The sequence below is a fragment of the Thermobia domestica genome, chromosome 2 (assembly GCF_964235325.1).
Source record: "Thermobia domestica chromosome 2, izTheDome1.hap1.1, whole genome shotgun sequence".
Taxonomy (NCBI): Eukaryota; Metazoa; Arthropoda; class Insecta; order Zygentoma; family Lepismatidae; genus Thermobia; species Thermobia domestica.
The window spans coordinates 104,595,989-104,668,077 of record NC_137455.1 but is presented as its reverse complement, the minus strand read 5'-3'; the positions used below and the strand labels follow the sequence as shown (position 1 = coordinate 104,668,077).

At 37.1% G+C, this 72,089-nt stretch overlaps 3 protein-coding genes across 3 annotated transcripts; all 3 read right to left on the bottom strand.

The window, feature by feature from the left end:
- Nucleotides 1–30,668: 30,668 nt before the first annotated feature.
- Nucleotides 30,669–32,024, bottom strand: LOC145679123 (uncharacterized). The gene has a single exon (XM_081749716.1). It carries the CDS (start codon nt 32,022–32,024, stop codon nt 30,669–30,671), a length of 1,356 nt encoding a protein of 451 aa, XP_081605842.1.
- A 138-nt stretch (nt 32,025–32,162) lies between these two features.
- LOC145679122 (uncharacterized) lies at nt 32,163–33,212 on the bottom strand. Its single transcript, XM_081749715.1, has one exon. The coding sequence runs from the start codon at nt 33,210–33,212 to the stop codon at nt 32,163–32,165; it is 1,050 nt and encodes a 349-aa protein (XP_081605841.1).
- Nucleotides 33,213–33,274: 62 nt separating this feature from the next.
- LOC145679121 (uncharacterized) lies at nt 33,275–35,899 on the bottom strand. Its single transcript, XM_081749713.1, has one exon. The coding sequence runs from the start codon at nt 35,897–35,899 to the stop codon at nt 33,275–33,277; it is 2,625 nt and encodes an 874-aa protein (XP_081605839.1).
- Between the last annotated feature and the right edge of the window lie 36,190 nt (nt 35,900–72,089).

Here is a 72,089-nt window from a genome sequence, read left to right as displayed (position 1 = left end):
GAGAATCCCGAGAAAACCCACGCACACGGTGTTTGTCCACCACAAAGTCCACACGGCGCGAGCTGGGATCGAACCAGGGACCCCAAGCACCGCAGGTGAACGCTCTACCACTGAGTCACCTCGCCCCCCTGAATTAAGGAAAGAATCAGTACATTATATTGGAAATTATATTTCCACTAAGCAGGGTGCGAATTACGGCCAGGGATGGTGGAGAAAATCCCACTCTGGAGAGCTTTTATCCCTGGCTGGAAGGCAGAGAAAATACCATGGGGATGCTATTTTCCCCTCCGACCCTCAGTTATATTGCTTACATCATTCAATTTTTTAAATTCAATATGCTAAACGTAAATGCAGCCAATATGCTGAACTGTGGTTAAAAGAAGGAATTCATTGTGCTTTTCATAATCTGAGAGGGCGTAAGAGCAGTACCCCGAATGAAGGGAGAGAACAAAATTGTTTTACTGAGAAACTGTTTCCTTTTCATTAAGAATTGTATTTCATTATGCTTCATTGACCAAACTTTATACAAATACTTGTACACTGTAAAAGATGAGGTGTTGAAACAACACAAAATGACTACCACTTCATCTTGTTACTTGTGTGTTAATTCAGCACCAAGACATCGCCTTCCGAGCATATCAGAAATAACTAGTTACTACCTGGGAGAATTTGCATTGGTATTTACGGTTTAATATGAGCAAAGCTTTGCAAAATATTTTTGGCACTGATGCCAAAGTAACAAATAATGTTCTATGTTTTCTGTAATCGATCACAATAATATTGTTGTAAATCTGTGAATCGTCTGACAACAGTCACCTAGGCAACAGTTCTCCCATCTTATGTTCATATATGCTAAGACACAAGAATAGCAAATAAAGAAAACAGATGGACGCACAACTATCTGTGGCACTGTTGTCAGATGATTCACAGGTTTACAACAATATTATTGTGACCTATTACAGAAAAACTAGAATGTTATTAGTTACTTGCCATAAATGCAAAATAAGTTTCGCAAAGCTTTGCTCATACCAAGCAATAAAAAACAATGCAAATACTTACAGCCAGTAAGGCGGTATTTCTGATATGCTCTGAAGGCGATGTGTTTGGTGTTATACTTACCAGCTTGACGTATCATACGTCATAAGCTGTCTTTTGTGCGTAGCCTAGCTGGAAAGTGTAACGCGCCTCCGATGACATTGTGTAGCATACGTACAATCAAGACCAGCACCCATACGCTCTCACTGGGATTGAGAGTATTTTTCAGTACTGGAGGCTGAAACCTGCTATCATCTGCGTTCGTGGACCTCTATCCATGACAACGCGCTCATAGTTTGCATTTGTAATCGGGAATGGATCCACCTGGGTGCCCTTCACCTAAAATACCTTACATATTATTGGATTTCACTAATGCACTAACGGTCCGAGGGGCCATGCATCGCTTGCCTACTGTAATTAAGGGCCCAGACCCGCCACCTCTGAGCGATAAGGGGAGGGATCCCTGTCAACAGCGTCGAAGTAGACAACTTTCGGAAAGCAGCATCGGACCCATTGAAAAGCGCTCTCGCTCCAGATCACCGAACTTTGTTACTCCGTCTACCAGAATAGAAGAACCTATGCAATGTTCATCTAATTCAACTTCCGATAACAACCAAACCCCTAACAATCAATTTGCACAACGTGCACCTGTTTATTCATTTCTGTTCACCGATTACGATCCGAAGTACAATAATCCACGGCTCATTTTCAACCAAGTTGTTAAGTACCTACCCCGGGCTAGCATCAAACAGATACTCTTCACCAAGAATGGTGTCATTGTACGTTCAGAGGATCAAAACATAGTAACCACACTACGCAACAAACCTAGCTATGAAATCTTTGGAAAAAAAATGCGAAAATGAAGCAGCTTACTAGTAAAGTTAAGCAAACACCTCCGCCGTCCAAGAATCCAATGCTATCTGTTGTCATCCGTGGTGTTCTACCTGAGATCACTGATGCAGAAGTGCTCGAAGAGCATACAGCTGAAGACATCCCTCTCGATAAATGCATTCGCATCAGAAATCAGACGGGACCTACGTACATGGTTCGCGTGCTAAGTTCCAATAAATCATCTATTGATACCCTTCTCCAGAAGGAAGCGTACATCTTTAAGCAAAGGCACAGAGTCTAACCCTCACGTACCAATTCGCCCCTACCTATTCGATGTGAACGATGCCAGATTTATAACTCGCATGTAACGTCGAAATGTCCAAACATTCCTAATTGTGGATACTGTGCCGAACAGCACGAGACTCAAAACTGTCTGAATCATCAAAAGCCTGCTCACTACTCTATGTACACATCCTACATACAGCTCTAAATGTAAAGCTAAGCCAGCTCCACCCGCAGATCATCCTGAACTTAGAGTTCCCCTGCGTACAACTGATCCACCAGTTCACCCGAACCAATCAATCACAGCAGGTCTTACAGTTGAAAACTTCCTCCTATATTTCACGTTTGTTCTACAGAATATTTTTCCTTTTTAACGACAGTTCATCCTCGAACATGTTATCGCTGCCGCCACGATCATTTTCAATATCAATCTGTATGCCACATATTCCGGGAACTATGAGCACTTTCACATATCCAAGCTAAACTGTTGTCTAAGAATATAGCTTGCGCCATCATCATGGGTTTGGCTTTATTATTTATGAACATGCGATGATTGCCACAACAAAAAACTCTTTTCGAACACTTGGTACTAGAAGAATGTATTGATATTCTCGCTTTGAATGAAATGTATGCTATAGAGATTCCCACAGTATCAACTCCTGCGCTATAATTTACCAGCAGTTAATGCTCGAGCGCAAGGTGGAGTTGCAATTGGTATCAATAACAAATTATCTTATCAACAGCATCAGACTCAACTTCCTTACTGACTTCCTGCACATCTTATAGCCACTATCTACCTACCTAACATAGCACTTACGATAGCAACAATTAATGTACGTCCCGCATATGTAATACCATTCGAGTATTTCACACATTTGATTGAATCATACAGACATCTTCTGATACTGGCAGACATCAATATCCCTAGTCGCTCCGAGAGGGAAAAGACACAGTTTACAGACCATATAGCACTTCACTTACGTGGTCATATATATCCCCTCCCAAAACACACCAGACCAAGTAGACAAACTACATCGGATGTTGTCCTTTCTACCACTTCACTCATAGACAGGTGTCATATCGAAGTCTTAGATTGCATAGGTAGCGATCATTTACCGATGAAAATCACAGTCAACGATGCACGCAAAAATATTTCTCATACAGCAGAACGCACTATACACTTATACTACAAAAGAAATTGGCAGAAATATCGCGCAGATATTCACGCTGCTTTAGAAAATGTACGACCACCGGGTACCGAGGAAACTCTTAACGCGGCCATAACAGCACTCACCAAGGCCATCACCACCAGCGCACGTAACAACATTCCTACTTATCACGGTAAAGGTTATCAACCAATTTTGCCTCCGCAATATTTGCATTTAGTCAGAAAAGCTCATCATTAGTACAGACAATATGAGCGTACTCGTAATCCTGAATATCTAACACAGGCACGTAGATGGCAACGTACTGTGCACAAGTATGTTGTTGCCCAAAACGGTTGACGTGGCAAAACACATGCAATCAACTGAACGATGAAACTCATCCCACACGCTATTGGACAAAGTTCCATCAGTTGACAGGACAACAAAAAACAACCAGATATACACTGTTTCAAAACAACGATCCTTTACATTTAGATCGCGAAAAACCAACGCTTTGGCCTCTCACTTACAAGCTGTGTTCACTCCGCCTGTAGAACCACATCAAGATAGTCCTAGATTTTCTGAAAAAAAAAATCACTCAACTATTACAACCGTCACCTACACATACCTTAGATGAAACTCAACCGTTAACAATATCTATAATTTCTGACGAAATTCAGACGAGCATCAAAAGGAAACGCAATAGAACGCCTGGTTTTTCACCAAATATCTTACCTACTTATCAAAAAATGCTCAGTGCAGTTTTTTCTCCTTCTTGCGGTTATCTATATTTTTATTCTCCGTACAGGATATTATCCAGTTGAATGGAAAGTCTCTAAAGAATGTTCCTAAAACCGAACAAGCCTCCGAATTCTATAAGTTCGTATAGGCCGATACAACTAACTGCAACACTGGGGAAAGTATTGGAAAAGATTCTAGTGAAAAGTTTACATCCATATTTGCATGACCTTCAACTTCTTCCCACTTTCCAAACCGGATTTCGACCATCATATAGTATTAATTATCAGTTGCTTCGCCTAACGACTACACTTGTAAACCAGTATAACACATCACTACCATCTTGGCTAATTTTAATGGATTTGGAGAAAGCATTTGATCGAATTTGGCACTATGGTTTATTTTATAAATTGCTTAAATTTGGACTTCCTCTTACTTACGTTAGAGTAATTTTCTCATTCATACTCAATCGAATCGCATATGTCTGTATCAACGGTTCCATCTCCCATTCTATCTTTCCATATACCGGGGTACCTCAAGGGTCCAGCCTGTCACCTCTTCTCTACATATTATATGCATCAGACGTACCTGTACCTATTCCTCCTACCTATTTATTCCAATATGCTGATGACACCGCTTTCTTAACTCTCGGAACAACTATACAACAAATTAATAGAATATTAAAACTCACAGTTAATAACTTTCTTGCGTGGTGTACGAAATGGAAGCTCACAGTCAATGAAGAGAAAACTCAGACCTTAGTCATCATAATATCTAAATGTCGCAGTAAAGTTCACCGTTACCCTAATCTGCTTCATATCACTGTCGGAACACTCAGATTAGAACCATCTAAATCAGTTACATATCTAGGAATAACGTACGATAATAAATTACAATGGACTGCTCATTCCAGAAACTTATGCTTAAAGCAAAAAATCGGCTGCAATTACTTCGTAGGCTAGTAGGGCAGCATGGGAGGTTAAATTCAAAATTGCATATCAACACACAAAAAGCGTTCATGCGCAGCCTTCTTACATTTGGCCATATTGCTTGGTCTCCAGCTCAATCTAAGTTTTACAGTAGGCTCGAAATTATGGAGCGCCATGCAGTACGCTTAGCATACCGCATCAAACTACCATATCCCAACCAAGGGCTATACAATCGTATAGACTTTCCACCACTTGTAGAACATATCTCACTCGTACGTAAGCGATATATAGCCAAATGCCTAATATCTCATCAACATATTTTTCTGGACACAGTCTTCATAGATTCTGAGCAGGATTCCTCTTTCAAATATTGTCATACACCGTTGAGTATATTGATCACACTTCACGTAAACAATCTTCCTATGGATCACTTTCATCGCAGATTCCTTCAACGTTAAATCATTCATCAAGCCGTCCCTCATCTTTCTCCATAGCTGCACTGTTCTCCCTCACCAATAATCTGGGCTCCCCATGTCTACATCAGTCTTGAGACACCCCAAGACAGAAGAATAACATGCATTCGTTACTATTAACCATTTCAATGTGTTATGGTGTATAAGGCATTTTCATCTCATCAATCATGATAAAGTAATTCCAATTCCAATTATGTTCACCTTGTACTCTTATATATCCCTTATCACTATATACGTTATTTCTTGTTAAAATTTTCCTCATGATATATGTATCTTTTCCACAGTTCAATATCATACAACGTTTATTATTTATGTTCATTCACATAGATCTATTTCAGCACCTTTGAATGTACTCGTTCTATTTAGCACTAGTTATTTTCTTTATATCACATTGTCCAACTAATGTTGTTTATGTTTGCACTTGTTTTCAGCATATCGCTTTCCGGGAGAGAGGGCGTAACCCTCTAGTGGCAGTTCAATATAGAACTACTTGATGATTAATGCTAGTGGAATGAATTATGTCCTATAAATCAATAAATACCTCAACAAAAATGTATATCCTATAAGAAAACCCATTCCTTGTTTAAACCCAAATCCTCTTCTCAAAAAAAAAAAAAAAAATGTTGAATTGACACACAAGTAACACGCTAATGTGGTAGTCATTTTGTGTTATTTTAACATCTCATTTTTTGCTGTGTACGTAGTGTAAGTGCTGTAGGAAATAAAAAGGAAAGATTAAGATTCTTATACCAAGGAACTGTTCATTTTAATTAGATGTGAACCTGTACTGAGGATTGTGGAACAAGGGTGAGCAAAGAATTTATTTTCAGTACGTTAGCATGTATCTTATTATATGGCATATGGTAGTTTGAGTTAGGGATGGCCACATTTTTCAGAAAAAGGAAAACGGAAAATGTATTTAACAGAAACCGGAAAATTGAAAACAGAAGACGGAAATTTTTCCGGAAAAGCGGAAGACGGAATTTTTTTCGGAAAACAGAAAACTGAAAATTTTCCGGAAAAAGAAAACTGAAAATTTACGGGAAATCAAGGGCATAAAATTATCTTACGGGGTGAATCTATAGACCTGCAAGTAAAAATGAATTTTTTAATACATGTTTGTGCATCACATCTAAACGCCTGCACCAATCATGTTCTTCTTTGGTACATAATTAGACCTTTATCTCAAAGAGGTTTATTACATTTTACTTTGAACACACAAGTACCTACTTTGTCAGTGTTGGAAACCTAAATATATTTTTTAATGGTTTCTATACCATTGGAAGTATATACACCAACTTGGCATAATCATAACTCAACACTACATACATACTGGGAATGCACCCGTCTCCCAAACACCCAGGTTCGTCAGTATTGCCAAGCACTTTAAAAATATTTTTCCAGCATAATTATATAACCATTTGTTTAATTTCAACTAAACTTAGTATATACATGACTTACAATTAATATTTTCAGATTGGGTACGATTTTTTTTAGATCCCTCGTTACCAAAATTTCAAATTGGACGACACGTTACTTTTGGACTGATTTTAATTATCTGCAAGTTATAACTTCGTAACTGCTATGAGTGCACTATTTTCTTATTTTCATATATAAATTCAAAAATTACTAGTTTTATATAATACAATAAATGTTTTCTTCATTGAGTATTCTGTTCATAATGAACTTTAGTTTTACTAAAACGAACATATTCGGAACTAGTTTAATTCTAGTTTTATTACTATTCAGTCTCAAGATCTGACAACACTAAGCTCTTATTAAGTTTACAGTGTTGCACTATCACTGAACGTCTTGCTGTCGCAATTAATGCTTAGGACTAATAATTGTATGAACCTGTGTACACGTGAACATCACAGATTTAAAATAAGTGTTTAATGTATTATCCATATTAATATAATGAGTGAGTGTAATGACAATGAAAAATTTCGAAAGTTCATGGCTCCCAATTAAAGAATTTAGGAAATGAAATTAAGAATAGTGGAAGAACAGTGAGAAATCATATTGAAACGTTATAAAGTATATTTAAGAGCTCACAAATCTGACTGATGCAAACGTGTCTCCTTGGAAATCAGAAAGATCGACCATTTTATACTATCACTGTTTGTCCAGTTAATCACACACTGCATTTCTACTATTCCTTTCGTAATATAGAGTTTGGCATAACACCAACGCCAACAGTCCGAAACCTTGATTACCGGTAACCAAGACATCTCACGTATTTCCAACTCTACGTGCTTTCATTAAGTCGATATATATATATATATACATATATATCTATATCTATATATATCTATATCTATATATATATATATATATATATAGATAGATAGATAGATAGATAGGCCTAATTGTTAAAAGTATATAGCTGCTAAATAATTCATTTTTATTTTTATGCTATAAATAGGTCAAATCCGGTACTTTCAAAGCATAACCTGGGGAGCAAGAAATACTGGAGGGTAATCATTCCTAGGAGTGAAGATGGGAGGAGTGACATTTTAAAATTGACGGAAAAATCGATATTAGTGTTGAATTCATAATTTTCGGATCGCTAAGATGAATAGTGACAGTTTTCATGAAGTTCAAATTTATACCTGGAATGGAAATAGGAAGTGTGATCTTCTAAAAGTAGTCTAAAATGATCAATATTAATGTCGAATCCATAGTTTTCAGGGACGCTAACTCTCGGTACTCCCGGTACTGTCGGCACTCTCGGTACTGTTTAAGAAGAAGAAGAAAAAGTGTGAAGGTCCCTTTTGGGTTTAATCAATTTCAACTCATACAATAAAAAGAACCGGCTGTTCGTCATCCAAACTGTAGGTGAGAGTATGGACTTTTTCGTATCATGTGGTCATCATGAATTACAAACAACGTGTGTATAGGTTTTCTCGGGGTTCTCCCGTTACCTTCCCTTTTCTTCATTCCATCATCATTCGTCAGGCTGAATTAATGAGTCAAAGTTGCCGAAAGAACTTTAAGTTCGAAATGAAAACTATATTCAATATAAGTGAATAATATAAAGTGAACATAAAATAGAGACATAAATGGAAACAGCAGTCTGATCCAAAGTTGCCTGAAAGCAATTTCAAGCTTCTCTTTACTTCTACCATACCATTGTTACCATATTGTTCTTCCAGAGGAAGATAATGTAGCTATAACAGTCTATTTCCTTCGTCAGCTCACTGATAAATTAAGGAATAAAGCAAATGTTTGCGTTAGGTCCAGGAAAATATATTTCTTATATATATATATATATATATATATATATATATATATATATATAATAGCAAAATAGGATGATTTGAAAAGGACAAGGTATTTAGAAAAGAGGAAAGGACTGAACGACAAGGGTAAAAATGAAAACATATAATTTGAAAGCAGGGCGTCTGGTAACCTGGGTCAGCGCTTGCCTCACCCGCGACGACCAACCGCTTGACAAAGTGGACTGCAACCAACGACGGGTTAAGAAAAAAAAAATGCTACGCGAAACCAAGCAATTGAAGTGATGGTCTTCAACATCTACTACTATAGAAACGCAATATAAACTTAACAATGGATAGAACAGATCGAGCAACTCAGCATAGAAACAGTCCTTCCTGACACATCTGCTTGAACACTTGCTTAATCGCGTATTTTTTTTCTTCACGTGTGGGCATTTTGATCATTCGTATGAACCGGGAAATTCCCGATCATTCGTTTTTCGGGAAATAACTGATTATGCGTGTCTCTGAGGACAGACCCCTGGCAGGAGTTAAAAGAACTTTAGGTTTCATACAGTTCAGTGGTCGTTTGTTGAAATCTCGCAAGGTAATAGTCATACGTAAAAAATGGGGAAGTCGAACATTTGGAAACATTTCAAACGTGAGAGGAATGCAATAAGTTCAAAATGTGTAAACTAGTTTTCTGTAATTAACTCTGGAAACAATACAGCTGGTCTATGGTACACTCATGTCCAAAGTTACTGTCGCATGTCTATAAATATCTTGTTGTAGGAATATAATTTGATAACGAATTCGCCCGGTATTTCTTACAATATTAGTATGTGTATAATCGCCAAATACATGTATGTGGCAAATTTCATGTCAAAAGATCAGTAAATAAGAACAATAAAACGAAAATAAAACTTTCTTCTTTATTTAGCAACATTTTGTTTTACTCATTCTAATTTTCGTATTTGTAATTCTTTTCCCATGAAATTTACCACAAATATACATTTCCTGATTATACACATAGTATCAATATTAAAAGTACCCTGCAAAATCATTATCAAATTATATTCTTACAAGAAGATAATTATAGATATGCGACAATCATTTTGGACATGAGTGTACCACATGAGAGCAAGACGTCACACTTTCTCAAGATGTAAACGTATATGATGTCACAGAAGTTGCTGAAGTGCTAAGACCTTCAGATTAGGGATAATCACATTTTCCGGAAAAACGGAAAACGGAAAATATATTTTCTGGAAACCGGAAAATTGAAAACGAAAGACCGACAACTCTCCGGAAAAGCGGAAGACGGGAAATTTTCCGAAAAACAGAAGACAGAAAATTTTCTGGGAAAACGGAAACCGGAAAATCATTTTTCCGGAAATGGCCATCCCTAGTTTGAATATATTTGAATACTCTCTACAGGGATCTTTCTTTTAATTTTATCTGCCTTATTGTGTACATATAACAGCAGAAGGAGATTGGTTAGGTTAATCACATCCTTGTGTATAGGATAGCAGAAGGAAAGGTTAGGTTAGGTGTGTGTGCTTTTTGAAAAAAGAAATGTTAGTGAGATCTGAAGCTGCTGAAGGTTAGGATAAAAATGGTATAATACTGGTGTACTTTCCTCCCAAACCTAAGCCAAGTGTATTAAGTTTAATCGCTGTTGTTAGCAGGGTTGATATGATTTATCAAGTTGGTTAAACTTTTTTGTTTTTCTTTTTTACTTCATCTCCCCTGGAAAAATAGCCGAATTCGCATCCTGCCAGTAAGCAACATAGTCATATCTAATATTAATAATATTTAATGATAAAATAGTTGAGCATCTTGTGGCACGTTTATATAATTTTTCTCATGAAACTAAAATAATTTTGCAGGTCCTTACAAATCCTGTGATGTGAAAGGATTAGCTTGCATTGCTCGTCGGAAAGGTAAAAAAATAATTTTAATTTAGCATGTGTTTGTAATAACTGTATTGTGAACTTAGTGTTTCAGACACAGACTACGTACCGGCACTGGGAATGATTCACGTTCTTCTACATATATGTGAATACATTGCTCATCATTAAACATACAATACCAAGGAGCCAAGGCGTCTCATTCCTTATGAATCTACGCAAAGGTAGCAGAGTGTAAAGTAACAAAACATTGTCAAGTACTGACGGAAAATACCTGGTTGTGCCCTTACATCCATACCCTATAAGTGGTACTAAGTTCAATAAGAAGATTTAGGAAAGGTAGTTACTGAAGCGAAATGAAGCTTCCAAAGTATATGATAATCCATGTCATGGCGAGGTAAGTAATTTTAGTGACTGGCACGAGTTGGGCATCCTGAAGTATTAATGGAGAAAATACATATCACCATTTTCCTGTAATATATTTGCTTTGTGCTAGTTAACGGTAAAGCTGTTTTATACCATTGTTATAGGGCTTCGAGGGTGTGTTGAAGTGTATCAGAACCTTGAATCATAGTATAAAACATATAATCATCGACGACATGGTTAGCTCGTTAAGTGATGTAATCGAGGGTCGAAATATTGTCTCGGGGAGCTCGACATTGGGCGCTGAACATTTGAAGATAGTTCAATATCTTAGATTTGACCACAATTTCCTGTATTTTTCGTTGGTGTTGGCGTTCTGGACAGGCAAGATCATCGGCATACGTGATGAATCACAATGTAAAAAGTTGTAGCGTTGATACGTTGGTCAGAGACTGTGTTCGCCCACAATTTTGGTATCAGCAGAAGGAGTTTCAGGTCTGGGTTATATGTCTGTAATAGCAACGTTTCCTGCATATCTTCGACAAAGGAATATAAAGAGTGACTCGGAATTGGATATAATATAAGCACTCAATGACTAACAATTGACTATCGAAAGTTGCGATCACTGTAGTTGTAGGGGTACGAGAAGATAATTCTACCGGTTGGATTATATCGTCGGTAAAGGCAAGTACAGGCGTATCTGAATGTTTTTAGTTTCACGGGAAAGCGATTTGAAATTGTTCGTATAATCTTATACCTTACTACTCATTTCATTTCCAACACAGTGTTACGATTGTTACGATTGTTTGTACCAAGAATGCTTTGACCATAGTGTTTCTGAAGATGGTATTAAAGATTGACCATGTTTTACTTTTCACTGGAAAAATGCGCCTCGATCAGTTAAGCCCATCTGCCGCTTTTTTCTAAAGAAAAAGTTTAGGTTACGCCCTTGAGAAATTAAAAATAAGATATAGCAATAGTGTTAAAATTTCAAGAATACACTGATGATCAGGAATGAAGTCGAGCCGGGGCGCGCCTAGGTGATGCCCCAGTGCTTTTCTTACTGCCAGGGCAGCGCCTCGGTACGTTTTTGAGATACTGGTGTACCGTTCTGAACATTCCTTTGGGTGAATTTTTGTGCTTTCATGTTCTGCGGTTTGAACTCATGAAGTATGGAAGTGCCACAGTGTGTGTGTCGGCTATAATAATAATAATAATAATTATTATTATTATTGTTGTTATTAGGAGTAATAATAGTAGTAGTAATAGTAGTATAATACGCGGAGTTGGTTATGTCAGTTTACTCATTCACAAAGGAACTAATCAACGAGCGAATAGCTATATGTTAGTTACGCCTCTTCGCAGATTTTTTAAGACGCTTACTTTGAAGACACGTCATTTTTAGATAGCTCATATCTGCATTTATAAAAGGAATTCAGCTGTGAAATTTTTATGGTTGATAGAGCACGTCAAATAAGCATGCATGTTGCTCATAACTCAAACTCACAATTTTGCGAGTTATGTCTACTTGCCTTTACTGACGTTATGTGAGATGAGAGTATCCGACATTTGGGCAGCCGCAGTTGAGGGGTTAAAAGAAGAGGATGGGTTTCGCATAATCGTTCAATTCTTCATGCACGGACAACAGTGATACAATCACAGTGTACGAGTATATCAGCCATTAGATCCTCCATGGAGAAGTCCTCAGGGAGATCTGGGAATGCACAATAGTGGTAACGGCATAATGAGGGATGTACGCCATCCACCCTTGTTGCTGGAGAATGTCGTTGTTAAGCAAGTCATTGACATGAAAAACTGTGTGACAAATGTCTTTAATGAAATTGCTACCCAAGATGTAGAGATGGGTGATTGCAAAAGCTTTCGTTTTAAATAGAGCTCGACCAAGATTCATAGAATGCGGAAGAGTCTTTAGCAGTGATATGCACGAAAGTGCGGGAAAAGTGAGTTGAATTGTAGGAGGCAGAGAAACAAGTAAAGATGCAGAGAGTCGTCACTGTAACTCAAATAGCCTGACTAGGAAGCTAATGAAGGCTCGACCTACTTAAGTCCTGTATAGAAGGTTCTAGCTGAGGGCGTGAATGTAGTATTGTGACTGGTCCATTCGATTGAACAAGTGCTTGCAAAAAGTCTAATGAGTTGGCTCCATGAACTTTACAGACTGAAAGTCACTAGACACACAACAGAGAAAGAAGAACTGAATGTCACTGTACTGAGTATGGATCTCGAAACAGTAAAGTCTTCAGAAGTACAGGATCACCATCCTAACCACACCCTGAACTATCTGATGCACGATCATGTGTATACTTGATTCTCCACAATGTTGCCAATACTTTATATACAACCAATGTAAAACGCGTAATAATACCAACCCGGTCAAGAGTAAATATAGTGTTGCCTAAAATGAAAATTATATGTAGTACCAGTAAGTATTTCTATTTTTTTCGAATTGAAATAATTTATTTTATCCAATACTACCTGTTGAGTTCATCTTTACTTAAGAATTGACAAATTGCTATTTGCTTCACATTATATTTGCTATCATAATTATCATTTATAAGTAGATTCTATTAATGCTGTAAATATTGATGGTGTTTTTTTTCAATAAATAAAAAGGTAACAAAGAATGTTCTGTCGCTTCCTTACCCACCATCTTTGAATATCGACATGTCATTTAAGACGTACCTAGAAGATCAAAAATAGTACCCATGTGCAACGACGATCTTCTGACAACGTTCTGGAAGGCCATGGATTCCGTCACGGTAGAACTTAGAACATGGTGGGCCGTGAAGCGAAGAAGGTATCAAGTGCATCTAGCACCTATACTAGGTATTTGAAGTGACGTCCTCTAAGGTGATTGTCCAAGGAATGCAACAGGGGATAATCGGGCGGTACAATGTCCGGGGAGTATGGCGAATGCAATAGTGTTTCCCATTCAAGGCTTAGAATGATGTTCCAGGTCATCCTAGCCACGTACAGCGTAGTGTTGTCTTATAACAGGAGGACCCCTTTGTGATTCAGAAGTGCTGGCTCCAGCGTTTTGAGGTCTTCTTTAACAAGGCTCAACTGCTGACAGTATACAGTTGCATTGATGCTCTGATCAGCTGGTAGCAGTTCCCGACGCAAGATGCCACGAGCAGTCCACCAAACACACGGGAGGACCTTCTTCTGGTGGAGTGCTGTTTTCGGCTGTTTTGGAACCAGTTCATGGGATGCTAACCAATGATGGGCCGTGGAGCTTCGTACCGAACCCACTTCTCATCGCATGTCAACATCCTTCCCACAAATGGCTCACTCCTCAGACGAGAGAGCAAAAAGACACAAATGTCTACTCGCGTTGCCTTCTCGCAAAGAGTCAAATCATGTGGGACTCATTGACCCAAATTGTAGAGCTTCCCTAGTTGATGCAATTGCTGCCGAACAGTTTCTTAACTCACAATGACTTGTAGTCGCAGTTTCTTACGTGTGGTTCGCCTCCATTGCTGCCTGAAGATCTTCATTTTATACATGTGTTGATCTTCCGGCATGTGCTGCTTCTTCGAGGGTTTTGTCATCGCTCTTAAACTTGTTAAAGGCACTGTCCGCTTGTTCACGACAACCTCACCAAAGACCTGACATATATTTCGCCCCGCTGCAGCGAATTTTGACTCCTAGAGCATACACGCCCTTATGACGCTGTGGGGTGGTTTCGTGTTCATTCTCTTCTAACGCAAGTTTATGCTGTAACTGAACTACCACAACCAGGTAGTATGTTTTTTATCCGATCAAAACAGCTGAAGGACATAAACAGCGCATGCAAATAACGCGTGGACAAAAACTGCGCGTGGACAAAACTGCGCAAGGACAAAAACAGCTCATAAAAAACCGCGCAAGAACCAAAACAGCGCATGCAAATACCGCGTGAGCGAAAACAACCCATGCAAATAACCAAAGATGAATATTTTGCACTAGGCTTCCTCGCGCTGGAGCTTACTTCTTTCAACTGACTCGCGCTTCCGACCACTTCCATCAACTGTTCTCGCCATCACTCGCGCTGGCGGTCACTTGGGCTTGCACTCACATCTCTCGACTGGGCTCGGACTAACTCGGGCTTGCACTCACACGAACGGGTCAAGATACGAATTAGGTTGAGAAACACTGGAACGAATGTTTACAATTTTTATAAACATCCTTAGGAAAGATGAGTCAAGATCAATTAGAGCAGTAGTCCCTTAAGTTTGAAAACCAAATATCTTTACTGTGTTTCAGGTTGCATAATTGACAGGGACTCTTCCGAGTAAAACAGATATTGGGACAAATACAGCGCATAGACAAAACCGAACAAGGGCAAAAACGGCGCATGCAAATACTGCGTGGATAAAAACAGCGCATGCAAATACAATCTTGACAACAACAGCGCATGAATAAAATCCACGCAAAGACAAAAACAGGGCATTCAAATAAGGTGTGAGCGAAAACGGTCATGGACAAAAACCATAGATAAACATTTTGCATTAGGATCGCTCGCGCTCGAGTCCACTTTTTTTAACTAGGCTCTTGCTCTCTTACTTCAATTTGGTTCGTGCTTCCGACCACTTTCTTCGGCTGCTCTCGCATTCACTCGCGCTCGCGGTAACTTGGGCTCGCACTCACCCCTTTCCACTGGGCTTGCACTCAAACGAGAGGCTAAAGATATGAATTAGTCTGAGAACCACTTCCACAGACTGTTCACAATTTTCATAGACATCCTTAGAATAGAAAGGTCAGGAACAATTACAGCAGAAGCCCCTTAAGTTTGACAATCCAAATATCTTTACTGTGCTTCAGGAGTGCAAGCTTGTGTGAGTTCTGGCCCGAGTGAGTACGAGCCCATTCTTGAGATTTGAGCGCGAGCTCCATTGAGGTAAGTGATGGCGAGTTCAGTTGAAAGGAGTGAGATCGAGCGCGATCGAGCTTAGTGCAAAATGTTTTCTATGTACCATGGCAAATTATCCATGGGCTGTTTTCGCTCACGCTGTATTTGCATGTGCTGTTTTTGCTTTTGCGCGGATTTTGCCTACGTGGTATCTGCTTGCGCTGTTTTTGTTGTTGCGCAGTTTTTCTTCATGCGCTGTTTTTGTCCACGCTTTATTTGCATTCGCTGTTTTTGTCCTTGCGGGGTTATTGTCCATGCGTTCTTTTTGTCCTTATATCTATTTAACAAGGAAGACCGCCTGTCAATTATGCAACTTGAAACATAGTAAAGACATTTGGGTTGTCAAACTTAAGGGACTTTTGGTGTAATTGTTCCTGACCCATATTTCCTAAGGATGTCTATAAAAATTGTAAACCATCTATGGAAGTGGTTCTCAACCTAATTCGTATCTTGACCCGCTCGTGTGAGTGCAAGCCCGAGTGAGTACGAGGCAAGTCGAAAGAGGTGAGTGCGATCCCAAGTGACCGCGAGTGCATGTGATTGCGAGAACAGTCGAGGGAAATATTCGGAAGCGCAAGCCCAATTGGGGCATGTAAGCGCTAGCGAGGCTAGTGCCAAATGTTCATCTATGGTTTTTGTCCATGGACTGTTTTCACTCACGCGGTATTTGCATGAGCTGTTTTAGTCCTTGCGTTGTCTTTGTTCATACGCTGATTTTGTCCACGCGGTATTTTCATGCGCTGTTTTTGACCTTGCGCGGTTTTTGTCCGTGCGCTGTTTTTGTCTATGCTGTATTTCCACGCACTGTTTTCGCCATCGCTTTTATTGTTTACGCTGTTTTGACCTAGAATCTGTTTTATATACCCACGTCAAGAACTGAAGTTCGCCTTATCTCCATTCGCATTCAACGCACGGTGTAAGGGCCAAGTGAACACAGACCTCCACAATAAGCGACAGAACTGTTGTGGTTACCTTTATACGAATATTTGTCCTGAATCTCTTCCTTTAGCATATTGCAATCTTACTGAAAAGCTTTCTACTTTACAGTCACACACGTTCTGTTACAGTTGGATGGGTCGTAAATTTGTAGTTTATCGTTTCTTTCAGCATCGATCCTATATGAGACGCGGACTTAGAGCTTATCGTGCAATCCAGATCACATGAGTTCCCACCAAGGATGGGATCTAGATCTCCCACACTGACGATAGATATCTAGTCATTTACGCACGAGGAAGTTCCCGTGCTATTGTAGGATGTAGTCATAAAGTGCAACTAATTATTGAGAGGACGTTTTGGGGCCTGAGAGCACACCTCAATCTGTTACGTTACGTGATTTCTGTATTAAATTTGTTGACTACAAACAAATAAAATATTTTTATAGTATTACTACCAAATGGTTAATGAATTTCTGTTTTAATAATGTTCCCGTCATCAGGGAATTCAAATATATTAAATATTGTTTACCTTAATGCCGAACAATGACTTGTGCTAACTTATCCAAAATATTTATATCCCTTAATTATTTTAGGAATACTAGTAAAATCACGCTCTTACAGTTTGCTTGTTATGTCTGCAATAAAATATTTATTTTGGAAAAGTATGTCATCTATCATTTGGTTTCTTTACTGACAAATTGAAAGTTTATTTTATATAGCAATTAAATGATTTATGAACCAATAACTTAATTCAACGATTATACCAAGGTGATTATATAATATGTAGCACACATGCTTTGTAAATTTTATAACGTGTACTGAATTTAATTAATCTTTTATAAAGTTTATAGCTTGTAAGAGCCTAAAATCGGTGTTGACAAAAACACAAAGATTTGAAATATTCAGAGAAATGATAATTATGTTTGATTGTTTAAAAAAAAATACCAGACACATTAATAAACAGATGAAGCAATTCATCTTTATATCTGATGAATTAGAAAGTATATTTTCTTCTGATGTATGATTCCTTTTTCGAAATCATACATTTATAGATACATTACTCAGTATTCAGATGCATATCCTGCAATAATAACAACAACAACAATAAAAAAATACTTTTTCTGAACTTACAGCAACTCACTCTTCTAAGGAATGCAAATGTTTTGCTGGATGCGAAGAATTCAACTTTGCTACAGATTATTTGGCAGGAACCGCGTAAGTACTGTATGAGGCTCTGTTGGGGCTTAATTCGAATAAGATTTCAATGGAAATATTCCTATAGAATATTTTTCAGGTTTTTTGATGACATTTTACTTCCATAAATTGTTATCCAAAATTTAATCTTTTTTATTAAGAGGGCGTATGTGCAATAAAAATTGTTGGGAAATGACAAAAAATGTTTATTTACGAGACGGTTTTGTATATGTATATTTTTATAACACGTTTCAAGAAACACGCGTCCTTTCTACACTTTCGATCCTAAGCCTGAGTCAAACTCGGGTTGGCTGTTTATTCCAAAACGCCGAAGCCCGAGTCCAACTCGTTTTTTTATGTAAGTTATTATGGATTCCGGTTGATTGTCGGCCGGGTTAAATACTTACTGAGACTCTGTTCTTGAAGAAATAATATTAATCTGACATCCAGCGAAGAGTAAAAGAACTTTTGCAGTTTGATTGTTGTGATTCTTTCTTCGTTTGACTGCGACACACTCGATAATATAGTGGAATATTTTCTCTAGAAAGCAGTTAATTTTAGAGAAGTTTTCTTGTTTGAAGCAAGTCAAATGAATATGGAAGAAATATCAATGATTTTAGAAGAGTACAGCTTAGATCCCGTTCGGAAGGTGAAATTCACGATTCAGATTCAGATCCTGATTTCGAAATTTAAAAGCAGGTGAGTGAATGAGCAGTTCCGTGCTGTGGGAAATCAGCGCCCGGGGCGAGAGTATACGACGTCAACCTCCTCCCCGTATATATGAGTGAAGTCGACAGACCAGCCGCAAAGCGCCACCATAGTCGGTGGGAAGTGAGAAAATTGTCAAAAATAAATACTATTTTACCTTGATTTTGAGCACTTTTTATTACTTTTAACTTCTATCGTATGTCTATATCTTATGTATATATCTTTCCCTTTTTCTCCCAAATACTCACAACAACGTAACTCAGCGGTTAGTTCCCGCAGATTACCCGCTCCTTATTACACACCATTGTCATTGTTTGCAGGGAGTAATCTACACAACCCAACACCCCCTAACACCCCCCACATTTCTTTGCACACGCTCCTGGATGGAAAAGGAATACTGCCCTAAATCCAGTTGTTTCAATCAGTATCATACAGGTTATTTCTTATATCAAGTAAAAAAGGTTTAGCGTTTAGGAAAGAAGGCAATATTCTTATTTATTTATTTCCCTTCAAAATACGAAGCGACCTCTTTGTGCCGTACGGCTTCGAGAACCACATGACCTCAATGTTTCGATCAAAACAATTTAGAAAACAGACGCGCTCATACCTAAACTCTTAGGCTCCGCGGTCGTTTCCGAGAAAAGAGATTGATGAACAGATGCAAAAGATTGAAATTGCCCACGTCTTGAGCGGTCATTCACCAACCTCCTCCTCAATAAGGAAAAATGTAACAATATAGTAATAAACCTACACCAGATTCAGTTGGTAAGTGCTACTCTGCAAGTGGTGTATCAACGGACGGAATTTAGAAGGGTGTAGCCAAAACGTTTTTAGAAGTGAAGAGATTGATCGAGGTAAAAATTACATATATTTTAGACTGAGTCTAGTGTTATGCAGAAACGCATTTGTTGCTAGTATAATTTTTTGTAAAGTATATTTGTATTCACGTAAATACATTGAGCGGATTATTAAAATTACATTTAAAAAGACAAAACAGAAAGATACAAAATATTTGTAAATTGAAAAACTTGAGTTCTGGAAAACAGTTAATATGAAACATTATTTTAATGATTCAATGTACAGAAATTGATCTATTACAAAGTGTAAGTTTTTTTTTAGCAGTTTCGGCTCTGTAAATGAAAGATAAGAGGGAAGGGGGACATGGAACCACCCTACTATTGCTTATAGTTGCGTAACAAAATATACTGTTTTGTTTGAGTTTGTTTTAAAATGTATATCACTATTCTGACAAGGAAGGGTCACGAAGTTGCTCCGCTGAGATACCGAAAGAGACAATTGTGTTTGCATTTCATATGTTATAACTAGACGAATCCCAAACGTGCCACCGAGTGGGATATCCTGAGTTACAACATATTTTGTAATGTGAAAAAAACAAAAAATTACCTTGTAGAATAGTTTGAACCATGTCATTTGTTCGGAAACGGTTGGGTAAGTGGAAAACTCGGCAAACACGTATCCCACCATTTTCAAAGACACACTTTATGGGATAAAAATCTTTGCCTCATGGTCCCCCGCAGGGTTCCAGACGGGGTCCAAATCAAAAGCTTCAAATGGCAAAGGTGGTTAAGTAGCACATCGTTTGAAAGTTCTTTTAAAATGAAAGATAATTGTGCAAGTTTCGACTCTCTACGACAACACTGTTCAAAATGGCGGCGGATCAAAATGTAAACAAAAACTTAATTGAAAAGTCTATGACCACTCCAATAAATCGGAAAAGGTGATACAAATGTGAAAACAAGAAAAGATGTGTGGCATTATTTTCAAAGTACAACAACTTAAGTGAAAACGTCTTGTCCCGAGGCCCCCACAGGAACACAGGTGGAGTCCAACTAAAAAGTTTCAAATGGCAAGTGAGGTTAAGTGGCACAATGTTTGAAAACTGCTAGTAAATGATAGAAGATGCAACAAATCTCGACTCTCTACGACAACCCAGTGCAAAATGGTTTCGGGCCAAATTGTAAGCACAAACTTAATGAAAAGTTTAAGGCCACTTTGAACCCAAGATGGCCGTTTAAAACCTATGTCGAAAGAATGCGACTATAGATACTATATTTTATTACATTACTAGCATCAATTACCCGCTTCGCTGGGTTAAATTAAGCAAAAATAGTAATATGGTTCGTTAGTCAGTCACTTTTTACTATTACTAAAGTTCTCCATGATATTGGCCATTTTCTATTATTTTTATATATCCCCTATTCTCCTCATGTTGCGGGCCACGGCATCGGAAGTGTCGTTGTTCATCTCAGCGACCCCAAAAAGTATGAAGTTGATACTGATATTGGTAATTTTGATTATATATATATATCCCTCCCACAATTTTTGCGGGGCTCAATTTGGATTTAAATGGCATCAGAAGTTCAGAAGTGTCACTGTTCATCTCAGCGACCTCAAAAACTATAGATATGAGACTAATATTGGTCATTTTCGATCATTTGTAAATGTCTTTCACCTCCTTTAAGTTATATCGTGAAAGTGATATAACAAAAATCATCTCATGTTAGAACTTTATCTAGATTGAAAATTTGATCGAGATCGATTAGGTGGGTCAAGAGTTATTAAATTTAATTTATTTTTATATACCTCCCCTCCTACCTCCAACCCTAAATTCTACCGTCAAAGTGAATAGATAATAATAGAAATACAATCCCAGTCCCAAAATTCATTTATATTGAAAATTTGATCGATATCGATCAGGTGAGTCAAATGTGAAGTCACATGGACAGTCACTATCATTTTAAGTTTTTTTTTATATATATATCTCCGCCTCCTCCTTCTCCCCTTCCCTACGCTGCATCGTCAAAGTTAAATGATAACAACTATCCCAAGCCCGAACGTCATCTATGTTGAAAATTTGATCGAGATTGGTTGAGTGGTTCAAGAGTTAAGTTTTATTAATTTTTATATATTTGTCCACTCCTCTCCCCCTCCCCTAAGGCATACCGTCAAAGTGGTATGATTAAAACCACCCCAGGTCCGTACCTCATCCATATGGAAAATTTGATTAAGATCGGTTCTGTGGTTAAAGCGTGATGAAGTCACAAAGACGGTCACTTTTATTTTTATTCTCTTTACATATATATCTTCCCATCCCCCTCCCGTAGGTTTCATCGTAAAATTGAAATAACGAAAACATCCGAGGCCCGAACCTTATCTATGTTGAAAGTTTGATCAAGGTAGATCTGGTGGCTCAAGAGTTATCGATCGGGTGGTTTAAACGTGATGAAGTCATAAAACAGTCACTTTTATTTTTACTTTTTGCATATATATCTCCCACCTTCCCCCTCCACTTCGTTGCATTGTCAAAGTGAAATGAAAAAAAAAAACATCTCAGGCCCGAACCTTATCTATGTTGAAAGTTTGATCGAGATCGGTCAAGTGATTCACGAGTTATTAAGTTTTATTCATTTTCATATATTTCCCCTCCTTCCTCCCCTCCTTTAAGATGTGCTGTCAAAATAAAATGATAAAAAAAAACTTCCCAGGATTGAACTTCATATATGTTGAAAATTTGATTGAGATCGATCGGGTGGTTTAAAAGTAATTAATTCACGAACATAGTCACTTTTATTTTTATATTTTATAATTTGCTTATATCTCACTCTATCTTAGGGTGGTTCAAGAGATTAAGAGTCACAAACATAGTCACTTTTAATTTTATAATATATGTTATAGTATTATGTTTTTATTTCACTAAACACGTGTTACCAAACTCTTGAAGTTAGGAAAATCAACTTTGGCATGAATGTTGATCAGTAGGTGACGAAAAATGTGAAATGATCAAAACCGCGACATTTTGAATTCATAATGTCGCACTATGTATCCGAAATCATGTCCAGCTCAAACCAGTGGTGTCGGAGAAGCGAAATGTGGTATTTGCGTTTATGGTCAATATTAGATATCCACAAAATATCAAACAGTATAATCCAGTATGACTGCCAGCGTGAAAAATGTGTTTGTATGTAAATATGCTATTTCTTGGAATATTGTGACCAAACTAACAAAATTTGACACAGCATGATGTGCTGAAATGACTTACACGTGTTTGGTACTGCTCGCCAATCTTGTAAATGATTTTTTTGTATATTTCGTATTGCTTGAAATATTGCGATTAAACCAACGAATGGCATACACATGTAACCATCACGAATACGTTACAACAGAGTCCCCAACCTGACTGGTGCAGCAAGTCCTTTATGTGTGAACTACGTATGGCAAAATAAGAAAAATACCCCAAGATAATTAACTATTGTTTAGCACTATGAATAAAAAGTCAGAGTTGTATGTTCATTGTATATTCGTTATATTCACGTAAATGATATTGAGAGAACTGTGATGAACGTCCATTAGGAACAAAAATATATGTATTGTTACGGAATGAAATAATAGTTGAAGTGAATCCAAATTCAATTGTTCTTTAGTCTTCCTATTGTTTCTAAATACATAATTGAAAAATAGAGATTTAGATTTTTACTGTTATGAATGACATAGGTTTTAAGCGGCCATTCTGTATTCAAGGTGGCCATAATCTTTTCTTTAAGTTTGTGTTTACACTTTGACCCGCCGCCATTTTGCACACGGTTATCGTAGAGAGTCGAGACTTGTTCCATCTTCTCCATTTAACAACACCTTTCGAACGATGTGTTACTTAACCTCCCTTGCCATTTGAAACTTTTTAGTTGGACTCCACTGGGGACCCTGTGGACACCCTGGGACAAGACGTTTTAATTTAAATTGTACTTTGAAAATAATGCCACACGTCCTTTACTGTTTTCATATTTGTCTTATCGTTTCAGATTTATAGGGGTAACCATGGACCTTTCAATTAAGTTTTTGTTTACATTTTAATCCGTCGCCATTTTGCACAGATTTATCGTAGAGAGTCGAAATTTGCTCCGTTTTCTTTCATTTTACAAGAGCTTTGAAACGATGTGCTTTTTGAAACTTTGAAACTTTGCACCCTTGCCATTTGAAACTTTTGATTTGGACCCCGTCTGGCACCCTGCGAGGAACCCGGGGACAAAGTTTTTTTTACCCCAAAATGTGTCCTTGAAAATGATGGGATACATGTTCGCCGAGCTTCCTATTTACCCAACCGTTTCCAAACAAATGTCCCGGTTCAAACTATTCTTCCAGTTTTGTAGCTTTTACATTACAAAATACTGCATGTTGTAGCTCAGGATATCCCGCTCAGTGGCACGTATAATTTTGGGATTTGTCTAGTTATAACATATGAAATGCAAACACAATTGTGTCGTTCCGATCTCAGCGAAGCTACTTCGTGACCCTCCGTTGCGAGAGCACAACCCTTTTGTTTTGAACACCCTCCTAAGTAAGCATTTCTGTAGTACTTACTGGTTGTTCGCATTTCCTGTGCAGCGGGAGTATTATTTTTCGATTGTGAATGTTTTTGGTCTGTTCAAAAGGTACACATTTCAAACAGCAGTGTAGCGAACTACGTCTTCTTACATCACCAAATTATACATCATAATAAAATCTAAAATTCAAAAACTTGTTTGCAATATTTTTAGTGTATCTGTTATTATTTAGCAATGTGCTATAATTTTTTTAAAAGGCCTAAAGACCCCAGGATACTCTAATAAACAAGGTCAGATTAGCCCAGGATCGAAAGTGTAAATATAAATCGTTATACCTACCCCTAAAGTATTCATTTGTTTAAAAAAAGGTAAAATTGTGAAAAATGTTACATACGTCCTTTTAATAGAAAGCGATTCAATTATAAATATAATTAATAATTATTTTTATTTCATGCATTGGATTTATAGTAAGGATGGTTCTGTAAAGACTTTTTAGCTGAGTTTAACCAATTAACGTACTACTTTACAACACGTGATGTAACTACTGATAAATATTAAGTCTTTCGGCAAAAATGTCAATTTTGAATATTTATATTTCACTCTTGGAAATTTAATTTTCATTGACTTCAATACATGTCTTTGTTGTGCTATGATGTTGAGTTCCCCTCACAGCCGGCTGCGAATTAATCGGTCTGGTGAGCCAAACTGTCTTAAATACTGCTATGTATGCCAATAGATTAAAACGAAAATTAATAAAAGTAAGTTTATATTAAATATTCTATTTTTTTCATCTCCTGTCAGAGCTTCTTCTTCCGTTCTATTGGTGAAATGTTGAGGTTCATGTATTCTGTTAATTTTGTTATAGGTTAAGTTAGGAAGTTCCTTCCCGTTTTCGTGCTGCACTGGGTAAGAAACTCCTAACCCCCCTCTGCGCTGCTACCTCAGATAAGAGGATTTTAATGTTTCAGTGCTGCACTGGGCAGGAAATATCATTCCATCTCCGGGCTTCTATCAGGACAAAAGTCCAAACTCATAAAATATTATTGTTAAAACATTTATTTATTTATAATACAATGTAAATAAACTTATATAAAACTTTCATAATAAAATGTGAGGGAGAAACCTGTGTGCCGTCTCTATTTTCTACAGCTACAGTACTCTACAGCTGTATTCTACAGCTTCTAGCTAAACAATAATAATAACTAAAGCATATACACGCAATAAAGCGTGATGTGATGGGTAGTTGCTGCTAACATTTCTTCAGCTGTTTGGAGAATAAATTGGGATTGATTATTCAAATATTCTAAACGAACTCGAAAAGAAATATCCTCTCGTAATTGCACCCGACACAGAACATCAGCTTGTGTTCAAAACACCTGTGTATAGTAGTAGGTTATAACGACTAGACTTTGCTTAACCACCGCCCAGAGACTTCAGAATTTTCAAAATTATCTACTTCTCGTTGCACATTATTATTCCCTTCTTGAGAAACAAATCAATGGTATGATCTAGGAATTTGGGTTTATTACAGGTGTCTGTGTTCCAGATGAGGTTAATTCGTGGCACGGTATTCCATATTTTCAAATAAACCGAATATATATATAAACCGAAGTCGAACTTTGAATTACACTGGGCTCTGAAATACCGAGATCACCTGATAACCTTCGAGTAGAGGTCATTGGATTTTATTCTATGACCTAGTGCACAAAGTTGGAATCTCTGATTTTCGGCTTTGCTGATATGACTTGATCCATGTGGTTCTTGGAACCCGGATAAAAATTCTCGAACCATCTGGTTATGTGCTGAAACTCATTGCTTCTTCACCTTTCGCACAAGAAATGTTCAAGTCGTTGCCTTATGACCTAGTTCAAACCCGTAAAATCTGGAATTAGATTTTGTTGCATCTTCATTATCTGTGTGTTTTGTTAAATAATAAACAAAACTCAGCGCTGTACAACCTTTCAGGGCACAAATTACCATTGTCTGTTCATCATCTTAAGCACTATCTTGAGTATCACCGACGGTTTGAACTGCATCGGTTAGGTGATACACAAGTCTAGAAAGCTGGACAGTTTATAAAAGATTGACAAAGAGCAGAGTAACTTAGATACATAGAAACTTATGAGGCAACTGCATGAGATCTTAAGAGACGTACTAGTCTAGAAACACGCCCAGAATTTTATTGGTGGATTTCAGAACACTATGGAAACATTTTATGAATATACTGTGCAACTTTTATAATTTGATACCTGAGGGAAAATCAAAAAGTTCCTGGAATTTTGTTGTAGTTTTTTATTCCTATAGTATAAGTACACGTTTACTTAATCATTTGGAAGTATGCATTTTCGGAATACGCACACTTTCTCCCTCGCTCCTGTTTACTGAAAAGACCAACAAAAGTCTACTTTTCTGTCTCCCGACGTTCAGCAGTCGTATTGGTTTTGATCTCTTTTACGGTGGCTTGGGGAAGAGCGAAACTGTTATGCTGCTAAACTTGTCTTTAAAGGTTATCAAAATCTCTAAAACAGATGTCCCTAATTTGCACATTAATTTGATGTTTGCGCGTTGCTCAAAGCTTGACATTGTACCAACAGATCACTCCACACTCCGTATACTACCTGTTATAACCTGTTCACTTTTGTCAAATTAATAATTAGACAACCTAAGGACTGTACGGTACAATATTCATTGTGATTGCATTACAAATTCGTGTTTGTCGTACGAATAAAAATATAAGAAACGAAATGTAGTAAAAGCAGATTTAAGTTTCATAAAGTGCCCTTATTCTTACAAAATTAGTTTTTTTTTCTTGAAAACGGGTTATTCGTGCAAAATTCAGTTTTCCAGCTAAGCTTTAATGAAAAAAAAAATCGTATTCAAAAATATTTTGTTCAGCCACCTGACTGTGTCTGTCTGTTTTCAACATGTATAATATTATCCAAATATTTAAAACATCGACAACAAGACATGCATGCTCATGTTTTCGTGTACTTCTTTCATTGTAAAAATACTATACAACAGAACAATGTCAAGTTTCATATACCTAGGTATTGATATTCTGATGTTCCAAAGTCATAAAAATATCAGAGAAAACATTACCATATTTCTAGGTGATCTTAGTTCTCTGTATATGTAGGCCTATATATTTGGTTTGTTGGAGTTTAGTATCCCTTTCCAGCATATAAGACGTGGCTCTACAGTTTAAGGTGGAATCCGAATTACCGTAATGTTTATGTTTTAGAGGCAATTCCACTCGCAATTAAGCCCATGATTCTGTGCACCAAAGGCCCACGCTAGTAACTAGACAAGAAGGGAGGACCTTTGTCGTTTGAAAAGAGACTTAAGATCTCTTGAGGAAATTTCTTACTTTTTTTGAATGTTAAATTTTAAAGTTCATTCTACTTCCAATATCAAAGCATAGAGTGGAGAGGTTCGATGTATGAACCCTATTGACGAATCCGAAAACTGAGGAGCAAGAAATCCCTGTCACTTAGGGTCTAAATAAACACTCGCTAGCCTCGAGATTTTTTTACACGTCATTAAATGTTAATTACTTGACCGTACTTTTTGCTTCAGTACGTTTGGCAGTGATTAATTAACCCCTCAGGTTCGATTAATAAATCTCCCTCGAATAGCTTTTTTGTTTGAAGACCCTGGTCTACCATGAACCCAGTGGCGTAGTTGACGATCAGGGTTCAAAGACCACATTCTTTGCCTAGTAGAACATTAATCAATAACATTTTTATAAGTTATTGCGCAGAGTTTAAACAAAACGGTTAGCGTAAATTTCTTCAAACACGTGTTGGTGCTCGCGTGTTGATTATCAAGAGAAGATATTCAATAGGAAGTGATTTGTTAGAGACTCGATTGGAAATTTTAGAACAATCTTATTTGGGCAAGTTGCTGGAAAGTTAGTTTGAAGAGTTTGTGCTACCTCTCCATGTGTTTCAAGGGTATCTCTCTTAAAGATTTTAGAAAATAAGATTTATATTTTAGGATTTTGAATTTAGATTTCTAGGCTTTCAGCATCTATGGTCATGTGGCCCGTCACGTATGAGACATGACGTCCCTCGGCGAGCACACTATCCGGGGAAGGGAAGGAAGCGACCTGGGGACCTATAAATTAGGTATCACCCTGGCATTTGCCCGGTGTGAATGAAGAAAACCTAGGAAAACCTTATTCAGGCTAGCTGGCCTGAAAAAGATTTTTACACTTTTTCGACCGAGTGTCCCACCGGGAATCGAACCCGGGACCGCTCGCACCGAAGACGAAGATGTATTTTCCCACTCCATGCCTTGTATACAAGTAGTATGTACATTATTGGTGAGAGTATGGATCAGTGTCAGGAAAAATCGAACAACGTGAAATACAATTATAATTTTGACTATATCTCTTAAACCATACTGTATAATATTACTCTGGTAGTGACTCACTTCTCAGTCTAAACCTTATCAATATGTATTTCAGTATCAGTTTCATTTTAATGGAAGCCCCAGTGGGTACTCTCGGTCGAAAAAGTGTAAGAGCTTTTTCAGGTCGTCCATACTGAGTAAAGTTTTCCTGAGTTTTCCTCATTCGCACCAGGCAAATTCCGAGGTGGTATCTCATATATTGGTTCCAACCCGCTTCCTTCTTTCTCCAATCCTTTCTTCCTTCCCTTTCCTTGGATAATGTGATCACCGAGAGACTTCATCCCTAATACATGACGAGCGTACATGGGCTTAGATGCTGAAAACCAAGAAATCAAATTCCTAATCCTAATAATAGGTAGCTTTGTTATCATACAACATCACTTCTTAAATATACAGAAAATTTATTTTTCCCAATTCTTTTCGAAAACTTTGCATGAGAGTTTGCACTCATCCATACAGGGGAAGTACGCACAGCACCGGTCACCTAAGTTTGTTTCGATTCCACGAGATACGTAAGAGGTACATCATGAAAGTAATGCAATTATATTAAGGTTGGACATTATTTCAAGAGCTGACAACAATGGAGAATATGTATTTTTAAAATGAAAATGAAAATCAGATTCAAATTCACATAGACACAAAAATGTTACCCAGTACCGAACACAACCAAGGGCGCCGATTTCTCTGTAAATTTGGGGGGCCCATTCAGATGCAGAAGGTATATATGTATATATTTGGATGTTAAGACAAATTGCATTTAAATTATGTCAAATATTGTATATTCATAAATTCAATAGGGAGCCACATGAGCTTTGGCGGGCCCGGCCCCCCGACCCAAATGATCGGCGCCCTTGGACAAAACATAAAATACATTTGTTTCCTTTTATATGCAACAAATAGAATGATACGAGCGTATATAAAAATAAAACACGTCTGAAGACACGTCTGAATAAAACACGTTCTGTAAATACTCCTACCTCACCTGGACATAAACAAGTATTAAACAAACTTCAACCGATCACATATGTAATAATCAAGATTCTCTTGACTTGTGCATGCAACATGAGCCCATTTGTGACACAAAATACAATGTATTCACTATTCGTCCACTTTCTGAGATCAAATGATGCATTCACTAATGGTAGCGACTTTTAATTCACTGTTGCACTCATCTGCGCCACGGGTGTGAAAATTCAGTTTTTGTCTTCTTGTTTTCTTACTTTTTTTGCCCCTGTCTATTAGCTTTCATTGGCTGCCTTTTCGTTGAGTTGTCTTTGTTTACTAGAAACTCCATGCTCTTCAGTTTCGTTTCTTTTATCACTTGTGCTTTGCTTTCGTTTACGTTTTTCTTCTAATGTTTTCCTGTACGGCGTTGATGTTAGAATTTGGCTGGTTTCACTACTGTTTCTGCTCCTTGTTATTTATTTCTCTTGTGACTGAGTAGATGTCTTGAGCTATTGTCTGAAATTGTTTTGAAGTTGGGAACATACTAGGAACGAATGAAAACCTTTCTTGAGCTGAGAGATAAACCTCAATAACAGAACTGTGTTTCACATCCTGTGAAGTAGGTAAAGTTGTTTCTGAAGATGTTCCTAAAATGGGAGAAGGTGACTTTCGGAGATTGGAGATTGGATCAACAGAAAAATGTGCTGATTTGAGAAAATCCAAGTCAGTAAAGACACTCCTATTCAAAGGATGAAGTTCGGTGCAGATAAAAGCTGACTTTGCTAGGTCCATCTGCAAATGACAGTAAATGCTATTGTTGGAGGACCATCTGCTGCTTGCACAGAAAATATTGTTTTATTTACCATAGACGCTGATTGATAATAAGTGAATCAAACTGTGTTGTAATTTGTATCTGAACTGCACTAAACTACAAGTATCTTCACCACTTCTACAAATACACATAAGACACTTCTGCCTTTGAAAGAGTCACAAAATAGATATACCACAACACTAGCATGAATATTATAGTTCAATGTGTCTTAAAACGTATATTAAACACTACTGTTTAATGAGTAAAAGAAGCACACGGAAGGAACTACATCAGGTAGTTCATGTTCGACATGGCCAACAACACTGCCATCTATCTGACAAACATAAATTCTGCTATGGCGTAAGCAAAAACAAAAGAAGATAATAATGCAACAAAAATGAAATATACAAACATTAAATGATTATCAAACATACTCCCACCCGTTGGAATACAAAGTATCCAACCAAGCATGAATTATAAAAGAAGATTAACTGTTCACAGTGTCTTCATTCGGAAGAGGAACTAACTTTGATAATGACCTCTTATAACTCCCAGTGTTTGTACGAACTAATACTACACGCACTAATCCATCCTTGCCTGGAAATACTTCTTCAACAATTCCTAAGCTCCAAGAAAGTGGAGGTAAGTTGTCTTCTTTCAACAGGACGAGCGTTCCAGGTTTAATATTGGGTTGAACTGATGTCCATTTTTGACGCTGCTGTAAACCATGAAGATAATCTTGTGACCATTTCTTCCAAATATGCTGTTGGTACCTCTGGATTCGTTGCCAATGACTCAAGCGATTTTCAACAGTACTAGTTAAATCTGGTTCAGGAAAAGATGTAATAGGGCCACCAACTAAAAAATGGCCTGGAGTAAGATAACTGAAGATCTCGTATGAATCCGGTAAAGCTATGAGAGGGCGAGAATTAAGACAAGCTTCTATCTGACAGAAAAGCGTTAAGAATTCTTCGTATGTTAAAACGGCATTGCCAGCTACTCTTCGAAGATGGTACTTCATAGACTTGACAGCACTCTCCCATACTCCACCAAATGAACTACTGCACGGAGGCGAAAACTTCCATTCGAAATTTTCCTCTGCTGCAAAAGCCTGAATCCTGTTGCTGAACTCCTTTCCTTGGAATAGAAGGTATAATTCTTTGAGCTCATTTTTCGCTCCCTGAAATGTAGTGGCATTGTAACTGGTGATTGTCACGCATTTTCCTCTTCTGGATGTGAATCGACGAAGAGCTGCTATGAAAGCCTCTGATGTGAGATCAGTAACTAATTCCAAGTGAATGGCTCTTGTAGACAAACATGTGAAAACTGCGACGTAGCATTTTCTTGTGTTCTTGTTTCTTGCAGAGCCCAATTTAATGTGGAAAGGTCCGGCATAGTCAACGCCAATATGAGTAAATGCCTTACTTGGACGCACTCTTGTGGATGGTAATTGTCCCATTAATTGTTGTGCTACTGAGACCTTAAAACGGTAGCATGTATTGCAATGATGTATTACATGCTTTATAGTTTGTCGGATTTTAGGTACCCAATATCTTTCTCGAATTGAAGACATAAGCAATTGAGGACCGGCGTGCATTAATCTTCTGTGCTCGTGTTCAATTAAAAGACGAGTGAAATGGCTTTTAGGATGTAAAATTATTTGATGCTTATTATTAAATTCAAGATCACTATTTTCTAATCTACCACTTACTCGAACAATATTTTCCTTATCTAAAAAAGGATGCAATGTTCGCAACGAACTCTGTTTAGAAACTTGTTTTTCACGTTGAAGATCCTTGATATCTTGTGAAAAGTATGACTGCTGTGTCATCCGAACACACATCTGTGTAGCATCTTGAATATCAGACGCTAAGAGTGATCCACAGTGTTTGTTTTTGGGATTTCTTGCGTTGTGAATAAATCTTTTACATGATGCTATGACTCTTAACAGTCTAGTGAGTTTCGAAAATCTTAAGAGAATTTATTGTTTTAACTTGAGAGAGTAATGTATTAGTAAATGATTTTTGACATTCTTCTGGAATATCTTCAAAATCCTGAGTATCGTCTGGCAACGAAGAAGGCAATGAGTAGCTTCTTGCTGCAACCAAACTGGTCCATGCCACCAAAGTTGATTCTGCTGAATGACTTTAGAGTCAATTCCTCTTGAAATGAGATCTGCGGGATTATCTTGCGATAGAACATGTTTCCAATCGCTTACATGTGTGAGCTCCTGAATCTGTGATACACTGTTTGCCACGAACAGTTTCCAACAATGGGCTGGCGATGCTAACCAAGCTAGAACTATTTGAGAATCTGTCCGCAGTTGAATGCTAGATACTGTTAGTCTCAATGTTGCTAAAGTTTTGTTTATAAGTTTCGCAAGAAGAACTGCAGCACATAACTCTAATCTTGGCAAAGTAGTCCTTTTAATAGGTGCAACCTTTGACTTTGAACATAACAAATGACTGTCAGTGGATCCGTTGGTATTAGTAGATCTAACATACACACAACAACCATAAGCCTTTTCTGAGGAATCTGCAAAACCATGGATTTGAATTTCTTTAATGTTTCCTGGCACTAATACAAATCTTGGCATTTGCATATCACTGAGCACTGGCAGTTGCAAATAAAGTTTGTTCCACTGATAAGTTAATTCCATGGGAAGAAGGTCGTCCCATGCTATGTTTACTAACCATAATTGCTGAAGAAATAATTTATACTTAATCACTACTGGAGACAACCATCCAGCAGGATCAAATATTTTTGCAATGATACTGGCAACACTGCGTTTCGTAGTTTGTTGAGATGAATTCTTATTTGCATTAACTAAGTTAACATTAATGAAGAATGTGTCAAAGGTGGGATTCAATGAAATTCCTAACGTCTTGATACCTTCCGTGTGAAAGTAAATAAGTCTCTGAGTTTCTTTTAACGTTTGAGGAATGGAGTTTAACACTGTGACGTCATTGGAACACCATTTCCTCAAAACGAATCCTCCCCTTTGTAGTAACCTTGTCAAGTCACTATACATCTGAAGTGCACCTTGAACACTATCAGATCCCCCTACATAATCGTCAATGTAGAAATCACGTTCTAGTGCTTCACAAGCACTGGGAAAGTTAACTGCTTCATCTTGTGCTTGTGCAAGCACCTTGTAGCAAGAAACGAACTTGAAGATAATCCATACGTTACTGTATCAAGACTGTAAACGAATATGGGATCATGATTAGATTTCCTCCATAAAATGGATTGAAGAGGTTGATCATTTGGATGCATAGCTACTGCCCGATACATTTTAGCAATATCAGCAACAAGAGCCACTTGATGAGTACGAAATCGAAGTACAATTGAAACCAAATCTTCTTGTACTGTAGGACCCACCATTTGTATGCTATTCAGTGATTCTCCACTTGTAGAGGGGCAAGATCCATCAAATACAACACGTAATTTAGTTGTGCTTGAATCCTTAAATACACAATGATGAGGTATGAAGTATCTAACTACACTGTCCTTAGCCACTTCACTTAACGTACCAATAGGATGCATATGGCCAAATTGTTCATACTCATCCATAAAGGCTATGTAGTCTTGTTTCAGTTGAGGTTCACGATTCAATTTCCGTTTAAGTTGACGAAATCGTGTGAGAGCTGTCTGTAATGAATCACAAAGCGTGGCCTTGTCCTTCTTTAACGGGAGACGAACCACATAACGTCCGCCTGAGTCACGAGTAGTGTTATTCTTAAAATGCTGTTCACAAGCTACTTCTTCAGGGGACAATAACTTCGCATGGAATTCCTCCAATTCCCAAAAACGCTGAAGTTGTTGGCTGAGATTGTCTTCGGATCTGATGAAGAACGTTAACGCTGAGTTACTGGCTTGTGTACTGGGAATTTTCCCTGCTATCACCCATCCTAGTTCAGTGTTTTGAAGTACTGGATAAGAGTCAGGTCTAGTCCTTCTTTCTGGTTTTAGAATGTTAGAAAACACATCACACCCTAACAAAATATCTATTTTTGAAGGTGTATTAACGCTTGGGTCTGCTAGATTAATGTCTGTAGGGATGCCCCATGTCTTGCAATCAATCTTCTCCGTTGGCATCAAGTTAGTTATGTTTGGAAGAACCGAACACGTAACTTGAATGGTGAAGTCATTTATTGTTGACTTCATTTGAATGTTAACACAAAAGTTTGGTGCTGATGTTGAGTTATTTACTCCTTGAATTGGTACGTGATGTTTGATTTTCTTCAAACGATGACGCTGAACAAAATCTTCAGTAATAAAACTCGTTTGGGAAGCTGCATCTAAAAGTGCCCGACAGTTGACCCAATTTCCCGCACTGTCCTTGACCTTCACAATTGCCGTAGCAAGTAAAGTCTGTGACGAACTCTGTTGCTTGACCGAACAATACGACGCTTGAGGTGTACCGTAACTATTGCTAGGGGATGAAATTCCGGTATCTGGAGACACCATACCACTGCTGGTACTATTTGAATGCTGAGTATGTACTGACGCTTCGTCACCCTTCGATACAGTTCTGTCTGTATGAAGCAAAGTATTATGTTTAGCATTGCAGTGTCTACATGTTCCAGACTTGCACTGAGATGAATTATGATTTTCACTACGCAAACAGTTAAAACAAATGTTTTCTTTACGCAAGTATTTATACTTCTGATTGATTGGAGCACTTTTGAATAACTCACAAGTAAACAGAGGATGTTTTCCAGCTTTACAAAATTTACAATCAGTCTTAAGGGTGGCTAAATAAGATTTGAACACAGGTGAATGCTTGTCACTATGCTTTTTAACACTAACAGATAATTTGGTCTGTTTATTACTTTCATTTGTTAACGGTTTAGCTTTCTCGAGCGCTTGAAGCCTATGTTCTAGAAAATTAAATAATTCACCAACAGTACTAAAATCTGAACCCTTGCACTGTAACTCAAATGCTCTCCTAGTTTCCTGATCAAGATTACCTAAGAAATGTTGTACTAATATTACGTCACTCAGATTAACATTTTCAACAAGTGCATTAAGCGCTGACACTGACGTCATAGCTGTATTCAAGAAATTACGCAACTCGTGAGCATTTTCTTTCGTTACTGAACGAATGTGAAGAATTTCATTAACATGAGATGCAGCTAATAACCTTTTATTATCATACCTTTCATTTAATTGTTCCCAAGCTATAGAGTAATTAGCTTCAGTAATTGGTAAGCTTTGGATAAAGTTTAATGCTTCATTACGAAGTGAAGCACGTAAGTATTGATATTTTTGAATAGCTGATATATCAGAATTATTGTGAATCAATGAAAGAAAGGTATCCCAAAATGATATCCACTTTGTATAATCACCGTGAAATACTGGTAAATCAATAGTCGGTAACTTTACACTGGATGTAATACGTGAATTACATTTCGAATCTTTAGGTTCGGTAGTATTATGAGCATTAATGATAGCTTGCATGCGAGATTTTACATCGAAATAAGTTTCTTCAATAGCTGCACGCGCATCTTCCTGTTCACTATCACCTGATAGTATCTCAATGTCATTTAAAATAATTTCTAATTTAGACCACACAGTTTGCAGCTGTTCTAGGCGAGTGCTAATTGTTTCAACACTATGTTTTTGACTGTCAAATTGATTGACAAACGAGCATATTCGTGTTAATTGACCTTTGTAAACTGCTCTTTGTTTTACAAGCTGAGATAATTCAGCCATGATGCCAACTACTTACAATTAAAATAAACAAAATAATAGAAGCAAATGAAACAAAATAAAGTTACACACACAGTAAATTTTAACTTGGAGTTGGCAACCCTGTTACTTTGCGATGACGAATGCAAGCATGACATTCATGCATTGATATCCAAGTATAAATTTTGAGCTTCTTGCTAGGCCCAAATGCATTAACTTCAACACGTCGTCCAGTTGGACTTGAAACGCATAAACATTGTACATTGCACCCAAAGCACTTTAAAAAAGAAAAAAAAGAAAAAAAATACGTATAAAACAAATCAGCTGATGCATACTGCTGAGTGGCACGATTGTTGAAATGTACAGCAGGAGGGTGAACAATAGCTGCTTTCTAACTCACACAACACAACTGCTGCACAGGTCGAATGAAGGGGGAGGGGAAAATGTTCCTGGTTCCTTTGCTTGCTTCACTCACACAATAGGAATGTTTGTAGCTACTGCCTATTGCTACGTAAATGTAGTAAGAATAACCTTTTTTCTTTCCTTTTAGAATGCTGAACAAGAAAATAACAATTTAACGAGTATTTACTTTGAAACCTTGATCGGGTCACAATACACTTCCACTACTAAGTTGCACTATGGGTAAGAGCTGACACCAACATGTCTGACTTGAGACTTAAATTGAGCTTATAACACAGTTTTTCTTTCACTAAATTATCCCGGCCTGGTGGACCAATATGTTGGAGGACCATCTGCTGCTTGCACAGAAAACATTGTTTTATTTACCATAGACGCTGATTGATAATAAGTGAATCAAACTGTGTTGTAATTTGTATTTGAACTGCACTAAACTACAAGTATCTTCACCACTTCTACAAATACACATAAGACACTTCTGCCTTTGAAAGAGTCACAAAATAGATATACCACAACACTAGCATGAATATTATAGTTCAATGTGTCTTGAAACGTATATTAAACACTACTGTTTAATGAGTAAAAGAAGCACACGGAAGGAACTACATCAGGTAGTTCATGTTCGACATGGCCAACAACACTGCCATCTATCTGACAAACATAAATTCTGCTATGACGTAAGCAAAAACAAAAGAAGATAATAATGAAACAAAAATGAAATATACAAACATTAAATGATTATCAAACAGCTATGTTTACTAAACGAGCCACATCTTTCACTGATATTTTCAAGCGAGCATACTTTCTCGTCTATACAGAACAAACCCCGTGTAACATGCGTTCCTGTCACCACGGGAAGGCGCATCCTCAGGTTGCGAAGGCCTCTAGATACAGAGGTTAGTTGCGAATATATTGAATAAGCAGTCGCGGAGAGACGACAAGGAGTGGTCCTCCAGATTGGGAGTTTGGGTAAGACTAACAACCTTATCTTGTAAAAAATGACACTTGCTCAGCAACATTCACAAAAGCCTCGGACAAGGACTGATAATTAGACACGACACTAGCAAACGAAAACGGAAACGAGATTTGAACCTCTGATTGGAAAAAGGGAATAAGTACAATTTTTTGCGATTTTAACCTGAGATAGCAGATGTGTTCCTTTAAGATAGTTACATCGTTGAGTAGAAAATAGGAATGTTTGGGCAACTCTATATGACCAATGTAGAAGACAAAATCTCTCGCTGATTAGAAAAAGGGAATAACTGCGTTTCTTATTTCCTTCTTCCAGTCACTACAGGACACCACCACAACTGTGAGACTGTGTAAGTAAACAACCACCAGAGCCCTCTGCTGGCATTACGATACTTCGCCTCCTTTTCGCATTGCACAATCTATAGAGAACCTTTTGCCCCAATCACTTACAGATTTACATGTTTTCAGTGACACAAGTGGTGGTCAAAACTGCAATCATTCAATGACATGAATGCTTTTCAGCCTGATCGTATCGTAACGGTTCAGCACTATACAGCAATATTTGCCTGTCAGAGGTCACAGTTTTTACCATGTGACCGAAATTTTGCTGTAATCAAACCAGAACTCAAACGACACAATCGTATTTATTTACCAGCACAGTATAACCCTATGATTGCGAATGCAAGAAATACTAATTCTCCATTTCAGGTTTACGAAGTTGTCAATGAAGAAATCTTAGATTTTAAACATTGGTGGTAACCGTTTTACAAGAAATCTTTAGGTAGCATTGTGGACAAAACAGTGAAATTCCAAGTAAATAGAGACACTGTTTACAAAGCAGAATCTCCAGGTTATGTGCAAGATCATAAGTTTATCAATGGACTAAGAACTGATATTTTTCGATTACTCAAAAGTAATGTCACAAACGTTCCACTGCCAACGTCAAAGGAATACGATTGGCAAGTCTCGTTCAATCAGAAAAAGATCAACGATTCTTCACAAATCATCAAATACATACCTGACCAATACAAACAGTTTTATAGGATGATTTGTTCATGGAAAGCCACTGACCAAGAAACTGTAGAAGACGAAGATGCACACGGATAGGACCCTATGTAAAGCCATTCTATTGTGACAACGTATTTTGCTACGTATTTTGTTCAGCTGTCTATTGTATTACTTTTCTTGCTGTACGAATAACATGTATTGTACAAAAAAAAAAAAAAAAAAAAAAAAACGAACGGTGACAATAAAAGTGCTAGAAGCCTAACATTCGTGATAGTTCGGATACATATATCCAAGATTAATATACAACATTGTATTCAGCATGTACATTTTCATAGCTTTCTATCATAAACTGCATATTACATACCCTACACACAATTACAATTGCATCCAACTCTAATTGATTGGAAAAAGGGAATATTTTTTCCGTTTTTAAGCTCATCTAACTAATTGCACTGCTGCAATACAAGATTATTCTTCTTGTCTTAGTGTTTGTTAGTTCTTTTGCTACAAGTAATCAATTATACACTTTTTGCAACAAATAGAAACAACGCTTCGGGAAGGTTTTTTTAGCGTTTTTGAAAACTTAGGTCTGATGCACTTATTCCCTTTTTCCAATCAGTGATTCATTTGGAACATGAAATATTAGGCCAGACGCGTTAAAAACGAGTGAGTTAGAGAAATACAGGATGGACGTAGTAGGGGAAAGGAAATGGATCTATTAATTTCGGAAATTTTACGCTCTTTTACGGGGAAGGAAATAAAAATCACCAATTAGGAACAGGGTTTTCCGTTCACAAACGAATGTTACCAGCAATTAAGCGGGTTGAATTTGTTACTGACAGACTTTCTTTTATTAACCATAAGGATCGGTGGTTTGATATTATTGTTTTAAATGTACATGCCCCAACAAAAGATAAGGATGACGATATAAAAGATCGCGGAACTGTATATAAGAAGTAGCGGAACTGATATTTGACCAACTCTCGCAATACTATATGAAAATTCGATTAAGAGATTTCAATGCGAAGGTAGGACAAGAAGATATTTTCAAACCGATTATAGGGAACGAAAGTGTGCATAAGGAAAGTAATGACAACGATGTTAGACTCGTGAAATTTGCAACATCCAAAAGCCTAATCGTGAAGAGTTCAAAATTCCCACATCACGACGTTCATAAGTACACTTGGACCTCACCAGACGGGAAAACACATAATCAAATCGAACACAGTTTAGTAGATAAAAGAAGGTAATCTAGCATAATGGATGTCCGGTCGTTTAGAGGGGCTGATTGTGACACTGATCACTACCTTGTAGCAGCCAAAATAAAAGATAGATTATCGTTGAATAAAGGAAATATTTAATTTAAAGAAAGAAGAGATTTAATTTAAAGAAATTAGAAGAGAACTAGGTAAGAGAGGAATACCAGATTCAAGTTTCGAATAGATTCTCGGCTTTAGAAGACTCTAAGTGAACTAGTGTTGAGGATACTTGAATTCAAATAGAAACAGCATTAAAATTTCAACAAAAGAAAAATTGGGACAGGCGGAAATGCGTAGGAACAAACCATAGTTTGACCAGGAGTGCATTAAACTAGAAAAGAAGAGAAAACAGGCAATATTACGTTGGCTACAAAATCCGAGTGAAAGAAATACACAAAACTTCGTAGACATCAGACAGGAAACTTCCAAAACTTTTAGAACAAAGAAAGGCGATTTTTTGAAAGCTAAAATTAAGGAAATTGAAGATAATTGTAAAAATAAAAACATTCGCGGCATGTATAAGGGGATCAACGAATCAAAGAAAGGGTATCAACCTCGTGCTTGTATATTAAAGAAAGCTGACGAAACAGTTCTCACTGATATAGATATTATCTTAAATAGATTAAATTTTTCTTTCACGATTTGCTTAACACGCAGTCTAAAAATAATGTGCGTGGAGAAAAAGAGATATAGAATATTCCGAGCCGAGCCGAACCGAATATTCGAGAACCCAACCGAATAGAAGTAGAAACCGCTATAAAGAAACTAAAGAAACACAAATCTCCGGGTGTAGATACAATTCCGGCTGAGTTAATTTTAGCTGGAGGCGAAACATTGTGGCCCAAGATACACAAACTCATTCTCCTCATCTGGAACAAGGAAGAATTGTCACAAGAGTGGAAAGAATCAATCATTGTTCGAATTCACAAGAAAGGCAGCAAAACTGACTGTAATAATTATCGAGGCATTTCTCTTCTGTGAACATCCTATAAAATCTTTTCAAATATTCTATTAGCAAGATTGACTCCATACGCAGATGAAATTACTGGAGATTATCAATGCGGGTTTAGGCGAAATCGATCAACTATCGACCAAATATTTACTATTTGTCAAATACCGAAAAGAAGTGGGAATACAATAGCACGGTACATCAACTATTTATTGATTTTAGAAGGACTTATGACACGGTTAGGAGAGAAACATTATATAACGTTCTTACAGAACTTGGAATACCCAGAAAGCTAATTAGATTTATATATATATAAATTAATCCGAAAGTACAGTCCGGGTAGGAAAATTTTTGTCCACAAGCTTTCACGTCGAAAACGGCCTGAAACAAGGAGGTACGTTGTTGCCATTATTATTCAAGTTTGTTCAGGAATACGTCATAAGGAAAGTCAAAGATACCAACCAGGGCTAGAGTTGAACGGTATTCACTAGGTTATGGTATATGCTGATGATGTAAATTTAATAGGGGATGATAGGAAAACAAAGAAAGAAATGTAGAGATCTTATTAAACGCTTGCAAGGACATGGGTTTAGAAGTAAATGCAGAGAAAACTAAATACATGGAAGTGCGGCGGGATCGTAATACGGCAAATGATGGATGCCTTAAAATATTAAATAATACTTTTGATAAAGTGGTTACTTTCAAATATCGAGGATCAATTGTAACGCCCCTATACAAACGATTCTACAATTGTATCATTAGTACAAGTTACTACTTACCTCTTGTAATCCTTTTGTATTTGGCAACCCTGCCGAAACATCATGTTCGCGGGTTCGCGCAAGGGATTCTGGGTACTCGAAGCTGAACAAGAAGACGCAATGGTAACATTAACTTTTGTGTGTTAACAAAAACTAAGTCAAATCTCTATTTACATTGGACATCGTCTTATTTAAAAGTGTGTTTCATATACTTCATACTCTAGTGAACTGCTTCACATGTTTTTCATATGTACCACTAATTTGCATAGTATAAAATTCTGAATGGAGTTGGGTAATACTTATTCGCCCTAGCTACCACGTGAGCCATCTTTGTGTGGGTGCACGTTTTTAGGTTGGACTGCATCCTGTCATGTCATCATATTCTGATATCTAGTGTGAACCATTCTCAAAGCGACTTGGTCATCATGTTGTTAGTGGCCTGTATTTTTAACTTGCAGTTTGAACTAACGTACTTAATGTCCAACTAAATTCTTAGCAGCGGGGCCCCCAACTCATTCGCAATGTCCGTGAAGCGAGACGAAAGTAAGCACTCTCTTCATCTGTACTATTCAGTGATATCTGTGTCTTTATGTAATATGGAAGCATCAAGAGTTTACAGTAACTTCGCCTGTAATAATATAACACTCTAGGAGTGGAATCCAGAACATTATTATCATTGTGAGTTATTTGAGTGGCAAGTATGTCTACAGGGTTATCATTTGTTCATATTAACCTTGCTCGTGCTGTTTAGCTACTTGATCGCACGTAACCTTGTAATCTATGTGATCCATTACTTTTGGGTGGCTATTCAAGAAGTTAAGAACCTATCATCGCTTCAAGTGTTTAAAGTGGAACTTTGTGCATAGGCTCACACATGAAGTGTTAATCAATAAGAGTTGATATATATATGTTTTCATTAATCCACTATCTGTGATCTCCACAAAGTGTTCAGTTCCTATATTATCGTTATGATGTTATAATCTTACTACCTATCAGTTATACTTCAGTTTACAATCATAAATAAGCATATTATCATCGTTTTTCAAGCTGTCCAGTGAACGTCATGGATTGGGTGCACACCAGCTCCCACCTGCCCCGACCGGGTTGTGTAAAACTGAAGAAATCTTCTTGTGTCTAATCTTCTAGGCCATATAATTCAGAGGAACCTCTCCACAGCAGTGATCATTTATTTTGTCCAAGTTTTGTGCATCGTGTGTGCTTTGAGCAGCAGTTAGTGTGTATATCATTTATTTTCCTATAGGAATGTGTTCCGTTAATAGTGAAAGTGCATTTGTGAAAGGTATAATAATTTCCGCTTGTTTAATACCTGTTAAAGGGGTAAGTACCCTGCGTTATGAGTGCCCGCCTTCGTAGCAGGCTAACCATAATTCTGCTTTGTACAGAATTATCTTTATTATTGTTGATTCATGGAATCGTGTTTACATAGCACCCTTATGTGGATTTGCTGATGTACGTCTTAAGAATGTATTTTCTACAAATGTTTATTAGCACTTATCAATGCTGAAGTACGTCATAGGAATACCACTAGCTACATGAATGTCCAGTTAACCGCTATTCATTGAGTTTATCACTGTCTGAAACATGAATACGTTTTCCGTATTTAAGAGGCACTTGGCCATCTAGCACAAGTTGATCAGGAATGTTGTCCTTTTGGTTTGCTATGTTAAGGTCACCATGGAATTAACTTTTGTCAGTTCATATTGATCACTTTATGGTCTTTCCCTTTTTTAATTTTTGTCCGAGTGCGCCACTACATGACGATTACATGGGTTTTGTTAATCAGATCACTATGTCTACATAATTATGACTTTCGTTTGTACCTAGCATCTTGACCGAGGCTTGGTTTTTAGCAACTCGTTGTCCGGTCTGTTTATAATGTTGCATAACTACATTTGTCTAATTTGTCCTTCCTTAGCCCACTTTTATGTCCTCATTCAGTTAGGACAAGTCATTTGTTTTATGTTTATATGCGAAGTAATGAAACTCTATCTAGCATGATGTTTCTTTGGGGTTCATTACTGCCATGGTAGTTACTCATAAGTATGTCATGTTGCATTTTTAAGTATTATATAATTGGTGTAAACCCGACTAGTCGTGGTAAGTAAGTCTATATTGTGCTCGAGCCATTTATCCTATATTCTGTTAAGGTCATAATAAATTACTCATTATGCCATTTTATTATATATATATATATATATATATATATATATATATATATATATGTTTTTCCAATATTTTTGATGTGTGTGTTTAATCACGTATCAATATTTTCAACTAAGGTTTAGTTATATTGTGGGTGTAAGTTTATTCAGTTATGTACCTGAATAAGTTACGAAGTATAACATTGCAGAGGGTTCTCAGAAATCAGTCGCAATCGTAATCTCAGTATAATTTTGTTGTCATATTTAGCAAGATCGACTACTCATAAATTGTGAAAATTCTTTCAGTTAAATAAATGTTGCAACACCCTACCATAAGTGTTATATTTGTGAGATCAACACTACTGTCTCTTCTTTCAGCTTCTGCATTCTCATGAGATACGCATAGGTAAGGAAATCACAGCACAAGGGAAGGGCTGTTTTCTGTGCACTCGTAGAGTGTGCAGGGGGCAGTCTCGCACATGTTGGATTCGTTTGCCGTTGTACTAAAGTTTTTTTTCTTTCTTTTTCTAGTTTTGTTATTATCGCATTACTTTAGCGCAGTTTATTCCTGTGTTAGCATCTTGCTTTATGCTTCTCCTGTGTTATAGGTTGATCACAGGTGGCGACCCCTACCATATACTTATCATCTCAGTGCTCCGGTACTGAGCAATCAAACTTAACTGTAGCCTGCCAGGGATTGGGCCCTCTGGGGCGCTACAGCGGGTTTGTTTGTTTTTTGGCGACCTGATCGCCAGGATATCAGCTGGTACCTTTTGATTTTTCTTGTGTTTTAGTGATTTCTATTTTTATTTCTCTATATAGGATCTTGCCGGTATCGTATTGCAATTTTGTTTATCAGTATTTTGTACATTTTGTATATTTCTTAGCTTCCGAAGATGGATACCGTCATCTCTGAATCTTTCATAAAAAAAAAAAGCCTTACTGTTTTAAATCAACTTTCATTGTAGGTGAGGTGCAGCGCTCTTTGTTGACAATGTCGGATTGGGTTGGGGGACCCGCACCATATGTCAGTGAAGTAAAAGTCAATTGAGTGTTTAACGTCAGATAAACTATTCTTTCAGTGTATTCTTTTAGTTTTAGTGCATGTGTTAAACTGTTAGTGCCAGAATGAACAAGTCTAAGAGGAAAGCTCGTCAGTGTGGCCATTCAGGCACTTTATTAGAGTGTACTTCTTGTAACACTTGGTACTGTAAACAGTGTTCAGGTTTAAGTGAGGAAGCTTTAGCCGAGAAAGGCAAGCGCAATGTTTCGTGGGATTGTAATTCATGTTTGGTACAATTCCCCGGAGTAGCAGATAATACTATTGAAATAGATGATGTAAACGCTGGATCTTTAGTGGAGAAGAATCTAAGCGGAAGTAGTAGTGAAATTGGTGTTGCTTCTAATTTTTCGGATCTCCTAGCGCAGCTCACCGCCCAAATAGATTCCATTAAGGTGGTTGTAACCGAAGAAGCCATACAACTGAAGTCAAAGGTGATCGAAGAGACCACGCAGTTAAGGGTGGATGTAGCCAACGAAACCTCCCAGTTGAAGGAAGAAGTCTCTCAGGTTAAAGCGACAGTGATTAGTGAAATCTCGGGAGTTGTGGGAAAGGAAGTGTCTGAGCTGAAGGACACCGTGGATCGTCATATCAAAGAGCAGGACGCTCGTATAGCAGCCTTGAGTAACCAATTGGAAAACAATACGGCGGAGTTGAATCATCAACTAGAAGTGGTAAACGAGAATTTAGCCTCTCAAGAAGAAACCCTACTTAATTGCTTAAGGGACAATAGTATGTGCAAACGTCAATTGGAAGCATTGTCCACCCAAGTGAAAGAAATACATCAGACCAGCAACTCCTGTTTAGGACTGCGGGACGAACTTGAAGCCTTGAAGGAGAAGGTTGACAGCCTTTTTGATCAAGATTACGACGAAGAAGTGGAAGAGCAAAGTAACCAGCTCAATTCTGATGTTGTTAATGTGGAGCGTAGACACTTCACAGACTTTGAAAGATTTTTAGGTCTTGTTAAGCCTAGTACTTGTGAAGGTAGTAGCCAATCTGAAATTCCAGTGGTTGTTTCTAGTCCCTTGATTGGAACTACTTCAGTAACCACCACTTCGTGCCTTCGCCCTGCCCAAGTCAATCTGTCCCAGGTACAGCATTTCTTTAACAATGCTAGTTGTGTTTCCACTGCTTCTTTTCACGGTATGCCGCATAGTCATTGTACTCATTCTCAGCCTAGTCATGATAAAGGTTTGAACGGTCGGAAAGCTGATGGTTTTCCTAGTTATGAGCGAAATAACTTACTCAACCCTTTTCCTTCTCAGCATGTTAAAGATAGAAATGACTTGCCATGTGTTTCGTCCGTTAATATTGGTCGAGGTGACTCTGCCTACCCAAGAACTTCCACCTTGGAGCCAGATGTCCCCTCTTTCTTGTCCAACGGTTGTCCACTGTCTAGCATCAATGGTAACAATAATAATGGTCATGGTCTAAAATCGTTACGTTTGTCAGATTTGAGTCATTTCCCTGAGTTTACAGGTAATGTGTTGGAGATTTCTCCACTTGATTTCTTGCAACAATTAGAACAGAATTTCAAGTTATTGAATCTTGATCCCGAATATCAAGTGTTAGTTGCTATGAGAGCTATGAAAGATTCTGCTGCTTGTTGGATTTCGCAGATCTCAGATCAGATTCATTCATACCATGACTTTAAACGTCTTTTCCTGTCACAGTATCTAAATCCAAAGGTTTGCAGGGCTCAGTGGAGATATTTGTTGTCTACTAAATATAACCCCAGCATTCATGGAAAAGCTTCTGAGTTTGTGTGGAAACTTTCTAAAGGTCTAAGAATGCTTAAGAATAATATGTCACAAATAGAGTTAGTGGATTATCTAGTTGATACATTACCTCCAGAATATCAATTTACTTTAAGTCAAGTAGAAATCACTTCTGTTTCTGAACTCGCTGAGCGCCTAATGAGACTAGAAGTACCTGATAAAACTAAGTTGCTAAATAGTCCTCTAGTGTCTTTAGAGTCATTTAGTTTTAAACGTAAAGCAGGTAATGATAATGATACTCCTAACAAGAGTAAGAAACGAAATGTCCACTTTGATGTTAACCTTGCTACTACTATGATTAATGAAAACAATAATGAACAAGGTAGTTCTGGTGCTAGTTCTAGTTCCGAAAATAAAGTAACCACTAAAGAGAAATGGGCTCAAGTGGGATATGCCAATGTAAAGGATTACTTAGGTAATAATCCTCCTGGTAATAACAATAACAATGATAATAATGTTAATTTTAGGCGTAATAATAGAAGAAGGTTTGGTTTTGGTAATCGTAATAGTAACAATAGTAGTAATAATTTCAGTAATAGACAAGGTAATAATGGATTTCAAGCTAGACAAAATAATCGCAATGTCAGAAGGGTTAACGTCAGAAATCGTAGTATTAATAATGGCTTTACCAGAAACATTAATAATCAATCAGGGAATTCTTGTGAACAGGCTGAACCTATTTCCTCTTGTTGTAATTGTAGTCATTGTCCTAACTTTATAAATAATCATGAAAGTATGGGTGTGAATTCACAAACTGTTTCTGAGCCTTATGCTCAATGTAATGCAGCTTTAAATTAACAGGGCAGACTCCTGATTGGTCCCCTGGAGCCCGCCAAGATTGTAGTCAGCGACCAGAAGCTATGTTATCTAACAGAACTAATGGTACCTGGTTTACTCAGTCTCCTCTTCAAGTTTTCTTTATCTTAAATGAAAATTCTCTTGACAGTGTTAATGAAAATAGTACTTTCGTAAAGTCACCTTATCTGTCAGGCCAGATAGCCGGTTTATCTCTATCTTGTATAATCGATAGTGGTTGTGAGGCTAACCTTTTGAGTTATGATAATTGGAAAAGGATTGTAGAAGTGTTACCTACCGCCAAGCTAGTGCCAGCTAAGCATGTAACTTTGCAAGCGTTTGTGGGTGATAATAAACACCGAGTTAAAGGTCAAAAGACTTTATATCTGGAATTCTCCGGTCATGTTCTCGAAGTTCCTTTCTTCATTGTGGAAGGTATGAAGTCAGATGTTCTCCTAGGAACTCCTTTCTTGAGTAAATACAGCTGTGTTGTAGACTTTGCTAACCGCATTCTTTCCTTCAAAGACTTAGATGGCAAGCCAGCCAAGTTGAATTTGAACTTCTTATGGATAAGTTCAGTGGAACCGGAACCTTTAATACAAGAAGTGAATCAAGAAGATGATTATTTGGTACCTATAAGCGAAATTCGAGATACCATCCTGTCCAGAACTGACCTAACCGAGGACGTTAAGTCCAGATTGGTGGATTTACTAGTTCGTTACAGGGAGTTATTTTCCGAGCGACCTAGACCAGTAAAAATAAAGCCTCTGAAGATTGAGCTCACTGATAATGAGCCAGTGGTGTGCAAGCCATACCCGATAGCCTACTCAATGCGGGAGCCATTCAGAAAACTCTTGCAGAAATGGCTGGAATGGGGAGTGATTGAAGAAAGATTGTCACCTTATTTAAACCCTGTGCACTGTGTCTACAAGGCAGACAAGCAATCTATTAGGCCCACATTGGATTTAAGATGTCTGAATAGGAAGGTAATATCTGCTAATGTACGCGTGGAGCCCATACAGGATATTTTGGCTCGCCTCAAAGGTTCTATGGTGTTCTCCTCATTTGATTGTAAAGATGGATATTATTGTCTACCCTTGGAAGAAGAATCCTACGAGAAGACAGCTTTCTTGTTTGAAGGAAGACAATATTGCTTTCGTTACCTAGTGATGGGACTGAAATCTGCTACAAGTTTGTTTCAGTTCGTTATGAACAGTATTTTCGACCTGTCCACAAAACATTTTGTCTCTTGTTATTTAGACGACCTTCTTTGTTTTTCACCCTCTATAGAACAACACTTCAAGCATCTAGAATTTATCCTGTATACATTAAACAAGTTGAATTTTTCTTTAAATTTTCGTAAATGTAGATTCTTGTTTCCAGAACTATTATTCCTAGGACATATCATATCTGACCGAGAAGTTAAAGTTAACTCCAGGCTAAATGAAACCATCAGAAATTTTCCTGTGCCAAGAACTCGTAAGCAGTTACGTCAATTTCTGGGCATAGCCAATTGGCGCCGCAAATTCATTAATAATTACGCCGAATTAACCGAAGATTTAGTGCATCTTCTACGCAAGGAAGTGAAATTTTATTTCGGTCCAAAGCAACTGGAAGCTTTCGAGGCTTTAAAGCGGAAGTTAATTTCTCCTCCTGCCTTAGCATTGCCTGACATGGGTAAAACTTTTCACATCTTTTCAGATTCCTCTGCCATAGCCATTGGCGGATATATTGGTCAGTACGAAGGTGACGAATTTAGAGTTATTTCTTATGCTAGTAGACGAATTAAGCCCACGGAAATGTCATTGTCTATTTTCCAGACAGAATTATTAGCAGTAGTATTTCTCTGTGAAAGGTTTGCAGATTATATTCTTGGTAGGGAAACTGTTGTCCATACAGACAACAAGGCCATAACCCATCTTAAAACTATACGTAACCTAGATGCTAGAACCACTAGATTATTGTTAAAACTTCAGGATTACAACTTGCAGTTCGAACATTTATCTTCTGGTGAGAACGACATTGCTGATGTTATTTCACGTAATCCTCCTGATGAGGATGAGTCTATTAATGCTATGTACATGGTGAATGTTGTGTTCAGAAATTTAACTCAATCCTCTTTCTTACAGCTAATGTCTAAAGAACAGCAGAATGATGCTTTTGTTAGTAAATGTTTAACTAAATTGGAAGAAGGTAATTTAAATTATTGTAAACATTTAAATTTAGTGTATGTTAAGCAATCTAATGTTTGGAAATTGATTATCCCTAAAAGTTTAGTACATGTAGTAATAGACGAAATTCATAAGGAAGCACATTTTGGTTCCAGGAAATGTTACTTGCATTGTAGAAAGCTTTTCTATTGGCCGAATATGAAGCGTGACATTGCTAAATTTATAAATGATTGTGAAATTTGTGCAGCGACCAAACCATGTTCGCAGGCCAAAGTGCATCAAATTTGTCATGTGGAGGCAGATCGCCCACATTGTAAATTAAGTGTAGACCTTATAGGGCGCTTACCAAAAAGTAACTCTTATTCTTACATATTATCTGTCTTAGATGTCTATAGTAAATTCCTTGTGTTGTATCCAGTAAGGAATGCTAATGCCAAAGAGATTATTTCTATTTTTACTAAAAGGTATTTTTACCACTATCCTATTCCCCAGGAACTCATTACTGACAGGGGAGCACAGTTCGTTTGTTGCTTGTGGCGTCGTTTCTGTCGCCGGAATGGCATTCAACACTTGTTATTGAGCCCTTATAATCCAAAATCCAATCCTGTAGAAAGATATCACTCAGAAGTTTCTCGTTTGTTAAGGGTATTTATTAACAAAGATCATACTCAATGGAGTCAAAAATTATCAGAGGTTCAGTCACTGTTAAATAACTCTGTGTCTCTTACTACTGGTTACGCTCCTTCAGAGCTTTTTCTCAATTTTTCAGCGCTAGATAATTTCAAGAAAGAATTAGATTGGCCTTCAGAGTTTGGTGAAGTAGACTATAAGTTTAAACATCAGTCAGTGTTATTAAATACAAGGAAAAGTCTTAGAAAAAATAATTCTAAAGTAAAAACTAAAGGTGTCAAAATTAAAATTGGTGATCTTGTTTTCGTAAAGAATCAGAAGCATAGCTCTATGATGGATAAGACTATTAGCAAATTTTTCTTGAAATATTTGGGTCCATTTTTAGTCATAGGTGTAGAGAATAATGCAGTAAGTTTGGTAAATTTAAATAATGAATGGATTGGCACTCATAATTTAGATAATGTTAAATTGTTCAACTGTTCCTTGGAAAAGCGCCAAGAATTGTTGGTGAATACGTACTTATATAAAAAAAACTGTTTGGTCAAAGTTTTTTTTTCTTCAACCAGGGCGAGGTTGTAACGCCCCTATACAAACGATTCTACAATTGTATCATTAGTACAAGTTACTACTTACCTCTTGTAATCCTTTTGTATTTGGCAACCCTGCCGAAACATCATGTTCGCGGGTTCGCGCAAGGGATTCTGGGTACTCGAAGCTGAACAAGAAGACGCAATGGTAACATTAACTTTTGTGTGTTAACAAAAACTAAGTCAAATCTCTATTTACATTGGACATCGTCTTATTTAAAAGTGTGTTTCATATACTTCATACTCTAGTGAACTGCTTCACATGTTTTTCATATGTACCACTAATTTGCATAGTATAAAATTCTGAATGGAGTTGGGTAATACTTATTCGCCCTAGCTACCACGTGAGCCATCTTTGTGTGGGTGCACGTTTTTAGGTTGGACTGCATCCTGTCATGTCATCATATTCTGATATCTAGTGTGAACCATTCTCAAAGCGACTTGGTCATCATGTTGTTAGTGGCCTGTATTTTTAACTTGCAGTTTGAACTAACGTACTTAATGTCCAACTAAATTCTTAGCAGCGGGGCCCCCAACTCATTCGCAATGTCCGTGAAGCGAGACGAAAGTAAGCACTCTCTTCATCTGTACTATTCAGTGATATCTGTGTCTTTATGTAATATGGAAGCATCAAGAGTTTACAGTAACTTCGCCTGTAATAATATAACACTCTGGGAGTGGAATCCAGAACATTATTATCATTGTGAGTTATTTGAGTGGCAAGTATGTCTACAGGGTTATCATTTGTTCATATTAATCTTGCTCGTGCTGTTTAGCTACTTGATCGCACGTAACCTTGTAATCTATGTGATCCATTACTTTTGGGTGGCTATTCAAGAAGTTAAGAACCTATCATCGCTTCAAGTGTTTAAAGTGGAACTTTGTGCATAGGCTCACACATGAAGTGTTAATCAATAAGAGTTGATATATATATGTTTTCATTAATCCACTATCTGTGATCTCCACAAAGTGTTCAGTTCCTATATTATCGTTATGATGTTATAATCTTACTACCTATCAGTTATACTTCAGTTTACAATCATAAATAAGCATATTATCATCGTTTTTCAAGCTGTCCAGTGAACGTCATGGATTGGGTGCACACCAGCTCCCACCTGCCCCGACCGGGTTGTGTAAAAATGAAGAAATCTTCTTGTGTCTAATCTTCTAGGCCATATAATTCAGAGGAACCTCTCCACAGCAGTGATCATTTATTTTGTCCAAGTTTTGTGCATCGTGTGTGCTTTGAGCAGCAGTTAGTGTGTATATCATTTATTTTCCTATAGGAATGTGTTCCGTTAATAGTGAAAGTGCATTTGTGAAAGGTATAATAATTTCCGTTTGTTTAATACCTGTTAAAGGGGTAAGTACCCTGCGTTATGAGTGCCCGCCTTCGTAGCAGGCTAACCATAATTCTGCTTTGTACAGAATTATCTTTATTATTGTTGATTCATGGAATCGTGTTTACATAGCACCCTTATGTGGATTTGCTGATGTACGTCTTAAGAATGTATTTTCTACAAATGTTTATTAGCACTTATCAATGCTGAAGTACGTCATAGGAATACCACTAGCTACATGAATGTCCAGTTAACCGCTATTCATTGAGTTTATCACTGTCTGAAACATGAATACGTTTTCCGTATTTAAGAGGCACTTGGCCATCTAGCACAAGTTGATCAGGAATGTTGTCCTTTTGGTTTGCTATGTTAAGGTCACCATGGAATTAACTTTTGTCAGTTCATATTGATTACTTTATGGTCTTTCCCTTTTTTAATTTTTGTCCGAGTGCGCCACTACATGACGATTACATGGGTTTTGTTAATCAGATCACTATGTCTACATAATTATGACTTTCGTTTGTACCTAGCATCTTGACCGAGGCTTGGTTTTTAGCAACTCGTTGTCCGGTCTGTTTATAATGTTGCATAACTACATTTGTCTAATTTGTCCTTCCTTAGCCCACTTTTATGTCCTCATTCAGTTAGGACAAGTCATTTGTTTTATGTTTATATGCGAAGTAATGAAACTCTATCTAGCATGATGTTTCTTTGGGGTTCATTACTGCCATGGTAGTTACTCATAAGTATGTCATGTTGCATTTTTAAGTATTACATAATTGGTGTAAACCCGACTAGTCGTGGTAAGTAAGTCTATATTGTGCTCGAGCCATTTATCCTATATTCTGTTAAGGTCATAATAAATTACTCATTATGCCATTTTATTATATATATATATATATATATATATATATATATATATATATATATATGTATATATGTTTTTCCAATATTTTTGATGTGTGTGTTTAATCACGTATCATTATTTTCAACTAAGGTTTAGTTATATTGTGGGTGTAAGTTTATTCAGTTATGTACCTGAATAAGTTACGAAGTATAACATTGCAGAGGGTTCTCAGAAATCAGTCGCAATCGTAATCTCAGTATAATTTTGTTGTCATATTTAGCAAGATCGACTACTCATAAATTGTGAAAATTCTTTCAGTTAAATAAATGTTGCAACACCCTACCATAAGTGTTATATTTGTGAGATCAACACTACTGTCTCTTCTTTCAGCTTCTGCATTCTCATGAGATACGCATAGGTAAGGAAATCACAGCACAAGGGAAGGGCTGTTTTCTGTGCACTCGTAGAGTGTGCAGGGGGCAGTCTCGCACATGTTGGATTCGTTTGCCGTTGTACTAAAGTTTTTTTTTCTTTCTTTTTCTAGTTTTGTTATTATCGCATTACTTTAGCGCAGTTTATTCCTGTGTTAGCATCTTGCTTTATGCTTCTCCTGTGTTATAGGTTGATCACAGGTGGCGACCCCTACCATATACTTATCATCTCAGTGCTCCGGTACTGAGCAATCAAACTTAACTGTAGCCTGCAAGGGATTGGGCCCTCTGGGGCGCTACAGAATATTAACAGACGAAAATCATATTCACGAAGAAATTAAATGTCGACTGAAAGCAGAGAATTGGTGTTATTATTCAGTTCCAAATCTCTTGTCGTCACGAGTTCTGTCAAGGAATTTGAAGCTTAAAATATATAAAAGTATAATCATGCCTGTTGTTCTGTATGGTTGCGAAACATGGTCGCTTACTCTGAGGGAAGAACATACGAATATTCGGGCCCAAGAGGAACGGAAATGGGGAATGGCGGAAACTTCATAACGAGGAACTAAATAACTTATACAGTTTACCAAACATTCTTAAGGTCTTCAAGTCTAGGAGGCTTAGGTTGGTAGGTCATGTACCTAGGATGGAAGAAAGTAGAAACACTTTCAAATTCTTGACTGCAAGACCAATCGTGAGACGACCATTAGGAATACCTAGACGCAGATGGGAGGACAATATTAAGATGAAATCTCGCAGAGATAGGAATACAATGTAGAAACTGAATCCAGTTGGCCGGATAGCTTTTGTGAACGCGGCGTTGAACCTCCGGGTTCCATAGGCCATAGAGTTAGTTAGTTGATACAGATCAAGCCTCGTGGTAGGCTGCTTTAAACGATTTCATTACAGCTCGGTCTAACAGCTGTAATTTGTGAGGGGGTAGACTAATCACATGAACGCTGCTCTCTCTAGCATGCAAAACAACCATTAGGCCTTTGTGGGAAGTGTGTCCGTCAACAATTAGTAGGGCAGGTCTTACGTTGTTGGCTTCACGCGAGCAACAATCATTTCAAGATATTTCCGAAAACCCACAGCTGCTATCCATCCACTTTCTTCAGCAATGAAAAAATATTCATTGGCTCATCTTTCTTAAGTTCCTCAGACATCCTTTTCCGCGAAAAGACAAATAACGGGACAAGAAACTAATCACGAGTTGAAGCAATCGTGAGTAGTACTGTGATGTTTCTGCTTCTTTCTCCTTAAGTAATTTTTCCGACCTGTTTCTTTCCTTTCTGCAACAGAACTTAAGTTGCATTATCGTAAACCACCGACACTTCAGTTTCATCACACTTGGATATATTAGAGGATTTGAAGTTATATTTTGCAAGTAACTTTTCATATTTGTTTAAAAATAAATCAATGTGCTTTTTACTAAACCCTACAGCTCTCTCCATGCTCGACAACAGCGAAATACGCAACGACAGTTCAGGATGACGTTTCATGAAACTGTAGTAGAACTTATGTCCAGCACATGTTTTCTCTTTATTAAACGGATTATTAATTTTGAGGTGCTCTGCTAAATCGAAAACAAATTTCAAAAACTCCGTTTCGTTCATTGACAGCAATTCTTTGTCCAATTCCTTTAGATGATTAATAAGCTGCTTCTCCTTTTTTTTCTGAAAACGTTGTATCAAAGCGTCCCATTTGAGGGTTTTTTCTGTTGTGTTTCCAATTTTCAAGTATTTCACTCTGTCTCCTAAAGTGCTCTTAGGTACCAGAAAGTTACGTGCTGCCAATCCCAGTCTCATTTGCCCTTCCATGACTGCTTGCGTTGCTTTCCTCATATCCTCTTCTACCCACTTCCCCTTTTTGTTGCTTGTTATCTTGACTGGAGAAAACAAAAACGACAAACGCTACTAGTATAAAATTTCCGTAAGGACAACATTGTTGCCTTGTCCGGCACTGGGAACATAGATACTGTCCGGTACTGGGAAATTAATATGTTAACATATTATGTCGGATCACGTAATAACACTTCCCGTAATTCAATATTTGTCATCATACTTGGATACACCACACAATAAGACAAGTCATATATGTAACAAAATATTCACGTACTTACCCGTACGATCGACACAGTAGACAAAATTTAACACTTAATTCCGACGTGCACAGCAATTCAGCTTCACTCACCAATATCTCCATAATGGCCTGACACAAGTCACAACTTGCTCACGTTTACTTTTGACTTACACAATGGTGATGATAACCAGTACGCGCCTATATTCTATCGTATACGGACTCTACTACTACCGTCCGGTACTGAGCAATGTCCGGTACTGTGCGAATTTCCCATATCATTTTGTTCACCTCGATAAGCTATTGATTGGTATATGTATCATCTGTGGATAATTTTGTAGAAAGATCATATTGAAATGTTTTTTCTCTTATTTTAAAATACATATACATAAAATGAAAGCTACAAAATTCTACTTATTAAATAGCAAATCAGCAAAATACTTATTGAAACTTTTCGAAACTTTATTGAGAATGTATTTTTTCTAATGTATTCTTGACCTTAATATAAGTTTGATCTACCATTACAGAAATCCTATTTATTTTCCCTTTTAATTCATGGAAAACTGAACTAAAGAGAGAAAAGAATAATATCGATTTGTTCCTAGCAAGCACTTGAAAGAACTTATGAGAGATACTAGTGGTGTTCTGGAGAAGAGATTTCAGAATAACAAACGTTTTCTCCAACCATGTACTGTATAAATAAATATTTGGTCATACCTAGTACTGCTCTAATTTCTGCACTTCTATTACTGTTCGGCATTTTATAGTTCTATCTGCTTTCATTAAACTTAACATAATATTAATTGAATTTAATTTAAACGTAATAAGGTTAAAATTTAGTGTTTTCTAATAACATTAGCATTTTACTTCTAGTGTTTCAAAACCTGGAATGGTATATCAAATGTCAGAATTTCCCAAGATGAGATTCAAGCGTGATGTTATGTTTGGCGACCTTGAAATGTTAGGTAGGAGATGAATTTCTGACGTTTCTGTACAGATGGAAATATATTTATTTTAGATTTGCTATTTTTCTTTAAAGCGAAAAGACTATATTTTTTGCATAAAATATTGGGTTATTATGATGTTAATGGCGGATTTGAATGCAGTTTTATTTTAGACACACGACTAGTAATAAAATATGTTACTTTACACATACTGTACCTAATTTGATAGTATAAGCTAAGCTATTTCTGCCTAAGGTAGTATCACATGGTAAATATGCGCTATGTGCGTCTCTATCTATGCCAGAGAAAAGAAGGTATCAAACCATGATTTTCACCAAATGTACTTCTACGAATTCAAATTTGATTCCACAACAGCTTGAAATGTTAAAAAAATATGTAAAAATGTAATGCAAACCAACAGGTCCACGGGGAAAAATTCATTTAAAGAATTCCGTTTAGGGCGTTCAACGTGCAATTTAAACAAGTTCTTGTAGTCAGTTCTCCATTGACGACAACAATTTGAAGGCGATTGTCGAGGCAAATTCTCAAGAAATAGCACGAAAGGAAACCACGTCGATCCTTTGGACGGCATTAACATCAACTTGGAGATAATATCTGGCTAAACGTATGCATACGATTAAACTGAAGTACACACAAACGAGCACTTTAAAATTTACCCTCGTTTACTCTTTTACAACAAAAACGACCGATTTCACGACCACATTGCTACACGTGATGAAATATTGAACTTATATGGCAACTGGCGACATGCTGAACATTGTTAGTTTGCATTGCTCCTCTTAAGAGTTTTTCACAGGGGAGGTTATACTACGGTCATAATGATGAGGTGATCTATAACTGAGCGATCCACTATGTCTTCCTCAATGAGAGTAAAACCTTGACAACTGAGAGATATTGTCAGCAAATTGATACAAAGCACTTTAATCTCCAACATCTACGACTAGCATTGTTTAACAGAAAGGGCTTTGTCATTTTTTATGACAATCTCAAGTCGCACGTCCCACATAGGATACTACAGAAGTGACCCATAAAGCTGCGACTCTTTGCCTCACCCATCGGACATGCTACGTCTTTTCTCACTGATTTCCATCGCTTTCGATATCTGAATAACTTCTTGCAACGTGCATCTTCAACAACCAAGACTCTAGTACTCTATTGACGAAAAGGGGAGCGCACGAGACAATATTTGAGGCTGTCTCGTCTCGACAATGTGCTATAAAAATGATGTCTCCACTCGAAAAATATATATCTTTCTATTGGAAGAGCTGTGTCTCGACTCGACTTTTGTCAGAAAAATACTGTCTCGTCTCGTGCGCAACCATATTGAAGAATATTCGCACTATTGCTAACTCGCGAATGTGAAATGTCGCTAGTTTAGTATTCTAAAGTAGCTAGAAATCGCTAAACGCCTCCTGCAAAGTCGCTAAAAAAGTGGCTATAGAATTTTACCAAACAATTAAAATAATTTAAATGTTTTCCATGTACAATGAAAGACTCGAGTATTTTTCTTTGAAAAAAAAATGATCATCTTGCCAAACCACTGCACTACGCACTTTGAAGAATACAAAATTAATAAATATTGCATTAAAAGTTTGCAAATGCTCACCCATTTACTCGTCATCAGAGTCACTTAAAAATGAATCGAAATGCTCTTCCTCAATTTCTTCCGAAGATTCATCTATAGATGTTAATGGTGTTTCCATTCCTTCCTATAATGTTGACTATATGATTTTTTTGGAGGGGCAAATTCATATGACTTTCGTATTGGAACACTTCACCCAACTCACCCCACTAAAATTTATGTATAATTTATATTAAGAACAGACGCAGTTATATTAATCATACGCACTACACTGAACCAGAAAAGCACAATGTTCTCCAACGCCACTGTCAGTGCACACACTGTGCGATGTAAGAGGTTACCAGCTATTGCGCAACTAGTTAGATACGGGAAATTCCTGGATTTCCGAACCCGCTGTGCAGAAGAGCTTAATCCTCATAGTAGCGATGAATCCAACGAAGTAAGTTGCTCGTAGTAATAGTGCAGCCGAGTGTGTAAAAGTAATTATTAGTATCACAAACTGGAAACTTTTGGAATCTTTAATATAAATATAGAGCAAAATATTTGAATTTGTAAATGTCGTTAGATTTGTTGCTAGGCGCTAACTAAAAACTTTTGTAGTTAGACACTTCCAAAAGTCGTTAGTTCTAGCAAGAAAGTCGCTAAATTGGCAGCACTGAATATTCATTTCAAAATCCATTAAGTTGTGTTATTATTGATATTATGGAAGTTTGTGTTTCGTTGAGAGAACATATTAATTCTAGTTTTTATTAAATGAATAATTCCATTTCATTTTAGGTAAATGATGTGCGTTAGATCTTACGGTTTAAAATATTGCATTAATGTAACAGGTCAAGATTTTACAAACAACACTTTACTTCACAATTTCTACAAATAACATGTACGTTTACGAATGTTCTATGTATAACATATTGTAATAGCACAACTTGTTCTTATGACTAAGCACATATGATATATACTTTTCTTCCTATTCCGTATTTTAAACGTAAAAATTAACTGTTCTTCAGTATCATTTGGTGGGATTGGATGCTTATTCTTCGGCGGAAGTCTACTCTCTGGAATTGAATTTGTCTACTTATGTCTTTTGAAATCGATCCAGATGTTATTGGAAAGATTTGAGCTACGCAGAAGAAGATTTGTGAATCCTGTATCACAAACAAATGCACATGGAACAAGAAGAATAAGACAGCTTCCTCACTATGTACCACTATATTCTATCTGGATATTCCAATACATAAGTGAACTTCCTAAGAATCGAAGACTTAAACAAAGGTGAGATTAGTATCAAAATATCTGTTTTCTAGGTAAAAAACGTAATTTCAATTATTTCCTAATATTTAATTGTAACCCTCAAAGATCAAATATTATATCAATGTATTAGCAGTGCTTTAAAGATAAATCATACATGTTAATATGAATAACAGAATTCAATTTGAATTTTGAAAATCAAATTTAAGGAATTTTATTCTTGAATTGTTTCGCTGAGACAATCGCATTTATTATGTAACGTTATAATGAAGATAATAATGAGCATATATTTTAATATCACTTTCAGTTTAATCCATGAGGTAGTTTTCGTGTAGCACAAATTTTCCTGTTAACAATTAACTCCTTTCTGTCGATTTTCGCAAAGAAGACACATGAAGTTTTATCCTCAAACTTTCACTTTATTCATCTTGATACGATCTATACTTGACAAATCTTTGAAAATTTCTTCGCATTATATAATAATAGAATTTAATCGAAAGTAGGAACGCTTTGAAAGTCTTAACCGAAAGATCAATCGGAAAACGACCATTAGGAAGACCTAGGTGTAGATGGTAGGACCATATTAAGATGGATCTCGTAGAAATTGGAATACAAAATAGAAACTGGATCCAGTTGGCTAAGGATAGAACAGAGGAGTGCTTTTGTGAACGCGGGTTCCATAGGCCATAAAGTTAGTTTGCTAGTTAGAATTTAATCAAGACGATACCAGATTTTAAGAAGTCGATACCATAGGAAAGCTGTTGAAATATGGAAAAATGCAATCAGACTCACCTCAATGAAAATCCACTAGAATTTCGGAACTCTAAAGTCCTCCCAGTAAGCACGTCATAATGAATCCGACATACTTTCTAATCCCTTTGAGGTGCTATTTAGTAAATCAATCAACAAATAAATCATGGTTATTCTATACTTATGAGTGTATCACCATCCACAAATCAAATTTCCTAACTTTATTTAAAACGGTTGAAAATAAGAATACTAATCCATCCATCCATCCGCTGCTCTCATCCAGAGAGGTGGAAGTGGGGAGAAACATTGGGATAGAAAGATATTTTTGACGTAAAGATGTTTTCTCTAATAACACAGACAATTTTATTAAATACATTTTTGTCACTACAATATTAATATTAATATTAATGTGCAAAGAACACTACAAAAGAGTACATATTTATATCTTGCAATGGAAGTTCCGTCAGCAACTTGTTAGTACCTCTTGGTGTCACAAAATACCACTGGCGTGGAGCTATTGGGGGCTCTATGACAAATCCCTTTCGCCACAAGAAGAATAAACAAAAACATAACTTTTAAATTTGTCATTTACACTACTATAAAGGTAATCAAGAAAGTTCTGTCGTTGTTTCACCCACAATTTTCGATATGTCACCTAAGGTATACCAGGAAGATTAAAAATAGTTCCCATCAGCATCGTCGATCTTCTGCCAACGTTCTGAAGGATAAGGATTCCATCCCGGTAGTACTTGGTCGGCCATGAAGCGAAGAAGGTATCAAGTGCGTTTTGCACCTCTACTAGGGATTGGAACTGGTGTCTAAGGTGATTGTCTAAGGAATGGAACAGGTGATAATCGGGCGGGGCAATGTCCGGGGAGTATGGAGAATACATTACTGTTTCCCATTCAAGGCGTAGAATGGTGTCCTGGGTCGTCCTAGCCACGTAGAGCTTAGCGTTGTCCTGTAACAGGAGGACCCATTTCTGATTCAGAATTGACGGTCCGAAGTTTTGAGGTTTTCTTGAACACGCCTCAACTGCTGACAGTACACACATACATTGTTGCTCTGACTAGCTGATAGCAGTTCCCAATGCACGTTGTCGCGAGCAGTCCACCAAACACACGGGAGGACCTTCTTCTGGTGCAATGCTGGTTTCGGCTGTTTCAGAACCGGTTCATTGGATGCTAACCAATAATAACGGCGCCGTGGAGCTTCGTACAGGACCCACTGCTCATCACATGTCAACACCCTGTCCAGAAATCGCTTCTTCCTCAGACGAGACAGCAAAAACACAAGTGTCTTCTCGCATTGCCTTCTGGCCCACAGTCAAATCATGTGGGACCCATCGACCGAACATATAGTGCTTCCCAAGTTGATGGAGGTGCTGGCGAATGTTTTTCTCCACACACACTGAATTGTAGTCCCACTTCCTCACGTGTCTGGCCACTGTTTGTCTCTATTACAGCCTGAAGATCTTCATTTTATACATGTGTTGGTCTTCCGGCATGTGATGCATCTCCGAGTGTTTCGTCACCATTCTTAAACTTGTTAAATCAACGCTGCCCTGACCGCGTAGTCACAACGCCCTCACCAAAGACCTGTTATATCTCATGCCATTTTGTAGCGGCGTTTGACCCCAGTTTGAACTCATACAGCATACACGCCCTTATGACAGTGTGTGTATGTCCCGTGTTCACTCTGTCCTTATGCAAGTTCACGTTCTAACAGAACTGCTACAACCAGGTAGTGTGTTGGATATACCCGCACTAACAACTGACCTTCTCCTTATCTCCATTCGCATTCAACTGACGAGGTGAGGGCTAATTGAACACAAATCTCCAGTTTCACTTCATCAGTCTCATATGGCCTAGGTATTGAAAATGAAGTTCATATTCCAACTACCAAACATCTAAGTATCGCCGCATCACACTTTTATTTGAGTAAATTACTTTATAAAAGGGAAAGAAGAAAACATTTACTAAGTAAAAGCCTGACGGTCTAAATCCTTATTGAATTTATTTTTCATCACTAAATTTAGATGATTTATTCTTTCAAATTTCAAATTACAATAAAATCTGCCATTATTTGGATTTCTGTTCTGTTTTTCGAACGAACTACTAAATGAGTTGAGTTAGAACTTGGTTCTATTTTTCACATTCACATTATTGACGTGATAAAAGTTTACTCGAAAAAATTACAAAATTTGAGTAAAGCAATATGCTCCAATACACTATAACAAATCATTATCAGATATGATAAATATCAATACTACTATTCTTGAATTATATACTACGTTTCCTTAGTTTCTTTATTTAATTCATTATAAAGAGGTGAGCCTTTCATTAAGATTTCACGTTTTCTATTTCGCTTCTCTTTGTGTGTGTATATATTTGTATATACACATATGTAGCTGTATGCACGAAGAGTATGTAGCATTCAAAATCGACTAGGACAAAGTAAATTCACAATAGATATTGTTCTTGTATTACGTTATAGAAAAGCAACAACTCTTTAATATTTAAATCAAATAACACAGTTTTGTAAAGCAAAAAAGAACTGTAGCATTAAGTTGTACCATAACCTGCTTACTCACTTAATTTGTAAAAATATTTCTTTTATCCCATGCCGTAATAATCTTCAAATGGATCAAGAACCTTTTCTTATCTTCAACTCCATGTAATATTTTTGACCTAAATTGAAACTGTAGTTTCTCAAGCTGTCAAAATTAAGATATGATATTGGAATTTGCTGTTATATCAATAATTGATTTTAATATTAGTCACAATTATCTTTACAGTCTCTGGTGTAATTTGAAAATAATCATTTCAAAATTTCGTTCATCAATTAAGGACTCTATTAAGGATTGGTTAAGTCGATCAACGATAGCTGGGTTGAGATATATACAAACTGCGCCGCACGTTGTCTTGAGGTATGTTTCTTAATTTCTATTATAATTTGGTTGACGAACTTTATATTTCTATACTATATAATAGATATTCTTTCTATGATTGAATATATATTGAACTGTTTTGCGTATGAAGTATTTATTGTTTGAATGTTCCGGGCCACCCGAAGGGATCCAAAGCTGATGGAAGAGATTTCTGGAGGGAAATGTCAAGACATTCTCCCAATTTTCCCTGTTCAAGTACGTTATGAGCTCCAGCACATAGCACCGCTGGAAAGCTTTATAAACCATAACTTTTGAATGAACAGTGTTGATAAAATATCTATTTCACTGCGAGTCTACGATTTTCTTTATACTAATAGGGTTAATGGGCCCCCGGAACTTACTCCGTTGTTCATGACATCTAATTTTTTGTACATAAACATATCTTTGTTATGTTTATCGAATGGACTAGGTTTTATTCGGATGTCCGGATGACACGTTCATGTACATTCCTTATAATTTTGTCAACATGTTTTTTTTTGTATCCAACCCTTATTCATATTTTTAATTTTTAGATATTTTTCGGTTTGATATCCAGTTATGCCAGCACAAAGCTTCCAGATGGCAAATGCGGAGGATATTCCTGTTCTTAACATGTTTCTAAGTCATTCATTGTATCTTACCTGAAAAATCTCCTGAATCTCATATCATTCACTTACACCATATTTGCTCACAATTCTATCTCTTCTGTCCTTACTGCAACATTTTCATTCAAGCATATGATCAAGAATTCACTCTTCTTGTCTTAGTTCATGTTTTCTTAATTTCCTCATAATGTTCTACTTCTTCAGTTATTTAGAGTGGTCAGTGCAAATATTTGTATTACTAAGACATTCAGTAATAATAATAATAATAATAATAATAATAATAATAATAATAATAATAATACACGCAATGCGAAGTATTTTTTTAATTAATTCGATAAATTGTCAATAGATCATTCAATATATTTTAATATTTCCATTCTGTTCCTGTGATTTACTTTTCACTCGCAGATTTATTTTCTTCGTGGTTTGGGTGGCCATGATGGGATTTGCCACAATTACAGCACTGGAGCTCTTCAGTAAATACTACTATAGTTCTGTGGTATACGAAGTAGAATTCGTCAACACATCTTCTCACGTAGACTTCATAGCGGTCGCTTATTGCTCCGATAGCGTTGTATGGAGTTCAACGTAAGTAAATTGAATATACTTGAGCACATAAATTTAAATGAAAATATACTAGTATCAAAATAACTGAGTAAATGAGGATAATAGGTTTAGAATATACACAACAGACAGGAGCTAAACAGAAATGTGAGTAAGTTGTTTATAAGTTTGCAGAATAGGATTTCACTGGTAAACAGTGTGATTTTCTGCGAAACATAATTGTACGTAGATTCTTTATTTATTTATTTTACAGAAATGTGTGGTTATGTGATTATAAGTATAGTCAGGGGTGCCAATCCCCCCCAAAGCTGATGGCGCACTCCCCTTCAAAACTAATAATCTCTTCCCTCCTTAAAACTCAAGTCCTCTAAAAACAATTGCCCAGTGTAGCAGTAGTTTTTATAGTACTAGTAATTGTTATTTTTATTGTTTTTATTTCCTGTAGTAGTATTATAGAATGCTTGTAGTAGTAGTAGGGGCAGTAGTAATTATAAAAATGGCATTACTTTTATTAGTAGTCTTGGTAGTGTACAATACTAAATATGTTCTGTAAGGATATTGAAGGGTATAAAAACTTCTACACACTGTATATGGCACAGGTATTCTTTCTTTACAATTAGTAGTATTATTTTTATTTACAAAATATTAATAAAATTCCCTTGTACATGAAAAGTAAGACGCAAGTTACAAGTAATTGAGTGTGATACCAAAAGAAAATGTTATCCTCGAAATTAGCCTACAAAAAGAAGTGATATCCAACAAAAAACATTCCTGTAAAAGTGCCAAGTACGAGTGGCCTTAAAAAGAATTGAAATCACAAAAATAGGCACCAAGTTCTGGTGGACAACAGTTACAAACACTCACTGGCTCACTTCAAATTTAGATTTGAAACTTGGCTGTTGTCTGTATGGTTACCACTAGCTCACAATTATGTCAAACTACTTTATAATTTTCAACAGACAACATCGGGAAATTTCAAATCTAAATTCTTCCCCAATTTTTTTTATTCCCCCCAATTTTTTTCTCGATGAAACAATTGCGCCATTTATCCCTCCTGTGGGCGGCCCTTCTCTCTTAAAACGAACCAACCTTTCCTTTCATACGGCTACTTGCGCGGTACTTCATTCATCGAGTATCTAAGCAGGGGGTACGGGGTTCACCCCGGAAAATTTTTGAAAATTAGCTTCTCAAAATCGTGTTTTAATGCTATTCCGGCAGTAAAATTGCTAGTTCGAAAGTAGAGTAAAATCCCCCCCAAAATTTTTCTCAATGGCGCAGCTTGCGCCATTCATCCCCCCTGTGGGCGGCCCTGAGTATAGTTAATGTGGAAATGGAAAGTGTTCTCAGAATGAGAATTATGTGCTCCAAATCACTTTCTAAGCTGTTTCTTTTTGCTTTCGTTAAGACATTAATTTTCATAAAGAATTTTAAAGTAAAAAACTACATCCGAATATAAATATAATCCGTGTACATCAACCTTAGGTGACCGTTCGAATAAAAAAGGAAAAAAATGCTTTATGCAAGTAACCTTTGGTAAGAGCACGTTCTTCGGAATTTGTTAATTTTGCAAGAAAAAAGCCTTGAAGTACGGCTTTTTCTGAGAAAACAATTTTAAACTTATTTCGTTTCTCAAATGAACAGATACTAGACGGCTTTGTTTCTTTTGCAATTACTGGCATAATACTTTAACTGCAGGTTGAGGCAATATGAAATACACAAGTATTAAAATAAAAAAAAAATATTATAGCATGAAACATTTGATATGCAATAACACGAGCTATCCAAGATTAGTCGCCTCCAAGACTGTTTGTAATTTTTGTTTTTATTCATTAACTAGTATGATAGTGGTATTATGTTCTGTATGGTTCTACTGCGTACAGTAAATAATTAATGTTTTTATTAATTGATGATGGTAAAGTGTTCATAGTAATGAAATGAAGTAATATAAACATAGTGTATATTTCTTGATCATGATTAATTATGAATTATTATTATGTTTATTTCCCTCATGTGCGTCTCATTAAAAAGTACTAGCTAGTTTTTTGAGTTTAAAAAAATGAAAATGAAATCTTTGAGTTTTACGTCCCAGGGTTATGCCGGTTAGGCTAAAGGAGACGGTGATAATGAGTAATGAATGAAATGGTGGAATGAAGTAAGTGGGAGGAAACGGGAGAACCCGGAGAAAACCCACGCACATGGTGTTTCTCCACCACAAAGTTCACTTGGCAGGGGCTGGGATCAAAGCCGGGACCACAAGCACCAGAAATGAACGCTTTTTTGAGTTTAATGTTTCACTCGTGCACCGAGGCTAGGGAAAACAGTGAAATAATAATGAAAAATTATGGAATGAAGAAAATGTGAGGAAGCGGGAGGATACCGAATCATTCACCTTAAAGACAAGCTAGGATCAAACAAGGGAACACATGAAATCAAAGATACGACTCGAATTCCCTCTAAAGAAAAATTAGTACACGCAGAAATACCTAGTAACAAACCGTTGTTCGGCCAGGAATACACTAAACAAACAGGTAAGAGAAAACAGGCAAAATTGCAGTGGCTACAAACTCCGAACGAAATAACTACACAAAATTTCGTAGATATCAGGCGGGAAACTTCCAAAACTTTTAGAGCAAAGAAACGCGATTTTTTTAAAAACTAAAATTAAGGAACTTGAAGATAAAATTAAAAACAAAATCATTCGGGTCATGTATAAGGGCATCAACGAATTTAAGAAAGGCTATCAACCTGCTTATATGTTAAACAAAGTCGACGGAAAAGTTTTCACTGATATAGATAGCATCTTCAATAAATGAAAAAATTTCTTTGACGATTTGCTTGACACGCAGCCAAAACTTAATGTTCGTTCAGAAAGTGAGATGCACACAACACAACCATATATTCCAGAGCCTAACCGAATAGAAGTTAAAATCGCTCTAAAGAAATTATAAAACAGAAATCTCCGGGTATAGACGAAATTCCGGCTGAGTTAATTTTAGCTGGATTGGAAAAATTTTGGAAAAAGATACACAAACTAATTCCTCCTAGCTGGAATAAGGAGGAGTTGCACAAGAGTGGAAAAAATCAATCATTGTGCTAATTCTCAAGAAAGGCGACAAGACTGATTGTAATAATTATCGAGGCGTTTCTCTTCTATCAACACCCTATAAAATACTCTCAAACATTCTATTAACAAGATTGACCACATACACAGATGAAATAATTGGAGATTATCTGTTCGGATTTATACGAAATCGATCAACTGTCGACCAGATATTTACCGTTCGGCAAATACTCGAAAATAATTGAGAATACCATACCCGGTACATCAAATTCATTTTAGAAAGGCTTACTTTCAGTTAGCAGAGAAGCGTTGTACAACATTCTTACAGAACTTGGAATACGGAAAATGCTAGTTAGATTAATTAAGATATGTTTAAATGAATCCAAAAATAAAATCCAGGGAGGAAATTTGTTGTCCACGAGCTTTCATGTTGAGAATGGCTTGAAACAAGGAGATGCATTGTCGCCATTATTATTCAACTTTGTCCTGGAGTACTCTATAAGGAAAATAAAAAATATCAACCACCGCCTAGAGCTGAATGATATTTATCAGGTTATCGTGTATGCTGATTTTGTAATTTTATTAGGGGATGATAGGAGAACAATCCCAAGAAATGCAGAGATCATATTAAACGATTGCAGGGACTTGTGTTTAGAAATAAATACAAAGAGAACTAAATATATGTAAGTGCGTTGAGATCGTAATACTGCAAGCTATTGTTGAGTTAAAATATCAATACTGTCGAAAAAGTTAATATTTTCAAATTCCTAGGATCAATATTAAGAGACCTAAATAATTCACGAAAAAATTAAATGTCGATTAAAGGCAGGAAATTCGTGTTATTATTCAGTTCAAAATCTTTTGACGTCGCTAATTCTGTCGGGGAATTTGAAGATTAAAATATATAAAACGAGAAACATCCCTGTTGTTCTGTAGGGTTGCGATATATGGTCGTTTACTGTGAGGGAAGAACGCAAACCAGAAATGTTTGAGAATAAGATCCTAAGACGAATATTCGGACCCAAGAGAAACGGGAATGGTGAATGGCGGAAAGCTTATAACGAGAAAGTACATAATTAGTATCATTTACCTAACATTATTAAGGTCAACAGATCTAGGAAACTCTGGTGGGCAGGTCATGTAACCAGATTTCAAGAAAGTAGGAACGTTTTCAAAGTTTTAACTGGAAATTCAATCGGAAAACGGCCATTAGGAAGACCGAGGCGCAGATTGGAGGAAATATTAAGATGTCTCTCCTTAGGTGTTCTTGCCTAAACTTCGGGTTGAATGTCATCAGAATTGGCACTTTACACCTTAAACAGTAATTTTGATCATCTTAGACGCTTGTTTCACCTCTTCTCACCGCAATATTGATGGGGACTGGAGATTTGTTTTAGCGGTATCGAGGCTGTGACTATTTGTCTCATCAAACCGTAAAACTGTAGATTTGACACTAATGTCAATTATGTTTTACCATTTTTTCGCGTTTCCTCTTCTCACGCTCTCCTAGCCCTCATACACACGCGCTAAACTTTAGAACTTAAACACAAGCACGGGACTTTACACACTCCAACTGTTATAATTTATTACGTAAAAATTATTGTGTATATTTGGGACGTAAAAGTAAAACTTTGAAAAATTGACCTTTTCTATATCATTTTTTGGTAAATTTTTATTTTATCGCCATTTCTAAAGAAAATTATTTTACCCTGTTTTTATGTTATAATGTTTTATATGTTGCTAAAAATATTCTAATATATGTGTTTAAATTTTTAGTGATGGTTCCTAATAGGGAACCGGTCAAAACCCCCACAGCCAAAACAACTACACTCAAGAATTGTCAAAACGCCCACACAAACGGTCATAACCCCCACACAAATGGACAAATCTCCCAAACACACGAACGGTCATAACCCCCACAGCCAAAACCCCCACACTCAAGAAATGTCAAAACGCCCACACGATCGGTCATAACCCCCACACAAATGGACAAATATCCCAAATACACGAACGGTCATAACCCCACAGCCAAAACCCCCACATTTGTAATCGGTCATAACCTCCAACGGTCATAACTCCCACACAAATGGACAAAACTCCCACACAAATGGACAAAAACCCCACACAAATGGACAAAAACCCCACACAAATGGACAAAACTTACACATGCAGAAATTGTCACAACTGCCACACAAATGGACAAAAACCCCACACAATCGCTCAAATCTCCCACACTCTGAAATGATCCTGGTTGTATTTCTCGCCCTTGTACTTTTTAATAATATTTTTTATTCCACTTAAACTGATGTTGCAACTATTCTTCTTGGACTGTTTTGTAATGACAGAAACACTAAGGTGAGCGTCTTAAAGAGCCGCAACAAAGACGTGCAATCATGATAATTTCAGAGTGTGGGGGATTTGTCCATTTGTGTGACAGTTGTGACAATTTCTGCGTGTGGGCGTTTTGTCCATTTGTGTGGGGGTTTTGTCCATTTATGTGTGGATTGTGACCGTTGCTATGTGTGGCTGTTTTGTCCATTTGTGTGGGAGTTTTGACCGATTTTGTGGGCGTTTTGACATTTCTTGAGTGTGGGGTTTTGGCTGTGGGGGTTTTGACCGTTCGTGCGTTTGGGAGATTTGTCCATGTGTGTGGGAGTTATGATTGATCGTCTGGGCGTTTTGACATTTCTTGAGTGTGGGGGTTTTGGCTGTGGGGCTTTTGACCTAGACCCTTCTAATATTTACATAGATGAATATATTAAACAATCTCGTGTGTTTTCTTCATATGTTCATTTCAAACTTTCTTCACAAAAATAGCATTATATATTCACTACTTACAAATATTCAAAACAAGAAGTGCTTGAGCTTTCTCCACTAAATGAATAAAAAAATTTTTAATATGATGTAGAACAAAAATAGAATAATATCATATGGCGTGAAAATAGAAATTAAAAATTTTAATACCGTATTACTTATTTATTGACATTTCCCTCACGGGTCAAATGCAAGATCAAAGTTTTCATCGGGAGCACACTCTTCACAATAAACAAGGCTTTTGCTTCATGCACGTCAACTTGTTGCAATTGCAGCATGATTAAATTTTCCTATCCTTTTCATGCGGGCATATTTCATAACGTCTAGAAACTAACTTATATTCCTAGAGATGAATTGACTAGTGTGTACCCTGCAAAGCTCCAAACCCAGTTCCTTCAGGAACACTGTTCTGGCTATTTGGTTTGACTCTCCAATGTTGTTTATGGAAATGACGAGATCATTTATGCCTCCAACATTTAGCATTCCAAAAGTACTGTATGTTGCCAATGCTTACACTTTCTTGACACAGTATCCATTCCACACAGATTGTCAACATCATCAATGCCGCCATTATGTAAATTATTATCAGTTATCATAGTAGGTTTCTTTTCTTTATCTGCGTCTTGATCATATTTGTCATGGTGCATGGCTTATACCTTAACAAATTTTTCGGACTTGGCAGAATAAGAACTGATAGTTATATCCTTGGAGAAGGAGAATACGTTGGAATATTACTCCCTTCTTCATTTTGCTGTTAGTTTCTCCGGACCGTACTCGTAGAAGTTAGTAAGCTTGATCACAATCTTATTCAGTATTTGCATCATGTCCACTTTAATATAGATTATCTGCGTCACTAGAATCGTTAGGAATCAGTTCTGCATCACTCTCAACAGAATAAAAAGGTTCTTTATTCTGTCTTATCTTGCGCAAGACTGTCCATTTTGTGTCCTTACGGATTTTTTTAAAAAGTTTACCAAACTAATATTGGCCTATATAACTATAACTACAACTATATAACTATAACTACAACTATATAACTATATATACGTGTGTGTGAAAAATAAAAACACTACTGAACAATACTGCACTTATTTAATAAAAACACATTTGCACGTAACGTTTCGATCTTCTAGCTAAGATCCTCATCACACACACACACACACACACACACACATATATATATATATATATATATATATATATATATATATATATATATATATATATATATATATATATATATAGGGGCGGGATAAAAAAATCAAAAACTTTGGCAAAAGTGTGAAAATCATATCTATTATGGTGTGGGGCCTCCTTTTCGTCCAAAACAGATTGGATCCGACGTGGAATGGACGTATACATATCCTGAATCGTGGTGTGTAGAATTTGTACCATTGTTCCTCCAAAACATGCTCCAATTCCTTAAGGGATGCTGGTGGAGGGTAACGAGACAGAAAATCTTTCTACCTCAGACCACAATGGCTGAATGATGGTTACATCTGGTGATTGTGGGACCCAGGGGAAGTGTGATAGCTCCTGGTCATGCTCCTCAAACCATGATTTCACCGTTTTTGCAGCGTGACTGGGTGCCAAATCATCTTGGTAGATGCCATCACCATCAGGGAACAATATTTGAGCCATGGGTAGGACCTGGTCCCCCAAAATGGCCTCATAGGCCTTAGCACTCATCATGCCATGCAGGGCTATCATGGGACCTGGGAAAACCTTGATGTCACTGCCCATACTGTAACAGAACCACTCCCATGCTTTACAGTTGGGAGCAGACAGTCTGTATCATAGGCCTGCGACGGCGTTCTCCACACGTAAACACGACCAGTTGTTGAAAGCAAGGTGAAGGTCGATTCATCCGACCACATTATGTGTTAAACTGGTCATGACTCCACGCCTTGTCTTCCTTGAACCACTGGATACGCCTCTTCCCATTTACTGCTGTGACCAGGGGTTTGGCGATAGCGGTCCTTCCATGAATTTTCATTTTATGAAGTTCCCGTCGCACTGTTTTCTATGAAACCGGGTTCTGTAGGCCGCAATTGAGTTCAGACGTAATTTCATTGCAGTGGTCTTCTTTTTAGCTGCTACAATCCGTTTTAATGCCCTCCGGTCCCTATCTGACAGGATTGTCTTTCGACCACTGTTGTGCTTTGGTGACGTCGTTTGCCCATTGTGTTTGTGAATTGTGTATGCCCTCGTAACATTGGACACAGTGCCTTTCGATACCCCACAGTGTTCTCCACTGTTGCCACTGAAGCTCCAACCAGACGGGCACCAGCGATCATGCCTCTTTGGAAGTCTGTCAGGTCGTCCATTTTACGGCACCACTTTCACACTACGACACTCACAGGTGAACTGGTTACTGCTGACGGAAGGGGAAGGCCCACATGACACATTGAAAACAAAAAATGATCGGCAACCGCAACACGTGTTGTACA

Excerpts from the sequence above, each read along its gene's own strand:
- LOC145679123 (XM_081749716.1), bottom strand. The coding sequence starts at position 32,024 with ATGTGTGTTCGGATGACACAGCAGTCATACTTTTCACAAGATATCAAG.
- LOC145679122 (XM_081749715.1), bottom strand. The coding sequence starts at position 33,212 with ATGTATAGTGACTTGACAAGGTTACTACAAAGGGGAGGATTCGTTTTG.
- LOC145679121 (XM_081749713.1), bottom strand. The coding sequence starts at position 35,899 with ATGGCTGAATTATCTCAGCTTGTAAAACAAAGAGCAGTTTACAAAGGT.